Raw genomic sequence first — 72,089 nt, forward strand, 5'->3', positions numbered from 1 at the left:
AAACAACCATGCTACATGAGATCCCTTGCTCATATGGTTATAAGTCACATTCTATTCACTCTTCCGTCAAATCCGTAGTATGCACAATTAATCCATTTTCGACTTAAACTCCTTGTTTGGACAGATTTTGTGTTGCTACTTTAACCAAGCATAACTTGGTCAAAACTTAACCAAACAAAGTAAACTTTTACATTTGAAGCGATTGCTTTCAAAGATAATGACCTAGATCCGGATTATATTATGGATGATGACTTCCACCGGTTTGTGAAACGGGGCGCCTACAAGTATCAACCTGTTAAGACGCGTGTGCACGTTTGTTCCCACCGGGAATTCTGAACCGTTTAACTGTGGTGATCAAGGGTTTAACATGGATGATCTAAGCAGTGGTAATTTAATGGAAAATGGAATAGTATTTATCATCTATTTGTCTACATTGACCATATGTTCATTTTATGTATTAGTCTTAGCGTCTTGGAAGTTCTTATGTTAGTTATATGATTATGGATCAATATTTGTAATTTATCGTTGTATTTTTATTTATGTTGGTTATACGATTATGGATCAATATTATTATTTATTATTCATAATTTATGGCTGTGTTTTTATTTATGTTGGTTATGATTATGGATATATACTTTTAAAAGTTATTAAGCACACAATTTCTCATTTTTAAATTATACTTAACAAATAAAAACAAATTAGTATAAACGTTAAATTACACACGCACGTTGCAACGTGTTAAGTCGCAAAATTTATATCGAAACGTTGAACGAAAATTTTGTAAAAGATGAAGAGTATAGAAGACTAAAGTTGAAAGTGGAAAAGTATTGGGGTTAAAAATGAAGAAAAAAAAAACATTGTAATAAATTTGTAAAAGATGAAAAGTATAAGAGTTAAAAAAAAAAACAAGAGAAAAATGCCCGGATAGTCCCTGTGGTTTCGCCTTTTTTCACCTATAGTCCCCAACTTTCTAAAACTACCTGAATAGTCCCCAAGTTTTCATTTTTTGTTCCCGGATAGTCCCTGGGTCTAACTTCAGTTTGTTTTCTCTGTTAAGGAGGGTGTGAAATGACAAAAATACCCTTTCCTTAAAAGGCCAAACCATAGGGACTATATGGGCATCTTCTTCATCTTCTTCAAAACCCTAGTCCCCATTAGTTTTATCTCACAATATACACACACATAACCTGCATAACCAAGAGAGAGAGTGAGATTCAACCGAGAGAGAGAGAGAGAGAGAGAGAGAACCGAGGGAGAAAGAGGCGAGATCGAGACGGGTGGTCTCTGGCCACCTGGTCGCGACGGCATGGAGGTGGTTCGAGTGGAGGTATGGTGGGTGATTGATACGTGATGACGATGGTGGTGGCACAACGGCGGAGCAGTGGTGTGTGGTACAGTGGCGGCTGGTTACGGCGGACGTGTGCGGCGGCTCCCTTTCCTTCTCCGGTCTCTTCCTGGTTCTGTCGGTGGTCTTCATCAGCGAAGAACCGAGTTGGGGGGGTGTCTTGCCTGTAAACGTCGCCCGGATCTGGAATCCGGTGATCGGATTTTGTGTAAGGTGAGAGGGAGATCGAGAGGAAGATGAGATGGATCAGTTCTTCAATTGATTTGTCTGTGTTTTATTTGATAAATATGTAGATGAGAGCATTTGGGAGGGAAACAAGTGTTGAGCAGATGTGTTTGTGAAGATAGGGTTTTGACGTGTCAATTGTAAGTAGATTTAGACCTTTGCAACTGTGAACTAAAGTGATGATTATGCCAAAAATCTGTAGTGACTATTTGATTATGTGAACTTGTTCTTTTTGATTCTGACATTAAATCCCAAATACACATAATGCGACAATATAATGGCGGGCCAGTGGTGATGGCAGGTGGTCGTCCGATGGTGGGCCAGTGGTGTTTGCAGGTTGCAGGTTGCAAAGACAAAGAAACAAACAGGAAGGGGAGAAGGAGTGGGGGTGGGGGGTGATGATGGCGATGTAGTTTTGAGGTCGGTTCGGAACCGAGCCCAACTTTTATCGCAGTTGGCCTTTAGACGGGCGGGTTTTCTCTGAAACTGTGGCGGTGATGGTAGAGGGTGGAGGAGGGTGATGGTGGGTGGAGGTTGAAGATGAAGTGTGGTGGTGGGGTTTTATAAATAAATATGAAGAAGATGCCCGGATAGTCCCTATGGTTTGGCCTTTTAAGGAAAGGGTATTTTTGTCATTTCACACCCTCCTTAACAGAGAAAACAAACTGAAGTTAGACCCAGGGACTATCCGGGAACAAAAAATGAAAACTTGGGGACTATTCAGGTAGTTTTAGAAAGGTGGGGACTATAGGTGAAAAAAGGCGAAACCACAGGGACTATCCGGGCATTTTTCTCAAAAAACAATCAACAAAGCACACAAGCTTTAAGAATCTACTTGGGAATAGCCGAATGGTGTTTATGAGTTAGATAGAGTTTAAGGTTGTAGGTAAGTGGTTCAAACATCATGGTGTGCAAGTTTAGCTGATAAAAAAAAGGGTAAATTACATTTTTCGTCCTTTATGTTTGCAGCGGGTTGCAATGGATACCCTTTAACTTTAATAATTACAGTTACAATCCATTATTTGGAAAACCTATTACACATTTCGTCCTTTACAACTAACCAAGTTAAAAATTTAAGTTAAATCTATTCACTTAAGGCATTAACGTCATCACGCTTTTATTTTAATGTCTCTAAATTAAAACAACCACCACCATCGCTGGTTACAACCACCACCACCAGCGCCCGGCCGGTTACAATCAGCACCCCGCCGCCAATCACCACCATCTGCCGCCAACCATCACCACCACTCCCTTCTCTTTTAGATCACTAGATCCACCTAAATCGAAACCATCAAATCTAACCCATACTTTATGCCTGCCAATTGTAAATTGTTAGATTAGACTTTGAAGGAATCAAAGGTGGAGAATATACAGCCCTAATTATTATCATTATTAGGTCACCTACAGTGGGGCATGATTTGGGCATTTTTTTCAAAGATAACGCCCCAGAGCGCCCCGAACACCACGACGGGCGGCGCTATGGGGCTTGGTTTGGTGGGTGGCGCTATCTCCTTCACGACGCTATGGATCTTCAAATTTCCCCCCCCCCCCCCCACTCACACACATATATACACATACATATGTATGAATAATTGAAGGGGTAATAATTAAATAATGATGAGGTAGGGGCTTTATAACTATGGGCTCTAGTGATATAACGCCTCATAAAACTCCTGTACGACGTGGCACGACAAATGTCGCATAACACCCACAAAGGGCTTTATGACTACGGATGGCCTTAGAACCCATCGGCTGAATGGTTTTACATCCAAGTCTTCAACACATCTTATCTTTTTTTTTTTTTTTTTTTTTTACTTCTCCACTTTATTCTTCATTAACCCTCAAAACTTCAGTCATCTTCCACATTTGAAAGCCTACACCTTCTAGCCTTCAAGCAAACAAATCAATAAGATTAATAAACACACTTAACTGAACATTTGGTGGTGGCAGATTTGTGTTTAACTGAACATTTGGTGGTGGCAGATTTGGTGACATACGTGTACTTCCTGCATCTTAGCTTATACATACCCTTCTCTCTATATTAGAGCTGAGAGAGAGAGAGAGAGAGAGCTGAACCCCCTCTCTCTATACATCTGGAATCATTGCAAGAGATGATGGCGGATGAAGCCGGAGTAGACGACAACCATGAAGAGCATCTCCTCCCGGCGACTCGCAACATTTCGTCGATCTTAGAGCTCCGATTCGGGTTTCTGCAAAAGAGGGAAATGGGTTTCATAAGGGGTAACCTAAGAACACCTGTCAACTTATACATACCCCTCTCTCTCTCTCTCTATATATATATATATCTCAGTTTGTACTTCCGATTTGGTTTCCTGCATCTCAGAGGATCTCACTATATATCCGATTTGGTGGTGGTGGGGATTTGGTTGAAGAGAGATATAAAGAGAGAGCTGAGATAAAGAGAGAGTTCTGAAAGATGGTTTGATAAATGGGAGAAAGAACGTGTGAAAAAAACATAAATGCCCTCACATGGGGTTTATGTGACTTTAGTTAACGTTGATTTTTAATTTGGTTAGTGGTAAAGGACGAAAGGTGTAATGGGTTTTCCAAATAAAAGATTATGACTGTAATTATTGAAATTAAAGGGTATCCATTGCAACCCACTACAAACATAAAGGATGAAAAGTGTAGTTTACCCTTCTTTTTATCAACAATCAAGAAAAAAAATGTTTTATACTTTTAGCTATTAATAATATTATCAATTAAATAATTGTTGATTAAATGTCTCATAGAAACTCAAACCAATAGAAAGGTAATTATAAAATTATCTCAGAAGGGTAAATTAAATACATACATGATCATAAGGAAGGTATTGATTTCACCGGCAAGCAATAGAAAATAGAGAATGATAATCATTGTAATGGATCCCTTTTGTTTTAGAATCAAAGCACATCAGTCAGCCACACGTTCCCAACACTTACCAAATTTTGTAAGGTCGCTAATCACGACAAATCAACTTGTTGAAACCGAACTCGATGGAAAACGATTAGGATTGGGATTTTATTGGAGAGAGCACTTTTGTGCTGATAACATGTTGTAAAACAACTAAACCTATTAGTAATATATAGAGATAAGAATAAGAGAATGAGAGAATACAAATCCTATTGATGTATATGTAGGAAATTAAAAACCTCTATTTATAGGCTCAACAATAACATAAGAGTAAATACAACGAGAAGTTAATGATGTGGAGAGTCACTATAAATAATATATTGAAATAAATGATTGGTTGGTCTCTGTTGTTTGCAAAAATTTCATACTTGGTCCTAGTGGTTTACTAATTACATGCGTGGTCCCAAAAGTTGTCAAACTGAACTCGGTTGGTCCCCTGACTAACCTCTGTTAAATTTCTCAGTTAACTATGTGTGAAATTACTATATTACCCTTGAACAATTAAAAACCTAAAACTAAGAATTAAAAAATTAAAAAACCCACTGCATCATCTTCATCACCATCATCATCTTCATCACCAACCCACAGAAGCTTAAGGTCCTGCTCTCTTTCTCTAAAAATCTGGTCAGCGCTCTCTCTTTCTCTAAAAATTAAGCCGCACATCTAGTCACCGCTCTCTCTCTCTCTCTAAAAAATTAAGCCGCACACAAGGTCTCTGCTCTCTCTCTCTCTCTCTCAAATCTGGTCACCGGATTATTTCTCCGGCGACTTGCCGGTCGTCCGATTTCTCCGGCGAATAAACCAATCCACCACGACCACTTCTTCCTCCCTCTTCTCTCCGGCGAACCTTACATCGACCCACCCAGACATCCCGATTGTAATCTGACTTCTTACATTGCTAGATTTCAGGCAACCGAGCAGACCCGTTGGAGTTCTTGAATCGGTTTCAAAGTAATCACCGCCCAACTCAAGGTCCAAACCCCACCCTCGGATGATGATATCCTCGGTGGAGGAATCTTTACAGGGCTCTCCGCCCGGAGTTAACCACTGTGCAAGTAGCTTCGCTGAGTAATCCGGGTCCAGCTCAGCCGAAGCCTGAAACCCACTTTAGACTCACCGGATCTGTTTAATCAGTGCGGGTTGGTGATGAAGATGATGCAGTGGGTTTTTTAATTTTTTAATTTTTTAATTCTTAGTTTTAGGTTTTTAATTATTCATTTCATACATAGTTAACTGAGAAATTTAACATAGGTTAGTCATGGGACTAACCGAGTTCATTTTTGACAACTTTTGGGACCACGCGTGTAATTAGTAAACCACTAGGACCAAGTATGAAATTTTTGTAAACCACAGGGACCAACCAAGCATTTAACTCTAATATATTCATAACACAACTTACAAACAAGTGAAATAAAAAAAAAAAAAAAAAAACCAAGTCGACCACGCAAAGTAGCACATATTTATACATAGATCTGGATGTTTTGAAAAACGTCTATAAACCTGCTACTAGAACCCTACATCGATGCTAGAATATCTCTCATTTCTGTAACAGACGGAATTGTCTCGCTCGGGTAGATCTTTGCAACGAGCTGAGCAAAGCTATCATACTTGTCCAAAAATTCTTTCTGTGGATCATTAATTAATTTTATTTCATTTAGTGGCGAAAATAGTATATAGTATATATTCCATTAAATAAAAATAATAATACAGAATAAAAATCTATAACTAATATAGATCAAAATACCTTGCATTTATCCCATAGTGAAGGTAATAATTCCTCAGAGGTCAAGTTTTTCTGCAGCTTTTTATACATTGCACCAATGTGCTTGTCAACCTGTGTATGCAAATAGTATGTCATTATTTTTTTAAATTATACAATAACTTTCAAATATTGTTATGGATTTAATTACACCGTTAGTCCCTGTGCTTTATGAAAAGTAACAATCTTAGGTACTAATAGTTTAAAGTAACAATCTAAGGTTTTAACTTTTGATTTTGTAACATCTTAGGGCCTTAGCCTTAAGGCTAACGGGTGTTAAATACTAACCGAAAACTTTGGGAATTTTTGTCAATTAAGAACTTAGTACCCAACCTTTTTACTTTGAAGAAACCACAGGGCCCGCAACTAACTCTGATAGTATTTAAAACACAAATTTTATTTTTCTCATTTTCTTTAACCGAGTCTTTTTTTTTTATTATTTAACTAAAAATATAAAAATGAGGACAAACCAAAGCACGCTAATTTATAAAATCCAAAATGGTCAATATGCGTTATAAAAAAAACTTCTCGAAACCATGGAATAAGTCACTTTTAATTCTAAGCCTTTTTACACATAATTCATTTTTAGTAAAAAAAAAAATAAAGTTTATATCCATCAAAAACTAAATTCAACTTTATTAAAAAAGGTGCACATGGTTGATCAATATGAAGTTTAGTTTGAAGGTGGTCATCAAACAATAAATCAAATATGAAGTTTTATAGAAATAAAAAATAAATGTCACCTAAGATAGTTTACCTCCCATTCAGATTAACTATATAGGATTAGCAAATAAAATAAACTTTAATGAGTTAATTAGTACAATTTTTTTTATGAGTGACCTAATTGAAACACTCCTAAAACTTGGTTATATTTTGTGAAATATACCCGTTAATTTACTTGTAAGCTAATTACTGAAGTGGATTCAAATTAGCTTTAATACGTCAATTACGTATAATTATTTAAAAAATGGTTTACATACATAATTAAAATGGTTTAATTAAATAATAAGAGAAAAAAGAAAAATTGTGTTTTATATATTACAAGAGTTAATTTTGTAGTTAGTCCCTGTGGTTTCTCCAAAGTTCAAGGTTGGGTACTAAGTTCTCAGATAGTTTTTAACGGCTGTTAGCCTTAAGGCCCAAGGATGTTACAAAATCAAAAATTAAAACCTTAGATTGTTACTTTGAACTATTAGTACCTGAGGTTGTTACTTTCCATAAACCACAGGGACTAACGGTGTAATTAACTCTATTGTTATGTATTATTCCAAAATATTTTTATTAATAATTATATATAATAACTTACTCCTGATAAACTTGATTTCACCACCTTCCTGAGATCCATTTTCGATAAACCAAGCTGGAAAGGAATCTGTAACGAAGACATATTTCTTTTAGTTTAAACTTGATTTAAAAGCATATATTAAGACGAATAATATAGTTTGTTTCATTTAATAAATATTACGTTAAGTACCAACCTCTTCAGGAGTGATGGTGTACATCAAATCTTCGATTCTTCGAGCAAATTGAAAAAGTCGCTCAAATTGCTGCAAAAATTTAAGAACGGTTATACACAGTCCAAGAATTAACGACTACCGATCGAGAAATTCAAATTCGTAATATATACCATTAAATAAAAGCCGTTAACTTACATAGTAAATAATCATACTGATATGGCGCGTGCAAGCTTGTTCATATGATTCACTCGCTTGATGATAAAATTTAGCTAAAGTCGGAACGACATTTGCCAAGTCATACAAACTGCATAAAACTGGCACTGATCAGCAACTATTTTTATTTTATTTTTTTTCTATTTTTTAGGCTTACAACCTCCTGAATCATTTTATTTAAAAAAAAAAAAAAAAGATGGTTTTTGTAATCATCTTTAACGCATCAACTCTTTAGTTAAAATGAATAAAAAATGTTTTACGGGTCAATCACGGATCCGCCCATTTTGCCACCTGTATAAAGTAAAATTTTACCTATTCTGGAATGCAGCATAGTTTTCTAGAAGTATAATATCGGCGTATTTTGGGTCGGTCTGAGCAATTTTATCCAGAGTTGCAAACATCACACCAATCTGACAAACAATATTCAATTATTCACCAATAATTTATACAAAAAAAAAACATTAAAATATAAAAAGATGACCAGTAATTAGATCAAGAGTAGAGAATACTTACAAACTTAATATATGCTTGATCAACTAAATCTCTAGACTGTCCCTGAATATACTGTTCCATGCGCGTAGCAAGAGTAGCAAATCTACATTAAAAATATTTAACACCAATTAAAAGGATTTATAAACATACTACAACTAGTGGCTTACCACCTGCACTCCGTGGCGGGTTCGAAATGTAGATAAAAAATAAGCAAATCGCGGTACGTTATTATAAAAAAAAACCACGTCGCAACTGTATATTCAAAAGTCACAGAAAAGTTACGTTGTTATATACGAAAGCAAGTTGCTCGAACAAAATTTACACCAAAACGTATATAGACACGACAATCGGTTTAAAAGTAGAAAAAAATGTGTCGCATTGAGGTGCGCCGAGCGATTTAAAAAGCCAAGCGGTGTGAAAAAACGTTTAAAACAACCGGTCAGTTTAAAAAAAGGTTTACGAAAATTCACAAAAAGAACACGTCGCAACGGTGTATTTAGAGATGAGCGTCGGGCGGTTTAAAAAAATCGAACGGTTTGAAAAAAACGTTTAAAACAATCGGTCGGTTTAGAAACAACATTATGAAATAACTCGGGTGAAGCGTTATAAAAAATGAACCCCATAAAAAATCACGTAACAGGAAATTCGTTAAAAACTCAAAATGATAACTTCATTAAAGTTCAGGGGTTGTAGTGCAAATGGATTCAAAGAAAGAAGAAAAACAAATATAACTTTATAAAAGCTGAGGGACCAAATGTTAAACTTATTAAAGATCAGGGAGGTAAACAAAATTTAGGCACTAAAAAACAAAAATTCTACTATTAATAAGCACCCACAATTGTTATATTAACTAGTTAATGCCACCGCCCGCGTTGCGGGGCGATGGCCGAATAATTCTCAATCAATTAAAAAAACACTATTTTAGTTTTGTTAGGAAAAAAAAACTAAAACGACGACAAGAGCGTAGTTCTGAGCTCAGGGCAAAACTGTAGTTTGTAAGGATTAATGAGTGAGTTTTAGGAAGCTCCTTGACATGGAAAAAAATTAAATCCAGTCAACTAATAAAAAAACACTTTTATAGTTTTGCTAAAAAAAGTAAAACCATAGCAATACAATAATTTGAACTGAGGGCAAAGTTGTATTTGTTGACTTGGGTAAAATCGTAATTTGGCAAAAGTTAAAGTGATGGCAATACTATAAATTTGAACCGGAGACAAAATCGTAATATAACTTTGCACTAAGGACAAAATCGTAATTTTAAGCTGGGGACAAGACTATATTTTTAATTTGAACCGGGTCAAAATTTTGAACTGAGTGGAAAATCGTAATTTTGAATAGGGGGGCAAAAGCATAGTTTTATTTTGAACCGGGCAAAAACATAATTTTAAACTGAAGGCGAAATCATAATTTTTGAAAAACGGGGCGAAAATGCAAAGTCGTCATTTTTAGTTTGGGGCAAAAACAAAAATTTATTTTTAACTGGGGCCAAAATTGTAATTGTAATATGGGGATAAAATCATAATTTTGAACCGAGGACAAAATCATAATTTTGAGCGAGTGACAAAAACATAATTTTATTTTGAGCTGGGGCGAAAACGTAATTTTATTTTAAATTAAGGACGAAACCGTAATTTTAAAAAGAATATAAAACAATAAAATTGTTGGTCGAATAGGGGAGTGCCACGCTTGGGGCAAAAACAAAAATTTATTTTGAACCGGGGCCAAAATTGTAATTGTAATATGGGGATAGAATCATAATTTTGAACCGAGGGCAGAATCGTAATTTTGAGCGAGTGACAAGAACATAATTTTATTTTGAGTTGGGGACGAAAACGTAATGTTATTTTAAAGTAAGGACGAAACCGTAATTTTAAAACGAATATAAAAAAAAAATTATTGGTCGAATAGGGGAGTGCCACGCAGCTGCGTGGCACTATTCCCCCAACTTGGTTTTTGTAGAGAATTGGTTTTTGTATATGTAGAGAATGTCTAAAATAATCAGATAAAACAAAATATATTTTTATCTAAACATTAAAAACGGATTATTATAACTTGACATTTTGTACGGCTTACCTGGGAATGTATGACAAGACGCCCATTTGTCGAACATTTCGTTCATTCCGTTCAATCTGGTGACAGGCTTCATCTACAAACTACATTTCAAGTGACAAATTAGAGGTACGTATAAATGAACACGGGTCAACAAAAAAGTCAAAACATACACGAGTGAATTGTGCGGTAATTCTTCCTTCCAGTGCGTCAAGTAAAAGGCGCACGTATCCGGCTGCATCTGCTTTCTGACCAGAAATATATTTTTCGGTTATCCCGTGCATTGATATGCACCGTAACGGATCAATCTTGTACGCCCAATCAACAACCGCATAAAAATCCTCCTGAAAATCAACATGATATTTTTTAATCATAACTAACCACAGAACTTTCAACCCGTTTGCTTTCAAATATAAGTTTTGTTAAAAAAATAATTAAACTTTTTAACATAACATGTGTAACATCGTATGTTACATCGATGTACCTGGATCCCATCGAGTAAATCGCGAAGTGACTCGTTTAGTGCTTCAAGCTCTGATATATCTACAAGATTTTATACAAATATATAGGTCAACAACGGTGTACATTAAATGGACGGTTAAAAAGTTAAAAATACATGCAGGTGTTTTACTTTTAGTGGTGGTATCATTATCATCAATGTCCATAATCCCTAAATCATCATCATTTGATTTGTCACCATTGGCGGGACTTCCTGGCGGAGCGAGTGCGGAAACTCCGAAGCACATGAAATGCGAAAAAAAGGAACTCTGCAATAATTAATGATGATAATTAAGACAATTTTCTAACACATATAATAATACTAATAAATAGAGTAAAATGCCATTTTCGTCCCTGAAGTTTGCCAGTTTTGCGACTTTCATCCAAAGGTTTGTTTTTCCGCATCTGGATCCAAAAGGTTTGAAATCTTGTCATTTTCATCAGGCTCCATTTTTCTCCGTTAAGTCAGGGGTATTTCTGTCTTTTTTATTAACTTAAAGGGCAATTCGGTCTTTTTCACTTTATGTAAAAAGACCGAATACCCCTGAAAAGACCGAATTGCCCTTTATGTTAATAAAAAAGACAGAAATACCCCTGATGGAGTTAACGAGCCGGATGAGCATGACAAGATTTCAAACCTTTTGGATCCAAATGCAGAAAAACAAACCTTTGGACAAAAGTTGCAAAACTAGCCAAACCTCAAGGACGAAATGGCATTTTACTCCTAATAAATACAACAAATAGGACTTTTAAATTTATTTATAACCTCATCAACAAGGAGCGGGATAAATATTGTGAGCATCTTCGCATATGCATCGGAAACCTGTGACGTATCAGCATTGTTTACGTTTTGATTTGAACCACCGGAACCCTCAAGCCAAACAGTAGGATTCCTTGATGCTTTAGTACTAGCTCTAAGCTCATTAGCAAACTCACGAGCCTGAAAAAAAATATTATAACTTTTTAATAGAAAAAATTCAGTTACGTGTTTTATATAATATAAAGATCGAGACTTTATGCTTACCTCACGCCGTAAAAGCAGGTTTAGAGAGCTACAATACGCTTTCCTCAAAGGACCCAAACAATTTTTATCCAGGCTCTGCATATTATAATACGTAAATAGATTCTTAAACACAATATTAATATGTGTAAAAGGGTGGATTGGTGAGATGAGTAACGGATCAAAATGGGTTCAAGTCAAAACAGGTCAAGTTTTGTCCAACTTTATAAAAAAAATAAAAAGTATTAATTTGTTAAATATGATTAAGAATATTAGATTATACCAATAATAATATAACTTTGCATAAAGTAATTTAGATTGTATGTAGAGGTGTACAAATCGGTTTTTTTACAAACTGAATAAATTTTTTTAACCGAACCGATTTTTTGAGTGGTGAACAAAACGGTTTTTTTTTTTCAAACCGGTTCGGATTTAAACCGGTTTCCAAGGATCAAACCCCGAACCTATGAAACCGATTTGGTCCGGGTTATAAACCGGTTTGGGAGCAACCGGTTCGGTTTATAAAACGATTTCAAAGATCGAGAATACGAGCTGGTATCCAAACCATCGGGCCAGTCGGGTTGAACCCGGTTTTTCAGAAACGGTTTTTTCGGGGTTTTTTTTAAACAATTTTTTTGTACATGTCTAGTTGTATGCGCTAAATTTTGAATTTTGGACGACTATGGAACCATTAGACCGGTTTCCCATTTAACTAAATTTTGTGATTTGGTTCATTTGAGCCGTTAGAAATTAAAAAAAAAAAAAAACAAATTGACCCATTCACGTGTGTATGGGTAAAATTGACGCCTCTAATTATAAAATTATATCAATTGACCTTCAAATGTTGCAAAAGGCGAGCATAAGTTCTGCATTTAAATCGAAGATCAGCATGATCGGGCCTCTTTAGCTGTCCCCTCTGTCGAATGCAAAACACCACCAAATTCAAAATTCAAATGCCATAAAATATAAAAAAAAAATTATAAGAAAAGCCTATGGAACAAACCTGAGAGAAGTAACTTTTATCACTTATCATGAAATCCACCAAACTAGCAAAATAATTTCTTAAAAACTCAGAAGCTCTCCGAACAAAAGTCGTTTTTAATTTGTCAAGTTCTGTCCTCTTTTCCCTGACCTGTAAATAATGAAATAATGTTTTGTTATACTATGATAAACAAAAAGAATTGCAAAAGAAAAAAAGAAGAAGAAAAATTGTATATACCGCTCTGATATTTGCGAAACTTGGATCCAAATTAGGTGGTTCAAGGCCGTTTAACGCACTAGTTAACCATTCACATGCTTCGATATTTTGAAGCATGCGAGCCTCGTCAAAGGAGCCGCCAGTTAGACATGCTGCATACTGCAACAAAATCACAGTATTATTATTATTAGACTGTTAATTAGAAAATAAAAAAGTACACAGATGGTCCTTGCAGTTAACCAAAACTTTGGATTTGGTCCCTATCTTTTCAAAAGTAGACGGATGGTCCCTGGTTTGCACTTTGTAATGTATTTACTCCCAGCTAACAAATATAAAAGTTTTAGCATGTCCAAGTTAGGGGCTAAATGCGTTACAAAGTGCAAACCACAGGGACCATCCATGAACTTTTGGAAAAAGTTGGGGACTAAATGTGTTACAAAGTGTAAACCATGTGTACTTTTAGAAAGCTAGGGACTAAATCCAATTTTTTGGTAAACCACAGGGACCATCCGGGTACTTTACTCGTATTTTTAATGTATAAAACCACCTAAATTGTATTATTAGAAAAGAAAAAATAGATAATTAGTGAAATAATGTAACTCATTTGACCTTTTATCCAACACGTACCTCCGAAGGTATACGCAATCTCTCGAGAAGCTTATCCAGCTCCTCAATTAAAGCGTTATTATTTACAGATTGCATTTCCAGCTGATTATTGCGTGTTTCTATCTGTGATTAAAAAATGAAACATTATTAATCACCCACAAAAGTAATCTTGTAATATATATATATATATATATATATATATATTTATTAGAATATACACATACCGATTCAATGTCCTCTCTCATATGTCTAAGTTTAATATTAAAAATCCCAAGCCATTCGTCCATGTCATCAACGGCAATTGTCGCTGCCTCAAGCCCCTGAAGCACCTGTAGGACAATAAGCGGAATTTTTTTTTAAAAAAAATTACATTGACCATTGAGTGAAAAGTCAACATAAAAGCAGTCAAAAAATGAAAGTTGACCTCATCGACCAAAGGCTCGCTTTCCAAAATGGCATGCACATTTGCTGCTTCCAAAGCATGAAGTTCACGTTTTAAACGTTCAGAAAAGGCTTCTGCTTCCCCAATACCCATCACATATCTGAGTAACATTTCAATACCAGAGTTGAATATTATTAATATATTACAAAATCATCTATATTTATAGAAAATCTTTTGAGGACACGTGTCACTTTCTGGTGCATCCTCACCCACCCTTAGTTTCTCGTCTCTCTCTCTCCTATTAAATAATAATATTAAATCAATTTTTTTCCGCTTCTCCCTCTTGTTAAATATAATTTATAAATAATAATATTAAATCATAATTTCCCCGCTTTTCTCTTTTTTTTCCGCTAATTTATAACTATAATGTTTTACTGATCCAGCTCGTGTAGTACACGGGTTTCTAACCTAGTTGTTTTATATGCGAGTAATAATTTTAAGAACATATATAAAAAAAAACATACACGCCTAAAAGAGCCTCCATGTCTTCTTCTTCTGCTTGAGAAACAAGCTCTTTCTCAACTGTAACCTTCATGTCACTTTCTGCAATGACGTCAGCAGCGGGCCCAGGCCCATCTTGTATATTGCGTTTCTTTGATACTACAGGTGTATTTTCCTATAATATTAAAAGTATTAGAAGCTACATCAGTAAATTATATAATAAATAGTAAAGGTGACAATTTCGACCCAAATACTTTCAAAAGGGCCAATTTGTGTTATGTTTGATCTCTAACGGGTTTAATAAAAAAAATAAGCTAAAAAACGGGTCACGAGGTGAAAAACGTTATACACCCTAACGCATTTTTGAAAATGAATTATTTTAAAATTTAATTGGAAAAAAAGAGTTTGTGAATCAACCCAACCATTTTGACCCGTTACCCAACTTTCCCGACCCGCCCATTTAGCCACTTCTAAAGAAACGAACCAACAGTAATATAATAAAGAATTCGTACGAACCTTGGCCCAAAGAGCCATTTCGACAACATCAATACCCACAACTTTCGGTAGATGGCCTAATACGTCTTTACACAAGTTCAATATAAATAGCAAGAGACGGTTCCTGAAACATAAGAAAATACATTACAACTTTAGAGTCTACGGAACCGATTTAACCGGACCAAAAGAACCAATTTAACCAAACCGCACAAAAAACTGAGAAAAACAAACCAAAATTTACGGTCCGGTTACCTAAAAATCATTTTTTTAAATGTTTGTTAAATATTGATTTATGAATTATAAATTTTATTCTTGAATGTTAACTATTTACAATAAAAACATTAACATATTTATTTATATTTGAAATGATTTATCTATTAATAACAAAATTTAAACATAAAAGTTAATTGATTTTCAAAGTATTATAAAAGAAAATCTCTTATAAAAACTTAACATAAAAGTTAAATGATTTTCAAAGTATTATAAAAGAAAATCTTTAATAAAAACTTTAAAGAAACATAAGAATAGATTAGAAGGTTAGATTTATGCGGACAACAGTAATTAGAAAGATGTATTATAACAACTTAAATGTACTCATCTAAGATAGATTTTTAAATCTTGGATTATACTTTTTATTTTTGAGTCTTACGTAATTTTGTTCCAAAACCGAACCTAACCATTGCTAAAACTGAAAAAAACTGAAACCGGACAGTTTTCAAAAACCGAAAACCGAACATTTCGTTTACGGTTTTGGTTTCACCATAAAACCGAACTGAACCGAACCGTGCACACCCTACTTTAGACGTTTTGTAATATTATTATGGTTTAAGTAAATTTATAACTTTAGGTATGATTACCTGTCATCAATATTTCGCATGGTCCACTGAGGAGGAGCAACACTTTGACTTCTGAGATTGTCAAATCCCTAAAGAAAGATTTGACCGGTTAAACAAGTCAAAGAGCGGGCTAATACAATTACGATGAAAAAAGAAGCGTTACCAGCATAAATGTGCATCCACTAGGGTCGTTAGTTAAAACCTCCACCTTAGAAAGATGCTTAAGTTTGTATAGTTTTGCAGGCTACACATATTTTGGAGATAATATTTGTTAAGTATACTGATTTTTAAAATAAATAGAAATACGCATATAACGGAAACTATGTACCTCAAGAACTCCTCCGTTTGAATACTTCAACACGTTGAGAAAAGCCTTAGTTTGTTGATCCTTTTCTTTTGCTGCATAAAACACAAATGCTTAAAAGACCAAACTTACGTTTTTTTTTCTTCATATAGGAATTGTATCCAAACTATTAACTGATAAAGTAATCACGATAAGAATTATTGATAAACTTTTTTTTCTAATTGTTATTACATTTGGTCGGTCTACGTAGTCAAAGGCGCAAAGGGCTCGCCTGTCAGTTTGTCACATGTTGACGAGGTGCAAATAAAACACACGTCCAAGACAAGAAAAGCGCAATAACAAAAATAATTCCAAAAATACTATAGGCAAAAATAACTACAAGTTCTAGAAATATGATGACCGATTCAGAGGCTACCTCCAGAGTTAAAACTTAACATCTTTTAGAGGATGTTTGGTGCCTCTTAATGATTCCATTAAGATGCTACCTCTGAATCGGTCGGACGAAGAGTGTGTTTGGTTCACTTAAAATACATCTCTTAATGGGTAAAGTTCTAGAAATATGATGACCGATTCAGAGGCTACCACTTAATCGGTTAGGCCTCTTAATGGCTCAGCACAAGGTTACCAACCAAACAGCACTTTAGTTCCCAAAACTCGCCTCATAAAACCACTACACATAAGATTTTCACAGTAGACAAATAATTCGAACCAGGGAGTCACTCAGCAGAGCAGATAGCAGCTAGTTCAGGAGTAGATGAGGTTGGTCTAGTTCAAATTTAAATGGCCCAGTCCAATTTTCGCATGTTCAAGCCAGTTCCTAGTCGATTCAGAACAGTTTTCCGCCTGAACAGAATCAAGGTGCCCGCCTCACCGGCGCCTGATCATGACGGTCACCATGCGCTCGGCTTTGACTACATAAAGTCTTAATTTCTCTTTTATAATTTAGAACAAGGATTCTCATAGCCAACAAGCTAATGTGGGATCGATGTTACATTATCTGATGTGTCACTTATGGAGTATGGACTACGAACAATGAAAGATGAAAAGTGGTCCCAGTTTGTTAGTTTCTTGTTTAGCAAAGGGGTTAACCCTGTCCCTAATTCTAGCCTATAAATACTAAAACCCTAGTTGCCCCGTGGACATTTTGTTCAAATACTTGAAGTTAGTAGGGGATGAAAAGAATCTCAAGTTTGATTGGATCTCATCAAGGTTTTAGAGAAAAACAGTAGACAAACTTGAGCCCCAAAATTTTCTGATCTTTTTCATTCGAAGAAACAAGGTCCAAGTACAATTTAAAGAAACAAAATGCAGTCAAAAAACAACTATGTGGGATGATGTAAATGTGGGTACTAAATGCAACAGAGATAAAGAAATGGACTAACAAACATGTGCACGAAATAACTTATTAATAATTCGAACATGCAATCTAGCCAGCTTTATCTTATGCCTCATGGGTCATCTGGATTGTAGCAGAAAACGCCCCCAACATGTATGGTAAGCTTAAAGAAATTATTTTTTATAGGTATCCTATTTTTCTCAGTAATATCTTGAAGGAATTGTTCCAACCAATGTTTTAAATACCGGTATGAACCGGCCGGTTATACCGGTAAAACCGGATATCGGACATGAGTCCTGTACGATAAAGGCCGGTAAAACCCAAATACGGTATGTCTTATGTACCGGCGTTAAATCCGAGGTTCAAACCATTGAACCGGTTTGCATTATCTTAAGATTTGATTTCTTAATTTTAATAAAATACAATATTAAGATAATATTAATCTTCCATATTTCCGGTAATTAACCAAGTGTCTTCTATTCCAATATTTCGTCGTTGTTAAAATTGTTATTCACCTCATACAATGCAATATTGTTTATAACTAATAAAAATATTCTTAAAATGCTTTTAATAGTTTACAATAAAAACAATTGTTTAAAACAGTTGTTTTTAGATAAAACTATGATCAGTTACATAAATCCTAGTTGAGATAGGATTGTTTATCACTTTATTGAGATGAATTTGTATTTTGTGGAATTTATAAGGTTAACTAGTAACCCGGTTCAACTGCCCGATACAATCCAGTTCAACCGGTTGAACCATTTTAGAGCACAACCCGGTATGACTTAAAAACCGGTTTTTAAAACATTGGTTCCAACTTCCAAGCCCATTAAACATCCTTAGCATATTCCATCTTTTCTGATGGCCATATTGAGGTATTGAACGGATGTTTAGATACTTACTTACCTACCTGAGGTGCTTTGTTTTTTAAACCCCTGGTACCCCTATGTTCATTTTCATCCTAAAGCGTTGCATAAGCAAGCAGTCAACACTACTAAAATAAAGGGAAGCTACTCTTCATCTCCACTTACTCAAGTCTAACTTAGCCAGGCCATAGTTGTTGTTAATAGCACTCATAGCGGGCGCTCATGTGTCGTTATCTGAATTTGGCGCCTCCATAGCAGGATTTTAGTTTTTTTTTTCTGTTTAAATATAGATAGCGGGATTTTATAGGTATAAAACTGCGGGATTTTAGGTTTTTTGTTAAATATACATATAAAACAGCGTATTTGGATATAATATACGTATACAATATTCTTCTCGCGTGTCGCTAAACATAAAATAGCGCCCGCTATTTCATTGCTATCGCTACCCAGCGTATAGGTAGCTTGTTACCGTCTCCTATTCGCTATTAACAACTATGAGCCAAGCCCATAGCATTCCCAACCCATTCCCCATCCTTAGGATTTAGGGTAGCACCTTAAAAATTTAGTTAAATTTAGTTCCACAAGCTATGACTACCATGAAGCACATCACAAGCAGCCAAATCAATTAATCAAGTAAACCACCACTAAATTTCTCTAACAAAGTGTGTGTGATCCAAACAAAAACAATAATAAACAGGAACAAAGAGAAAACTTACTGGTGATTGCAAGAACCCTAGGTTTAGCCATCTGACCCTTTCCGATTTTCCCTGATTTACCCCAAATTCCTCGGCTTTTCGCCACACGAATCGATAACACAACCTTCTGCTTGGTTCCCTCCATTGCAGTTTCGCAGGCTCGCCGGAGCTCCAGATCGTCGGCGCTCGATTTCGCCATTTCTTCCGGCCAATCTCTTCTGCTACTGTACAATTATTTGAAGATCAAGAACAGATCTGGGAGCAAGATTTCACCTGTTTAGTTGAAGGGGTGTGGTCAAAATGTGTGATTTGTGAGTCGTATTGTTTTCATTGTTAACGGAGTCATGTTCAAGTCTAGGGAAATTTCTACTATTATCGGATGGTTTCAAGTAAGTAGATTATTGTTATGTGTTTTATTCATCTATTTTTTTATTTCCTTTTATTTACTCATGTAGATGTAGATGTATATTATTACTAGGTTATAACCCGGGAACTTCCCGGGCAGGAAAAAATAATTTATATTGTTATATTGTTTTGAATGGAAAGTTATAGTTGAAATAAAAATGGTCAAGCCTTAATCCATAAACATCCCCTAATTCCACATTCATTTTGCTTGTTTGCCACACAATATTATCATGAATGACATAAAACCACTGGTGACAGATTGTGTGTGGTTCCGGCCAAACCTTCGTTGGTCCGCACATGAGCAGTTACTCACATCAAGTTGCTGAATCGTAATCCAAATTTGCTTACAATGCTGGTAACCCAAACGGGACATGTGTAACCTAGGTATCTAAACGGGTTACATAAGCAGGCGGGTCAACATGTTTTAGAAAATGTATAAAAAAGTTTCAGTGTTCAATATCTGTTTTTGAATTTAAATGGTTTGGTGGGTGGAAAACGGGGTGGTCGTCAATCCAAACCCAACACAAATAGCTAAAGGCCATTTTTTGGATCCAAAACATTAGTAAAAAAGTTTTGAACAACTCCTAGCTTTTGGTTGGTTGTGAGCACACCAGTTAACACCATAATGTCCCATTGAGGACAACTCATTAGGAAATTATACTTCAAACCGAAAACACACATCCAAACACCTGAATGAGTCGACTACAAGTTCCAACTAAACAGCTGAACGAAAACGATGCCGTATTATTATTTAATTTCATGTGCAAATTTGTCCCAAATGCTGCAAGTACGTCCATCTTCCAACACAGCTCCTTCAACCTATTATTATACATACATATTAACTATAAGTGGTGATGAATAGTAAAAAAAAATTACTGAACTTTTGACGGTGACCAAGAGCAAGCTTTTCAATAAATCGATTATAAATTACCTCGTGTGACAACAGATTATTGAAGGTGAGGTCTAGTCTCTCGAACTTCTTGAATTCAGCCAAACATGAAACCTAGAACAAATATTCAAGAAACCCTAAGAATAAAAGTAAACAAAAAAATATAACAAAAGGTAAATTAACAAATATAGTGGTACAAAACTACGGCACATTAATCCTTCTATAAACTAACACATCTGTGTAAGAATCTTGACAAAAATAAACACAAGTCCCTAGCTCAATTGTGCTTTATAGATTCACTTCACAAAAACAAACACAAGTCCCCTCTTCTCCATCCTCTTCAGATATCAACACTACCTTCATGCAAGACCTAAGAATGTACCAAAAAAACTGAGACAATCATTTATTGAACCTTATACTTCACCCTTTCAACAGATACATAGATCTAACATAGGAATATATATAATTAAGTGCTAAAAAGTGCGAAAATTGACTCCAATTAAAGAACCAATGCACTAATAAACCTAAAAGATTGCATATGTAGAAAAAATAGAGCAACTTACCAAATCGTTGGAATGATCCCTGTATGTAATAAAAGGATGGTGCTATTCATAAAATGTCAAACTTCTCAAGATGTTGACTTTTACTACCCATTTTGTAACATAATATTCCTTACTTTCCTGTTCTAGAATCAAATGGGTATTCAAGAAAAGTTGTTATTTGATGTGTACTGGAAACTAATTATCAATAACCATGACAACCCATTTAAAGTCACATAGTATTGAAACAATAAAAAATACGAAAAAATGCATTAGAGGGAACTGAAGGCCAAATTGCGGACTTAAGACAAGGTAACATGCTAAGGAAACCACTGCATTTACACAAAAAAAAGAGCCCATCCGCCCAATGTAACTGGTTGGTTGGGTATCGCTGGAGTCCATGAGTATGGTAATTGGCTCACATGGTTAACAAAAAATCTATAAAACGAACAATAGATAATTATTGAGTGCATACCTGTTGACTCGACTTATTTCTATATTAGATCCATACCAATAAGATGTGCAAGCCTTACGAACTACCAAAAGTTCATAAATGGCATTAAATCTTTTAAATATCATCAAGTTTCTACCTCATAAATCAAGAAGTTGCAGGCTATTTACCTTACTGAAACAGAGAATAAACAGAAATGATAAAACGTAATAGCAACTGTATGCATAAATAATAACACACACTTTTAAGTTTCATTTCCTTGCATGTTAAATAGGGGTGCTAAACGGGCCGTGTTTGCGGGTTCAACCCGACCCGAAATCGTGCCATACATATGAACCGAAACAGGACTCGAATATTCGCATATTGACCCAAACCCGCCACGATCAACCCGATTTTTTTAATTTTTTTCTACTTTTTTCAGCAAATTAGTAGACTTAAATAAACACTTACTACAAAAAACACCCAATTTAATTTAATTTATAACATAATACATATTGTATAAAAGAATAATATAATATAAATTGGTTAAACTGGTCAACCCGCCAACCCAAAGGGTTGACCTGAACCTGACCCGTTTAGCTAAACGTGTTCAGCCGGAAACTGACCCGAACCCGTTTAGACTAAACTAAAACCCGCAAATTTCGTGTTAGATTCACGCCTTTGATAACTATGATCAAAACTCAAACCACCACCTATTAAAGTTCAGTTTTATGTGGTTGTGATGCTAAATATAGCTGAATAAGACAGTTACAACCTGGATTTTATTTGAAATTTTAAAAATAAACCTGTGTATGAAATATGTTGTCGAATGCAGAGAATTGGAATAAGCCTCACAGCTTCTCTCAAGTTTCCACTACCCAAAATGGAATCAATGCGTTACCTTGGTTGAGTCCCCTGTTCAAATATTGTTTTTCTTAAATAGTAATAGAACAATATTTGATATTTCAATTGCAATTATAGGATATCAAGTTTTTTTTAAAATGCACAACCACCAACATTTGAAGAGTTTAACCTTACTCACTGAAGGCACACTCTTTCACGGCTAAAAATTCTCTTATTCCAGTAGAATGACAACAATAATCTTTTAAGTAATATTACAATGAAGTTTCTCAAAATTTGATCAATCTGAATGAGTTTGAACACCCAAATCAATAAGTTTCTATCTATAATCTTGCAATATATATTGATTCTTCTAGATAGAAAAACAAAAATCGATTCCCTTGCAAGAGTTGTAATTTCAAAATTTAGGGCTTTAGAAAATTAATCAGATTTAGGGCTTTTGAAACCCTAAGTGATGAACATACGAATGAATGATAAATAAAAAACACGCAAAATATTAAACGCGATCAGTTGTTTCAGAAGAAATAACAGACAAACAATAAGAACATGAATATGTATAATCGAGAACACCAGACAAGATTTGAGATGTTGTGAATCAGAATAATGGTTAATACCTTTTGTGAATCAGAATCCACGATCATAGTCGACGATTCAAGATCCTCAATCTAGCAAAAACAAATACAACAAACCCCACAAACAAACTCCCATCAAGCTAGCGTGGTCTTCCTTTTTAGATTGGGTTTAGGGTTTTTGAAAAGATGAAATAGAGGTCGTCTCTTCTCTCTCTTTTCCTCTGCGTTTTGGAATTTGTTTTGCAGATTTCGTTTGATGATAATGAATTTGAATTTTGAATGAGATAAGTTATTTGAGGAAACCTGCAAACGCATAGGCTTCTGCTGCAGGAAGAGAGAAAGAGAAGTTTTTGACTTTAGCTTTTGAAATGAACAGGCTTTTACTTAGATGAGAGAGAAAGATGTTACACGGGTTCCAAAAGTTTTGAGTTTGGTTTTGTCTTTGTCTTTGAGAGATGAAGTGAATTTTGTTTTCAAAGTAAAAATTGAAAAATCTCACAAAATTACACCTAGGATAGGATGATGTGGACTGGCTAGAATTTTGACATGTGTATTGGTTGAGTGAGGTGATGCCAAGTGGCAGAACCTTGTTGTTTTATTAGGTATAGAGATTATGCGTTTGAGTAAATTACAAGTTTTGTTTTTTATGTCAAAAGTTTATAGACGGTGTTATTAACCTTTCAAAATCTTACATGTTTTGTCATTTAGGTCAAACCTAGTTAGAAATCTCAGTTAATTCTTGTCATGTGCAATGCACATGAGGGTACAATGGTCTTTTTTCCTCTCAACCTCTTCTATTCCCCCATTTATAACCCTCACCAACCCTCAATTCATCTTTTCAATTCACACTTCTAAATCAAAATTGCAGATTGTTTGTTGTGATAGTTGTTGAGGGAATTGAAAAACATTAACTAAAAGCTGGTAGTTTGCTTGTTAAAGAAAGAAAGAAAAAACTTGTTTGTGTGATATCTCTAAAGGATCAGGCATATAATCTGTCAAAAGATCATAAGCTTGATCTCGAAACTGAAAAAGAAAGGATATTAAAAGCTGGTGGTTTTTCACTGATGTCGAGTTAACAGGACTTTAAACTTGACAAGGGCTATTGGGGACATGGAACTGAAGAAGGATTATTTGTGTTAAGCGAAATATAAAAGAAATCTAAGTTGTAGCTATTTTTCTCTGGTCTGATAGCTACTGAATTTGAGTACAAAAATATATCAGCAGCAACTATCGTGAATCTTGAATTTTGTGTATCTTGTCTTCGTAATAGCACATCACTCATATACAGGTTGATAATCTGAACCTGAGTTGATACACAAAGTGGCGGACGAGTTGTTTGCGATTTGAAGTCTAGACTCTCTTTGTTTTTCAATGGTTTTGCAGCACGTTTCCCCCATAGTTTATGTTCAAGGGAGTTAAGTGTTCTTTGTTTTTTAAGTAAAAAAGATAACTTGTCTAATTTGATGATAGATATGAATTGAGGGTTGGTGAGGGTTATAAATGGGGGAATAGAAATAGTTGAGAGGGAAAAAAACCATTGTATCCTCTAATTTTTTATTTACTCTGGTCATTAAATATTAAATATGTTGTTTTTAAAAGGTTACTTGTATGTGTGTTGTTATTTGTAACTGCCACACCCCCAAAATCCACCTGCGGATAACACCCGCTTCGAGGGCGTGACTGACCAGGATCCAACCACCAATTATACTGAATAATTAAGTTGATAACAAAAGTGATACTTACTAACCATAAGATTAGCAAATATCAAGTTCAGAGTTTAAGGTTTTAAGTTCAAACAGTTAATAAGTAGCGGAAGCATAAGTAAGGCAGTTTAAACAAAGTTCATAATTCAAAATAAGGTGACACCCAACACAAGGGTGAACAGACACTACACGTTCCCAAGCAGCAAGCTCCTTCGTCACGGGTTACCTGCAAAGCATGCAGTAAGGGGTCAACAATAATGCTGAGTGAGTTCACTAGTTGTCCAGTTTTAATTTCCAAAAAAACTTGTTTCACCAGTTAATTTATCCGTTTATACATGCCATGGGGAGCTACCCCAAAAGTTAGCGACTAAACTGTTTTTCCAATACCGAACACTAGGTAACCGTTGCGTTTCCGCAGGATGCCCCGATGTCAATGTTCTATCATCATTGACGGATGCCTGAGTACATTAGTTCACGACCGATCCCAAACCAGGGCACGGTGTGAGGCTGGTAAACACCTAAATAGCGCTATCAACTAATAACCCGTTCGCCTGACCCCGGCGACTAATCGGTATTTGTAGTAGGGACTTGAGTGATAGAGTTTCGTTTAGTGCCGTTAGTTGCAATCCGTATAAACAGTAATTAACCAAAAGGTTTCCCAATACCAGGGAAGGAAAGTAAGTTTTGTTCCCAATAACTAGGGAAGGTATGTAAATGGTATCCCCTTTTCAAGGGGATAGGGTTGTTTTAGTCTCGTGTCCCAAACCACCGGGACGCATGCTTTTAAGTTGTGAACTCACCTTGGGTTGCTCGGTAGATTTAGGTTACTTGGTCAAACACGCTGGTCACCACGTCCTAACATGGTTACTGGTATAGGTCAGGTTCGGTATACAAGCATTCACGTAAAACACATACTGGCACGTAACATACATACAAATAAACAGTCGTGGGGTTATTGGGCCGGCCTAAACAATTAAGCAGTCAACAGCAACACATAATCCAGTCAACAGATAGCCCAAGTTAAACACATATTGGCCCAATAACCAAAATGGACAGCCCACTCGCAACCAGGCGGTCTCGAGTCGCAACCAGGAGGTTTCGGCTTGTCACGTTGTGGTTGCGAGTCGCAACCGCGTGGTCTCGAGTCATCACGCTGTGGTTGCGAGTCGCAACGGTCGTAGTCTCGAGTCGCAATCTCGTGGTTTCGAGTTGTCCTGCTATGGTTGCGAGTCGCAACCGTGTGGTTTCGAGTTGCCATGCCATGGTTGCGAGTCGTAATATGTCCCTTTCATGCACACGTGATGATGCAGATATGACAGTCCAATTTGTACCAAGAAATCAGACCCAGATTAGGAAACAACCAATAAGGTTCCTACTAACACTTTGCCTAATCTGAATATTAGTAAACTTAGATCAAACTTTGCCATTTTTAAATCTTCAACCACATTCAAGAAGTTCATCCTATATTCAAAGTTTTCTAGGGTTTTTATGTCAAATATAACTATATTTTATGAACCAAAACCATATGTTTTTAACAAGATTATCATGGCAAGAACAAAGAACATACAATATATAGCCGAAATCTTATGTTTAGCATTATCATTTTGCAAGGAACAATGAAGCATAGTGTGTTTAGCCATAATCATCCTTAGACTACCATTTGTTAGTCATTTTGAACATGTCATCAAGCATTCAAACATAGTGGTTTACACATAATGCCAAACTTCACAAAACATCCTAAAAATCATGCATAACATTACTAACCAAGCATTCTAGTTCATGAACATTTCATAAATCATAAAGTTAACACTAACCGGTTATGAAGAAGAAGAAGGAGCCGAAAGAAAAGAAGAAAATAAGAGAAGATGAAGTGTCCGAGTGATGATCTTGACCGAGTTCTTGTCCGAGATCCTTGCTTGAACCGTGATTTGGAAGAGATGGAATGTTGTTTTGGGGTTTCTAGTTGAGAGAGAATAGGAGAAGTGTGGTAACTAAAGAATGAAGAATGAGGGGGAGGTTGGGTTTATATACAAGGTTCCAACATAAGCTTAGGGGATTTCGGCCCAAGCCGGTTACGGCCCAAGGGCCCACTCGAGACCGAGTGGCCCACTCGCAACCGGGTGGTTGCGAGTCATGGTCTCGGGTCGTGGTCTCGGCTCTCATACATATATATATATATATTACATACATTCAACACATATCATGCACAAAGGTCACGTTTTCATTTAATAATATTTATATATACACAAAATATTACAAGGTGTTCGTTCGGAAAAAAAACCTAGAGTGTCACAGTAACTACTAGAACTACCCACGCTTCGTAGCGGGTATTCGGTCAATATCGGTTTGTTTCAACACTCAATATAGCACCCGAAAGAGATATGTTTAAGAAATATCGACATGTATTTTGCATAAATCGAAAACTATAAAAACCAATATTTGGGACCAACGTTGTTCGGTTCGTTACCATTCGATATAGCTTGCAATACCAAAAAGATATTGTATTGCAAATACCACTCCATTTTCAATGAATTCATACCGCCACGTTGAGAAAACCATAAAAACGAATGCATACTTATAACGATGTTTAGACAATAATGGTCCAGTTCTTCATGGTAAAGGAAAAAATCAAATATATTTGACCCCTTAGGAGTAAAAATTTTATAGAATTGTAGATAAAAATAAGCACATTATAATAGTATATTCAAAGTTTTATATAACGTTAATTATATTACTAAAATAACAAAAGGGTATGTTTTGATTTGATCACATGTATATTTACTATTCACAAGTTGGTTTTGAGTAAAAGTTATATAGTTATATATGAGACGTAGATAAAAACATGTACGTCACGACGAGTAAAAAGTAAAATGCACGAAACACTAAAAATCTTTCATGAGCCATAATATTAACATCCTCGTCGATATGAGCCAACAAATAAACATCCCGGATGAAATAAAAAGTGAATAACCTAATAGACATTAACCCACAAATGAACATCACAGTGCAAACGCCAAAAGAAAAGCCTTGGTCGAACTCAAAAGTTACATCTTGAATACGACTTAGTTTTTATAAAATTTAAATCAAAGCACAGATACAAACAAACGCATTACGAGTGTATATTTAAATTTATATAAGGAAACACTCACACACACTTACACACTAAGGGGTGTGTGTGATGTGACGAGAAACACAAAGAGTGATAATCTCATAACATGTTTATTTTGCTTTTAATTTAATAATAAAATTATAGCAATAACCCTCATTATATGTAATATAATACATATAGATAATTACTTTTAAATAAAAGCTAAAGAAATAACAAAAAAAAACTTTAGGGGTGTTGAATATGACCCTTCTTAGATCGTGGGGTGTGCGGGGCTTGGGTTGGGGGCATTGCTACATGTGAGTGTGTGCTTCACCAGACCACCAAAAAAAAAGTGGGGTGTGGAAGCGGCGTGGCCAGGCCGGCATGGGTTGACATGTGGATTTTTTTATATAGTTGACATTTATATAATAAAATACAAACTTATATTAATGTAACATCCTAAAAAATTTTAAAAACCTACTTATTAAATCCTAAAAAATAAAAAAAAAGTAGTAACTAAATCCTAAAAAAAGAAAAAAATATTACAAAGTTCGATAAATATTAAAGTGGGGAACCCACTTAAATTTCGAATTCCCATTGTGCCTCCACTCGGTCTTCGCGATCTCCACTCGATCGTCATGGGTCAAGTCGCGCACAGGGACACGGTCGAAACAAACTTTACACTGATCCAACTTCGGTTTGATTTCACGTCACTTGTGTTGGCACGCATTTAAATTGTGACGTGCGTTACCAACGTGTTGTTGGTATTGCTGAAACGCTCGTCCCCAATACACGGTTTGAGCGCGTTGTAGCGTACGCTGTGCATCGACAATCGATGTCACAAGTGCGATTTCCTCCTCCTCTGTCCAATGCACCATATTCGGTTTTTTTTTTTTTTTTTTTTTTTTTTTTTGTGGGGGTTTGGTTGAAGATTTGTTATTTGTGTTTGGTTTTGGTTGCAGAAGATAAATGTGGAAAAAATGAAGTTTGGAATGGGTATTTATAGGTAAAAAAATTGTAATTTTTTTTTTAAATTTGATTTTTTTACTTCAAAACCGCCATCCCCAACGACTAGAGCAAACGACTAGCCCAAACGGTCATCTCTCATCAGGCAATCCAAACCAGCCACCTCACCTTACCCCCCGCCCCACGCCAGACTTCAAAGCCATGCCAACGGGGTAACGCCGTTGCCAATGCTACCTGATGTGGTTTAGACTTTAGACAGCGTTGCCTGGTATCCTCCGCCCCAACCAACGTCCCACATCCACAAGTCTTATTCGAGGTTTTTACCTTAAAAGATAGGAGGCGAGATATGAAGATGGGGGGCGGGACGGAAAGTGTTTTTAAATTATTTTCTAAAAATTTAATGATTTTGATTAAAAATTTAATGAAATAGTAACTTTTCAAGTTTCATAACTTTTTTTTAAAACTACAAATTTCTGTAAGATTTTAACATAAAACCTCCCCCTCCCTAGACCACTACCCAAAGCATTTTATCAGTTAGTTTTTCTGTCTCACTTACACAATGTTCCTGACTCTCAATTAACCGGGGGGGGGGGGGGATAAATTAAGAGAGAAAATGAAGGAAAAGATGTAATTTTTTTCATGTTCCTGAGTTTAATGAAAAGTAAAGGAAAAGAGAAGAAATCAAGCATTTTATATGTTCCAGAGTTAGGAGGAAAAGAAAAGAAAATAACAATTTTACCATTATACCCTTTAAATATAAAACATTTTAATTAAATATGAGGACAATTTAGTAATTAATAATATTTTCTCTCATAATCTCTCCAATTTGGAAGGATGAATATATAAACAAATTTTTTTCCCTTTTCCCTCCTTTTCCCAATGATTTTTTTTTTTATATTTTCTTCTTTTTTCTTTCCCCTCTCCCTGTTAAATGAGACTCCGGACCAGAGTGTTAGTGTGTTTATTGTTTCAATAATATATAATATTCTAGAAAATCTTTATTATTGTTCCAACGGATCATTACAACTCAATTAGTTAACTTATTGGATCAACTTTTCAAAATAATAATAACTAACACGCAAATTGCTCTTTATTAATGAGTCCAAATAATAGCTAGCTTCCAAGAAAGTTAAATAATGAGATGACTTTGTTAGATGGGGGTACAGTTTTCTAAGTCTCAGTTTTCTAAGTCTAGTTATTTGATTTTATGTAATAGATGAAAGCATGCTTGATCTTCATATAAGGTTCCTAAAAGTTATTAAAAACTGATAAGAAAAGAAAAAAAAAACCAAACTCATCCTGGTATCGTTTTAGACCGATTCGGGTACTTCAAATGCAGTCTAATATGATACGGTAGAACAAGATCGGTATCACGATCATCCTTCTGCGTCAAAACAGCGAATCCACGTACAAAAGCAAAAGAACCGGTACCCCCAACAACTCTAAGTTCATCTCTCCGATCACTGCCCGAACCTTTTGCTTGAATACTAACGCTACCCGAATATTCATGCGTGTCGAAAGTAAGATAAATAATATTGAATCCCGAGTGTGCAAATTGCTCAACAGGTAGGATGAAGCCTTGAGCTTTCCCAATAACTTTTGAAGTATTCTTTGGTTCTTCTGTTAACACACGGTGGAAGATCAGGGCGCCAACGTCCTGTGGTGCCACCGTGTGCACATTTGGCACACCTGCGGTTTGTGGTTGTTGGATGTATAACGATAACGCCAACCACGGCTTTGATGATGGTTTTCGATGGGGTAGTGGTGAGAGGGTGGCCAAAAGTATGACCACAAGTATTGCTAATGTAACGGAAACACAAAATATTAACTTGTTAGAAAGCATAATGAAGATTTATGTTATTCTAGGTTGTTAAGAGGATTTTATAATGACCCTTTATGTTTCGGGCCACCTAAATCACCTTTGCAACCAAATCCACCCAAACTTATTTTTTAAATTTGCAAATTCCAATATTTATTTCCATCAACTTGTGAATACAATAGCATGTCAATTTTGATATAATTTAGTTTTTATTGATATTTCAAAATTTATAGAATCTAATTTCTCAAGAAAACGCCTTATATAACCCAAAGGAACCATGAACTCGGGTTCTAAGTTTCGTGTTTGAGTTGGTCCAAGTGTCCAACGCCATTGGAATGATGAGTTCGTTTGAGCCTGGTATCGACACTCCCTGTAGCTTACAATATAAAAAAATGTACTCTATTGTGAATATAACTTCAATTTCAATGAATTTATACCAGAAACCATAAAAATGAATACTGATACGCTAACAAAGTTATTTGAACAATATTGGTACAATTCATTACGGTAAACAAAAATCAACTATATTTTGTAAGATTACATATATTTATTTTATATTTAATCTAGTAGTCATTATAATCATTTACATTATATGGATCAAAATATATAACAATCCTATTAAATAATTAGTTGGTAATTGTTGATGGGCCTAATTACCCTTATTAACTAATTAGGTTTCCTCCTGGGTGCATATATAAGGAGAATAATGTGGAGGTTAAAGGGTTAGACAATTTCACAAACCCTAATAACACATAACATCAATTTCGCCTCCCTCTCCATAACCGATTCCCTTGTCGGTTTCTTATCATCACCATCATTAGATTGCACCCTAAGGAGGAACCAGATCAAGCTGACAATCATGTCAAACACTGTTGTTGCGTCTCCATCTGGATTCTCTGCTGGCCTGTGCTGATGCAATCAGGTATGTTTACATGTTTTCCATTATGTTCAAACAGAACTGATCCAACATGTGGTATCAGAGCATATGTTGATTAGTCAGTTCTGTTTTCGTATCCATTATTCTGGGATTGAAATCTGGAAAACAGAAGTTTTGAAAACTCAATAAAACTCACGGCTGTTTTAGGGTCATATGTGCCAAAATCAATGTTTTTCGGGAAAATAATGTTTTTTAAATGACTCGGAATCATAATGGTAAATCTTAATTGTACCGAAATCTGTTTAAAGCCTTAAAATTCAGGTTTCGGGTTCCAGAATTTATGTTTTATTTTTTTTAGGGTTCATCATGTTCTTAGGAAAATTCGAAAATTCCGTTATGTTTTGGAATGTAATTAGGATTATTGAGTGTTTTTTCCTGTTTGATCCAATTTTATCTTTTAAGTTTATTCGAAAGCTGTTAATTGATAATCAGATAAAATTTTCGAAATATTTTGACAAAATTAGATCATCATTAAAACAGGAAACCATATCTCAAAATCCCTTAGAATTCGAATTTTCAGTTATTATCACAATAAACAGCTATTAACAGTGGGCTCGAGACCATCAGATTACGACTCGAGACCATCAGATTACGACTCGCGACCATCAGTCTCGACTCGAGACCATAAGGTCTCTACTTGAAATCATAAGGGCCCAAAAGTTTACAAACTCGAGACAAAGGTCTCGACTCGAGACCATAAGGTCATAACTCGAGACCATAAGGTTGCGACTCGAGACCATAAGGCTGAAACTCAAGACCGTGGTTGCGACTCGAGACCTCATTATGAGTTGAGATCTCATAACATACAGTAGTCGAGACCATGGTTCCGACTCGAGACAAAGGTTGCGACTCGAGACCTCATAACTGACTCGAGATCTCAAAACTCAGTCGAGACCTAACTCAAGACCTGACTCGAGACCTCACTCGAGACCTCATTACCTTAGGCTGTTTGATGTGAACTAAAATTTAACTCCGTCCCGAACCCCGTGCGGGGGCACCTTGTCCCCCCTGCACCCCCCAGCGAACTCACCGCGGAGTTCGATCCGCGCTAACAGGTGGTTTGCTACTAAATAATTGGTTTTTGTAATTACTTAGTTAATTAATAAGGATCAAATAACGTTTTACAAAACCAAAATGGCTTAACTTGAATGAGCTTCTGATGTATCACTTCTGGCCAAAGCTGATTTGATGCATCTACTTATCGTTCAAGTATTACGAAAGCTATGTTAAATGTGCATCATAAACATGAATGTCTTAATATCTGGCCAAAGCTGATTTAATTCCTTCATAGATGGCATACTTAATAAGTGCATAACTAAAGTGATTGTCTCAATTTCTGGCCAAAGCTGATTTGTTACAACCACTCTACACACATGCTTAAATGATTACACTTCTGGCCAAAGCTGATTTGTCTTCGTTTAAGTAGAACTTTAAGTAAGTCTATTATTTTGATGTTAGTAATAGACATATCACAACCTTTTCACATAATGATCCTTATATCAATGATCCTTAACTAATTTTTATGATCATTTCGTCTGCCTTATTCTTAGTACCCATAATTTTACTCACTATAATTTTCTTCTATATATATCTCATCCACTCTAATTCTTAAGCCTAAAATGTTTTGCTTTATTTAAAGTTTCTATAAGAATTAGCTCTTAAATTAAATCCTTGATTATCTCTTAAGACACGATAATCCTATTGCTCTCTTCTGAAATAAGTACTACAGAAGAAAACTAGAGCATGATGATTAGGATAAATCGAACATGATGTCTCTTATGATAATCAAGAATAAGTGTTGTCACTAAAAGGTTATTCCAGATTAAGTCTTTTCTAAGACTAATCTATAATTGTGGAATAATCACAAGAATTCCTAAGATGCATGCCTTCATTTAAAATTCTAAACTATAAAGCTAAGTGGTATATGTGAATACATAATAATGTAAAATACCATGACCCATAAAGTTAAGGGCTTACGCATGGAAATAAATACATTTTTCCAGTACATTACATACTAAGATTTTCACTTGTACAATTTGATGCCTTATAAATCAACTATAACACTAAAAAAAAAAAATACCAAAGTATAATGAGTGTGTTGATAAGCAACATATGTACAAAGAAATAAATGTTTGAAGCTGGAAAATAAGTTGTTACTCACCTTATAACCACTTAAACTTTAAAAGAGGATTGTTCTAAGGTCCATAGACAAAATACAGGTACAAAATCCCAACACTAAGGTTCTTCAAGGGAAAATCTCACTGCATAATTATGCCATTAGACTAAGCATAAGCAACGAGACTATCCATTACTCTAAAGAACGGTTGGATAAATTAATTAGTTAGTCACTTTCTAATGATATCTAATTAAGTCTGATAATTTTAATATTCCTATTCCAATTAACACATGATTAGTTGACTCTAGTTCCATACGTTTCCTTACCAGAACTCGACAAATAACTAACATGAGAGTTAGTGACAAAATTAAATATTAAGGCTATAAGAACCATGATAAGTAATCTTCTAACAACGCTTTTCGATACCTTATATATTCTGAAGATTAATCAGAATATAGTATCATAATTAAGCAATGTTATGAATGTTGTGAGGTTTTCATAGTCAACATAAAGTCACACTTACCTTAAACTCTCATCTTATTTGTTCTAAATATCTGGATTGAAACATTACTAAGATAAAACTAGATGATACCTTACATTTTCACAACTTTTGTTATCATGCAAATGAGAATTTGACAAAAGAAAAATGAGACTTATAAATTTCATCCATTATAACCAAACTTCATGAGAAATCATGACATGGTTAATGAGGATGATTATTCATCTCATCTCATTCTAAGTGATTTTAAATCATGACGTTATAGCCCTAAATATTACTTGGCTTAAGGAATAAGTATGGATCCATCATAAGTCATTCATTGACATTCGTGGAACTTATTCCAAATGGAATATTCAGACATAATTCATTTATCATTTAACAGACTATCAACTTGTATCTAAATTTTGTCGCATATGACACACGGTCTTAGAAGAAATCTATTCATATATATACTTAATAAGATTTCTATTAAAATGTCCCTAAAGTTTCTTATGATATCTGGACATTAAAGAAATCAAATAAAGTCTAACATATATATGATAGGTTCCCACGTCATGTACCTCATTGAAACTTCTTTTGTAGCATTTTAGAGATATCACAGATCAGTGGGAGCATTAAGTGTCTTAATAATAACTTTCAATAGTTGCAAGAGGTAGGGGAGTGGAAATTTTACATTATCTAAATTTACACCTCTTGTACAAGACACTGCTCCATCTTCACACTGTTCTATCATAACTTGTCTCCTTAAAATCTAATGCTACTCTTACAAAAGTTTCATTGTTACTTAATTGTGGGCACACTTAGATTTCTTGCCTAAACTAACATAATCCCTCAACAAGAGAAATCACAACGACTAACGTCATTAACTTGTTTCTCTATTAGAATTTGTTGGTCATTACATATTGACCCTAAGCATGCTGAGTTCCTAAAGATTTCTAAGGTCAATGTGAGCAGTCAAAGTCCTTATCGTGACTTGCAAGGAATACAAGAGGCGGGGGGGGGGGGGGAGTGTCATTAAATTTCACTCCAAATTTAACTCCGATTACACCTCTTGTACACCATACTGCACCAACTCTTACAAAATTAGAATGAAAATGATAGAAACCTAACCAAGAGCTAATCCATAAAACTGAAACTTTTAAAACCCAATAATCAACTCAGGAGGTCATCTAGGTTTAAAAACCTACTAACTTTGATGATTAAGTAACCTCCCTAACTGAAGTTGAAATGGATTTTGGAAATGTTTACTGATCCTATCTCTTCAAATTAAGCCATTAGTGTCAATTAATCTTCTAAATGGAATAAAACAGTTTTCTAGTAAAACTGATTTTATGTGTTCGTATAACGTTTGGGATTTGATTGAATTACCTAAGAGTGTTCATAACTAAACCAAATCCTGATATAAGCGTTAAGACACTAAGAAGCATGATTGATTGTCAAAGGTTATACTTAGGAAGAGATAAATTATCAAAGATTTCTTTGAAGATCATCACTGTTCTAGTAGCTTATAATAGTTTAAAGCTACATTAGATGAACATTAAAAGAATTTTCCCTAACAAACTGGCTGACACATTTACATGTTCATAAAACAACCTGAAAATTCTAAACTGAAGGTTAAAGAACACTTTATTTGTAAGCCAATAAAATCCATGTATGGGTTAATGCAATCATCATAATGTGATGAAATCTTAACGTAATTATTTTCATCAACAACCAAGTGGATTAATGTACCTACCTCAAAATGAGTGGGAGCAACTAAGATAAACTTGTCTATATAGATGATATTCTTTTGACAAGTATATGTTACATAAGTCAAAGCATTGTTAACACAAACTTTGATATAATAGATCTCAGAGATATCTCTTATGTAACAGATATCATAACATACCGAGATAGACCCAATGGGACAATAGTATTATTCCATAAGTTTAACATTAAATGGGTCCTTACATATGTAACGAAATACTGCTCTCCTTTAGAGGATAATAGGATAAATGAGATTATTTCCTTATGCTTCATTAATTGGAAGCCTTATGTAAGTTCAAGTCTATACTCGTTTAGATATTACTCACATTGCAACACACTAGATATGTCTAGATTAATGTGAAGAATCTAATGGAGTATTACAATATCTTTAAAAGAAACGAGAGACTACAATTTAAAGAAGAAGTGAGAATTAAAACCGGTTTATTACTCTAAATTGTGATATTTAAAGATGATAGAATGTAATTTCGGGTATATCCTTATGTCAGCAGACAAACCTATCTCATGGAGGAGTCATAATGCACTGATATTAACAACCTAAGTTATAACGACATAATATAGTCACTAAATGTTGTTGGAAATTTATCAGTGGACTCATAAGTTTATTAACTCCATATAATTAATGTTTTGAAGACTTAGTGTGATAAAGTCAGCTACCATGACTCCTTGAACAGTAACAGTTTAAGAGGTGCTGCATTAAATTTCGATACACAATTAATTATTCGTTTATGAACGAATTGAGGAAACTAAGTTTTGTATCGAATACATTCATGATATGCTTAAGGATCCTATAACTGAAGGGCTATTACCCATAAGTCTTATTAAGAGAACTCATAGACGGGTATTAATTAATAGTCGTGCGCAATTGCATATCGTACAATGAATACTACTTATCAGTTAATTTTCCTCATCAGTTTGATTTTGTATGTCTCTAAAAATATGTCAAGTTGACATAATGGCATATAGACAAATAAAGTTACAAATCAAACAAAGGGCTTATGCATGTTTTGATCATGACGATTAGTTTTTAAATTAAGGCTATAGTATGACTAATGGGGGTCCTGAGTCGCATAATGATTCAACGGCTGTATTTCTCTGCTATAGTACTTGTTTAAGGCTAAAATGAGTGTTAAACTCCTGATCAGGCTTATCTAATACTCATAGTAAATGATTACTCGGCTAAGTGGGAGAATGTAAGATTAAATATATTTATTTTATATTTAATCTAGTAGCCATTATAATCATTTACATTATATGGATCAAAATATATAACAATCCTATTAAATAATTAGTTGGTAATTGTTGATGGGCCTAATTACCCTTATTAACTAATTAGGGTTTCCTCCTGGGTGCATATATAAGGAGAATAATGTGGAGGTTAAAGGGTTAGACAATTTCACAAACCCTAATAACACATAACATCAATCTCGCCCCCCTCTCCATAACTGATTCCCTTGTCGGTTTCTTATCATCACCATCATTAGATTGCACCCTAAGGAGGAACCAGATCAAGCTGACAATCATGTCAAACACTGTTGTTGCGTCTCCATCTGGATTCTCTGCTAGTCTGTGCTGATGCAATCAGGTATGTTTACATGTTTTCCATTATGTTCAAACAGAACTGATCCAACATATTTGACCCGTTCGATTTTGACCAAAATTTTCTTGAAACATAGATAAAAATAAACATGTTGCTTGCATTATATTAATAGAATAACAAATGGGTAGACGACGTCAATAAAAAAATATTAAACGTGAGGTAGCTCTAATAACGAGCTAAGATGATAAAAATGTGATGCAATTGTTAATGAAGATGTCGCTGTGAATTGGGAGAACTATTAAGGTAAATAAATTGAAGGTTGAAATGTATTGGATGAAATCTAGAAAAACAATTGATTTAAATCCACTTAAATCGAAGATGGGCTTTATTAATCCATATGTTTTAATCACATTAGTGGGCCAAATGGATGGACATGACTTGTAGAGTAGAGTAGTGGACCACCTCAAAAGAAAATCAAAGAAGTAGGCCAGTTATCCCTAGGTCACTTCATAGAAACTCTTGAAAAATTGAGAAGGAATCTTAAGAGGGGTAAGACCGTGGGTATGGTGGGGTTTGGGTTAGGCTTGGGTTAGGGCATTTGTTGACACGTGGAATGGGAGTCCCTCACTGTCTGGTTACGTGTCCGTGGGGTATGACGAGGCATGGGTTGGGTGCACCGCGTGGCAGAATGTTAAAAAAAAATAAATAAATTTATAAAAATCACACAACATTTATAAAAAAAAAACCTACAACTTCATTAAAATTTTAAAAATTACATCATCCTAAAAATTACATAATCCTAAAAAAAAACCTAGAGCGTTAAATAAATTTCAAAAAGGTCGATCTTTTCGAACGCCTTTCGCTCCTTGCCTCGAAACTCTATGTTCGCCACCGCCACCTGGTCCTCGTGGCTTAACTCGCCACCCGGAACGGCTTCGTAGTAAGCCTTGAAACGCTCGAGCTTGGGCCATAGCTCGCGCCATTTATGTTGGCACGCGTTCATGTTGTGGCGGTCGTTACCGACGTTATGTCGGTAGGTTGCGAAAGCTTCCGGCCAATATTTTGTTTGGCCCGGTGGCCGCCCCTTGATAGCGTCAACGACGCTTGTGACGAGAGCAAGTTCTTCTTCGTTTGTCCCGGATGCCATAGCGGGTTCGTGGGATGTTGGGGTTGGGGTGACCGGCTGGGGTAGCGGGTTCGTGGGATGTTTGGGATGGACCACACGGTGAGGTTTGGGGTTATTTGTAGGGGATGTTGGGGTGACCGGTTGGGGTGACCGCTTGGCCAAGCCAAACGGTTTGAATTTAAAATTCAAACTTTTCATATGTCCCGCTATGACATGGCGGGGTCAGCGAATGGAAGCAAGCCAGCTAGGATGTCAAGACCGCCCCACGCCCGGCTTGAAACCCAAGCCCCAAGGGCCACGCCCCAACCCAAACCCACCCGGGATGGTGGCTTGGGCGTTTTCTCCCAACCCACGCCCAAACTCCCGCCCCATACCCCATGGTCTAAAAGTGAAAACTTTTAAGATTAATCGGGTATCGTGGTAAACTATAGGGATTATTCAGACATTTTTCTCCATATAGATACATGTGTCATTTTTATTTATTTTTGTTTTTTATGTTATCAATAATTGTAAAAAATAGAAAAAGAGGCGGCTCTATTTGGCTCGATTTTTCAACTCGATTAAAATGAGCCAAGCGGAGCCGAGCTAATTCATTTAAGTTCGAGCTCGAGCTTGAGCTTGAGCAGAACCTAACTCGGTTCAACTCAGCTCGATTACAACCCTAATCAAAGCGTAGATCTAGAACAAGTATGTTACTTAACAACTACTTCCATTCCACCAAACTAGCATGCTTATTTTCTTAAACTGAAATTAACATTTTATAATCCCTATGTCTCGTTAATATATTTTTTCATCAAGCAATTTCATCAGTATACTTATTTTGTTATATGTTAACTGTACAGTTAAAACAATGGTCACAGTAGTTGTATTATATTATTGAGAAAAATTCTTGGATAGTCCCTGTAGTTTGCCTATTTTTCACCTTTAGTCCCTAACTTTCTAAAATTACAACTATAGTCCTCAACTTTTCCAACATCGTTCCCGGATAGTCCCGCAGATGAGGGTTAGTTTTTGGTGTTAAGTGGACGTAAAATGACTAAAATACCCCTGCTGTTAAATAATAATTTTAGTCGAAGTCAACATCCACATCTCCATCTCTTAAACTCCTGCAACCACAATAAGTCAATAACTATACCTCTATAGTCACTGCCGCCATTGGCACCCACATTCTACACCACTGCCATGATGCTCCCGACCTATATCTCTGTTCCCTCACGCACTCCCCTAACACTAAAGACACATATGGGCAAGTGCACCCATCGTGGATGTAGTATAGTGTTGGTAAGATACCGAGGTCGTCCAAGGACACAAGAACTTTTAGTACCGGTTTATCCTCAACGTCTAATCAAATCAAAATGTTAGAAAAAGGTTTTTAAACTAGAAAAGTAAAACTAACTAAAATGCTGAAAATAAAATAAAAATAAAAACAGATAGACAAGATGAATCACTTGGATCCGACTCGTGTGTAGTTTAACCTTTGATTATTTTCGCACTTTTGCACTTGTTTAAGAGATTATCTTAGTTATTGTAGTAGGCCCCTCTTTTGAATGTGACGTTACCCTCAACCCAGTAGTTTGAGTCAGCAAGGATACAATCCTAAAGGGTCGGATTATTGAAAGATAATTAATTAAGTTATTAATGCATAATGTGGTAGGTCCCTCTTTTGAAGGCAACGTTACCGTCGGCTAAGTAGTCTGAGTCAGCAGGGATACAATCCTAAGTAGCCGGGTTAAAGTTTTAATAGTAGCTTAACTTATGAGGGGGTCAAAGAGTTTGGACCCCCGCCATCCAATACCTTTGGGTATTGAAGGAGGCCCTACTAAATTTGACCCAGGTCCTTTGCATGATCTATACACTGAACAATGGCAAGACTCTTACCAAACCGTTCCCTTAACCCCTGACCAGGTAGCCAACATACCTCCATATAGACCGTGGAGTTATGAATGGTGAAAATCTTTTATTTTATATAGACAGTAAAATAATGCCAAGACACCACGGACAAACAATAAGTAAGAATCACCTTCAACATAAGAAACTAGTAATTAAAGTCATTAATACAAAACCAATTAAAAAGTGCAAAAGATTAAAAATAAAAAGTAGTACACTAAACACTTGTCTTCACCAAGTGATGTAAGAGACTTAGGCAAACATGGCCTTTGATTGTCAAGAACTCTTACGATCAATCTTGGATCCCGAGACGACTCACACACTCTATGATGGATAATGGATGATGGTGGTGGATGATGGTGTTGTGATGGTGGTGGGTGGTGGATGAAGTGTGAGAGAGGTGGTGTGCCAAGGGATGAGTTGCAAGAGCTCCAAGCATTCCTGTTTATAGGCTGAACAGAAGCCTGGGCACGGCCCCGTGTCCACTGGGCATGGCCCCGTGTCCACTGGGCACGGCCCCGTGTCCATCCAAGTCTCTCTCTTCATTAATTGCAATTCGCAATTTCATTAAATGCGTCTGCAACAGTTGACCACGGCCCCGTGTCCAGCTGAGCACGACCCCGTGGTGGGCAGTAGAAGCTTCTATCAGTTTGTCTTTTCTGCTGACACCTGGGCACGCCCCCGTGCTCACTGAGCACGGGGCGTGTTCAGCCTTATGTCTTCTTGTTTTGCTTTGGGAAGATGTTGTCGGGAGGTAGGGCATGCCACGTTTGTTCATTTTCTTGTATTTATGTTAGATTTAGCTGTATTTTTGCTTCTTTTGTTCATTTGAGCTCATTTAATCCTGAAAATACAAAAGGAAGACAAAAACACACTTTTTCCAACATTAGTACTAAAAATGGGTTAGTTTTATGCCACAATTGATGTAATTTATATGTTGCATTTTGTGCACATCAAATACCCCCACACTTGAATCTTTGCTTGTCCTCAAACAAAACTCTTTATAATGTGGCTTTTTTTTTTCACTCCCAAATGGAATGGGTAGAAGAGAAGGTTTTTGGACTTGTCATAGAGTGTCGGGATTTCCAAGATTCTTTTTAATTAAGTTTTATTTTTATTTACAATCCTATTCGTCATGATTTATTAAAAACGTTTCATAAGATAAATTACTTATTAGGGCATAACATGTCACACCCCGACCACGTTAAAACAACAAAACGTGACGGAAACATCGGGGAGTGTTGTAACAGAATCATTGTTTCAGAACACACGGAAATTTGAAGTTTCGTTTTATTAAACATTAAACATTTACATCGTCTTGAAATCTAACAAACAAGTTAAACATAGTCTATCATTGTTATTAAGTCACTTAGGCCTTGTCCAGTCCTATGTGAGTGCATCCTATCAATCAACATTACCTGAAACATATGTGAAAACAAAGTCAGCAAAGAAATGCTGGCGAGTATATAGGTTTTATGAGAGTGTCGGATTCATGGCTAGTTTATATGTTGTAGTACCTTGTTAGACTCAAAGAGTCAAAATACTTACCTTGTTTTGAAAAGTGTATTACAACATAAATAACCAACTCAAATCAAATTGGTTATAGTTTGTTATAAAATCTCATAGCCATGATTCTTAACCCAAAACATTTAGTTAAAGCAATTTGTAAAAATCTCGTAAAAACTCGTTAACAAAACTCGTGTGGTTTATATCATTTAAAAAACCTCGTTTGTGTGACATCGTCTCAAAATCGTTTACCCAAGTGAACTAAATAACGCCACGGTATGTAATATGTTGAAAACACTTATATATAGGAAGTACCAGCGGCGTATCCACCATGCTTTCAACATATTACACCTGTCTCGTTATCTAAACACTAACCAAAAACCAATCGTTTACCCAAATCGTTTAACTCGTTAAGATCGTTTCAAAATCGTTAACTCGTTTAAAATCGTTTAAATCATCATCGTTTTAATTTGTGAAAACTACTTTTGGTCGCCTCGCTAATAATATCTAAACCTTCGTGACTCGCCTATCGCCAATCTCGCATTAACTAACCACCAACGGGTAAGTTAACAATCATCTCACATTAACTAACCACCAAAGGGTAAGTTAACAATTACAAATTCGGTCGCTACCCACCTAGCCCACACATAACCATGGGTGCAGTCTGATAGCGGGATTTGTCAGATCCTATGGTACCATAACCTAATACTGGTCGGTTGGGCCAAAATTAATGGATATTATTCGTTATGTAATTACAACCAACAAGCTTGTTCATATTATCAAAATCGTTATTAGTTTTAATATAAACCATCTTAATCGTTTTTGGAAAACATCGTTTAAACATTGAAATCATTTAACACATATGGATCAACCCAAAACAATCGAAAACAGTAAAATAGGGGAACTATGTACTCGCCTGAGAATGCTTAGTGGTCTTTGAACAACAACCAAGCAAAGCTAGAAGGAGCACGGAATCAATCGGCAACCTAATAACTATATAAATAAACCGGACCTAAGTCGGAGGATCGGATAGGATGAGGTCTTGTAAACCAAATGAGTTATTGGAACTCATATGACATGATTTAACAATGCCTACATACTAAATTGAAACCTAACCTAAGTGCTTTCGACCCATCGCGACCCATTAAGGTAGCTTACGCTACTTTAACGCGTCGTGCACGCAAAAGCGCGTTCGAGACGTCTAACTAGTCCTGTGACAAGTATTATATGCCCATACATGTTTAATTATGTTACATAATTAGTTATTTGTCAAAAGTTTAGGTTACATATGCTTAATTACCAATTATGTATGAAAAGGGTATTTTGGTAATTTACTAAAGGCATATAACTACCTATCATGCGACTTATTAAACCTAAGTGACCATAAGGTATAACCTCGGAAGGTTATTCCCTACTCTACTATGGTCACAAAACATGTTTGGTCGGATCCTAATGATCGACCAAACGGGTCGTGTTCGAAAGTCTAAGCGGGTGTTTAGTCCGCTTGACTTACGACTCTACACAAGCACTAAACTAAAAAGTGACGAGCTAAACATGTCAAAACATGTTTAGTTAAGTTAGAAAACAGGGTTGGTATCAAAACAAATGGTTTTGATACCTATAAGTAGCTTGGTTACAAAATACGCGAGAAAACACATTCTGGCCGAAGCTACGACTCGTCACTGAGCCTAGATAACGCGGTAATCAGTAGGTATAGTTACTAGGGACTATAACCATCGTGATTATGCTCACGTTATGAAGTTCAAACGAACTTCGCGTTGACCATAAACTGGTCAAAGCAGAAAGTCAAACACAGTTTGACTTTAACGCTAAAACGAACGATAAACGCGAAAGAATACTTACAGAAGGTCCCCGCAAGGTTTGATTCCAAGTAATCTCAGGTAGGAAGTGCACAAACACAACCACTTAGAGAAAAACTCAGATCAAATGTGGGAATGAATGAAGTGGGGGTTGGGTATTTATAGGAAATCCACAACCGTTAGGATCGTTTCTTGGAAAAGAAGGAATGATCTAGACCATACACTTGGGCACAAGGTTTTGAATACCATGGGGACATCAAATACCAGCCCATAGTGTGCAATTCAAGGGGTAAAAACCTTTGGAACAGGTGGAATGGACCAGATTCAATGTTTCTGCATTTATGTTGATCTGGGGACTGCTTACGGACCGTAAGCACATGCCCATACGGTCCGTAAGGGACCTGCAGACCAGCACTTTCATAAAATGACAGTTTAGCCCCAGAACTTGTAAAACTTGCATTTCGGCTCATTTTTGACACGTTTAAGCCCCGTTAACCTCATTTCAAGGCTCTAAAATGAAGTTAAAGTATAGGGAACTCAAAAAATGCTCAAAAATATCTCGGATGTCGGTTCGTTTGGTCGTACGGTTGCGTTGTTCGGTTAATTACGACGGAAGTCGTAACGAACGCAAAAACGATCCAAATTGCGCGACGAATGGATTTTTATTATGCCGAACACTAAAACATAATATTTTAATGCTTACATAAATTTTTGGATGTCCGGATGTATTCAGAACGTAAGATATGCGCGAAAATGCAAACTTGTGCACTTTTTGACGCTTTTAGTCCCTATTGATCAATACAGTTTATTTTAGCATACCGAACCCCTCAAAGCCTATTTCTAAGCTATGTAAAGGTTATTTAGGGTATGTTTAACTTATGATCAAGTTACGGAGTGTTCGTTACAGTTCAAATTGACATACTTTCGTAGTTTGTCGAATTTAGTCCCTGTAAGCGAATAGACTTGATTTCGGCATACCAAACCATCCAAAACTTATTTCTAAGTTATGTAAAGGTTATTTAAGGTATGTTAAGCCCATGTCACTATTCCAGAGTGTTTGTTGCGCTAAACTGATTACGTTTGCGCATCAGTTCGCGTATAACTTTCCAGAAAGCGATTTAGAGCTTGAAATCGAACGAGAATTGATATGTGCAAATGATACACATATTTATACAAATCCCAAGTAAGAAATACAATATTTCATTGATTTGGTATTTGTTTGATGGCCGTGGAGGCACAAATGTCACAGTCTCCCCTACTTCAGGAAATTTCATCCCGAAATTTTAACTAGAGGAAATTTGTGAGAACGATTGAGCATCACTATTAGATATGATGTCCAAAGGAACACCATGTCGAGATACAATCTCATCAACATAAATCTTTGCAAGATTATCAGCAGATAGATCTTCGTGAGTCGGAACAAAATGAACTGTCTTCGTTAATCGATCGATAACAACTCATATAGCATCGTGACCTTTAGATGTACGCGGTAATTTAGTGATGAGATACATAGCAACGATCTCCCTCTTCCAAATCGGTATCTCTGGTTGTACAAACAAACCAGAAGGTTGTTGATGTTCAGCCTTGACTTTGAGACAAGTTAGGCATTTCGAAACATGAAGTCGAAAAGATAAGACAGCACCAGTTAGGGTTATGAACTTCTAGTAACTTTAATATCATTATGCTTGCAACGTAAGAGGGACACTTATATACAAGTATATGAAGCGTCATTGGTGCGTCCACCGTACCTCCATTACATTGTTCACATTCCGTTATTGTTGTCATTATCGGTTCTTACACATGATAAATCTTACTGTGATTTTTGTGCACTGAATTTCATAATTATGTACGCGTCCATAATTACGTAATTCCTTGCATAGTCCACACAGTGTATTCTATAATGTGTAGGGGAAAACCCGATAAACAAACCTGTGATGAGTGTTACTAGACCACCATAGAGTCCTCTAGATCAATTAATGATCTTTTAAAACAGACCCCCAAGGAGTCTTCCAACTATATCATCACATGTCATTCCTAACCAGATTTGAATCAATCTTTTTACTAGACCACCCAAAGGGTCTCTATTCGAATTAAGGAATGGTACTATAAAATCCAAGGGTCTTAACTACCACGTAGAAGCCCATTAAGGATTTAAGGTAGTACCTTTGGATATCCTACTATGAATCCCTCATATGAAGATATGGAAGGTTCTACGAGGATTTGAATAACTCGGATTACACAAAAACATAAAAGAAACACATAATCACATAATCGTTTAACTTGACCTTTAATTTGTTATCTTTGGACACGGGTATTTAAAGCACACCAGGAATCCAATCCGTGGATTTCATTTGGCGCTTTAAATATCTTCAAAAATCTAACTATGAAGATAGAGAGATCTTGATAGGAATTCGGCTCGTCCTTATTGAATTGTACGTATTAAGGCGTACAAAGAATCCAATCAAGGTTTCCGATTTAAGCGATAATCATTCACATGGATCTAAAAGATCCTATATGGATTTCAAAATTCGAATAACAGGGGATGCTTCGAAACCTTGCACTAGACGTGCTTAAGTCGATACATGAGGTAGAATCCTCATGAAGTTGAGGTGCTAGCTATGCCAAGGCGACATATGAAGCAGAATTTGGAGTTTGGGTATAAGATCGAAAAATACTCTTAGTTATCTAACCAAGGATTTAAAGTGATTACTCAAAATGTCACTTATATTCGGTATTTCGTTTCTTGAAACGAGTACTTAGAATTTTTGAGGAAATCATGGGCGATCACATGAATGGGAGAACTTACAAGAGTAGTTTGTAAAGAACATAGTTCTTTGGTGTAGATATTATAGGGGTATGCCATACACACATGTAACTAAACTTGTACATCAAAATTGTAAATAACGATTTATTTATAAACCAAACAGGTTGTTTCAGAGTTCAACAAAAGAAACAAAAGCATAAGTTTCCAATTATTTCAAGCAGCAGCTTCTTTTAATCAGCCCAATGCTCATCCGTGGGTCAGATTTGCATTGACAAACTTTGGGTATTCGTCCCTGAAATGACTTGTCTCGTCATAGAAGTAGCAGGTTCCAAGAGGAAAACGAGCTTGTGCTGGATTTGCTTGAAGTTGAACAGGGTTCTGAATAGTTTGGTTTAACCTAGCGACTGAACGACAGTCTCTTGCCAAATGACCAACAAGTCCACACTTGAAGCATATTTGGCATTTGACACTAGCATGGTGATGGAGGTTACATTGATGGCACAAAGGGGCCGTCCCTTCGTATGGTGCTCGAGCAACAGTAGGACCTGCAACAGCTTTGTTTTGGATGACAAAGCGGCACATGTTAACCAAATGTCCCCATCGCCCACAGTGGGTACATTTGAAACAAGGTGCTTGATTTGGATGATGGCCATTGCATTGGTTGCAGAAAGGAGCAGTTCCCAAGTATCGCTTCTTGGCTGGTGGTGTTGCCACCTGACCAGGTCCTGCTTGATTTGGTGCAACGGCTGGAGGATTCTTCGAGGTCTTACGCTTCTTTGACCTTTTCGAAGGCTTGGCTTTTGCTTCCTTTGATGCTTCTCGGGTGGTTTCATCCTGGAGACGGGACATGGCAACAACTAATTCAGCAATCTTCAGGATTACTTCGCCTATTCGCTGGGCAACTTTAGTAGCCTGTTCGAACATCTGAGCGTCGTTGCGATGAAGTGACATTCTGAAGGAAAAGAAAGACAAAGGGGAAATGAATGAAAGGCTACCGGGTAATCAAAATAGAATGGCAATGCATAAAAATTGCGATCATTTGTTTGTTACCTAAGGCAAACAAATGAGACGGTGACTAATCAAAGTAAATGGGTCATATTAATGTATCACTGAAGACATGCTCGCCTATAAGTGAACACTCACCCCAAGAGTTCCCAGGTAAGAGTGACTGGTCTGATACTGTGGATTTGTACGAACACTCTAGCCTTAGACAGAAAACTCAGGGTACATGCATTCACTCTTCCAGTTTGCACGTGTTCAAATTATTTAGACCCGAACTTTGACGAGATTTTGAAAACTCAAAAGGCATAAAGCCAAAGACGAATCAAACCGGAAGGGTTCAAAACCGTATAACAGAGGGTTCAAAACCTAGTAATCAATCATCCTAGAACAGATGATTAATTTTCGAAGCGGGTTCGAAAGTTATGTTCTTATTGTGGTTGTCACCTAAGGATAGGTGACGGTATTGTTTTAAAATCTAAACACAAGAATCTTGTGTTAGGGTCCTAGGAAGGTTATAGACTAGGTCAAAGCATTACTAATAACCTAATTCCCTATAACCATGAGCTCTGATACCAACTTTTCTGTCACACCCCGACCACGTTAAAACAACAAAACGTGGCGGAAACATCGGGGAGTGTTGTAACAGAATCATTGTTTCAAAACACACGGAAATTTGAAGTTTCGTTTTATTAAACATTAAACATTTACATCGTCTTGAAATCTAACAAACAAGTTAAACATAGTCTATCATTGTTATTAAGTCACTAAGGCCTTGTCCAGTCCTATGTGAGTGCATCCTATCAATCAACATTACCTGAAACATATGTGAAAACAAAGTCAGCAAAGAAATGCTGGCGAGTATATAGGTTTTATGAGAGTGTCGGATTCATGGCTAGTTTATATGTTGTAGTACCTTGTTAGACTCAAAGAGTCAAAATACTTACCTTGTTTTGAAAAGTGTATTACAACATAAATAACCAACTCAAATCAAATTGGTTATAGTTTGTTATAAAATCTCATAGCCATGATTCTTAACCCAAAACATTTAGTTAAAGCAATTTGTAAAAATCTCGTAAAAACTCGTTAACAAAACTCGTGTGGTTTATATCATTTAAAAAACCTCGTTTGTGTGACATCGTCTCAAAATCATTTACCCAAGTGAACTAAATAACGCCACAGTATGTAATATGTTGAAAACACTTATATATAGGAAGTACGGCGTATCCAGCATGCTTTCAACATATTACACCTGTCTCGTTATCTAAACACTAACCAAAAACCAATCGTTTACCCAAATCGTTTAACTCGTTAAGATCGTTTCAAAATCGTTAACTCGTTTAAAATCGTTTAAATCATCCTCGTTTTAATTTGTGAAAACTACTTTTGGTCGCCTCGCTAATAATATCCAAACCTTCGTGACTCGCCTATCGCCAATCTCGCGTTAACTAACCACCAACGGGTAAGTTAACAATCATCTCGCATTAACTAACCACCAAAGGGTAAGTTAACAATTACAAATTCGGTCGCTACCCACCTAACCCACACATAACCATGGGTGCAGTCTGATAGCGGGATTTGTCAGATCCTATGGTACCATAACCTAATACTGGTCGGTTGGGCCAAAATTAATGGATATTATTCGTTATGTAATTACAACCAACAAGCTTGTTCATATTATCAAAATCGTTATTAGTTTTAATATAAACCATCTTAATCGTTTTTGGAAAACATCGTTTAAACATTGAAATCATTTAACACATATGGATCACCCCAAAACAATCGAAAACAGTAAAATAGGGGAACTATGTACTCGCCTGAGAATGCTTAGTGGTCTTTGAACAACAACCAAGCAAAGCTAGAAGGAGCACGGATTCAATCGGCAACCTAATAACTATATAAATAAACCGGACCTAAGTCGGAGGATCGGATAGGATGAGGTCTTGTAAACCAAATGAGTTATTGGAACTCATATGACATGATTTAACAATGCCTACATACTAAATTGAAACCTAACCTAAGTGCTTTCGACCCATCGCGACCCATTAAGGTAGCTTACGCTACTTTAACGCGTCGTGCACGCAAAAGCGCGTTCGAGACGTCTAACTAGTCATGTGACAAGTATTATATGCCCATACATGTTTATATGTTACATAATTAGTTATTTGTCAAAAGTTTAGATTACATATGCTTATACCAATTATGTATGAAAAGGGTATTTTGGTAATTTACTAAAGGCATATAACTACCTATCATGCGACTTATTAAACCTAAGTGACCATAAGGTATAACCTCGGAAGGTTATTCCCTACTCTACTATGGTCACAAAACATGTTTGGTCGGATCCTAATGATCGACCAAACGGGTCGTGTTCGAAAGTCTAAGCGGGTGTTTAGTCCGCTTGACTTACGACTCTACACAAGCACTAAACTAAAAAGTGACGAGCTAAACATGTCAAAACATGTTAGTTAAGTTAGAAAACAGGTTTGGTATCAAAACAAACGGTTTTGAAACCTATAAGTAGCTTGGTTACAAAATACGCGAGAAAACGCATTCTGGCCGAAGCTACGACTCGTCACTGAGCCTAGATAACGCGGCAATCAGTAGGTATAGTTACTAGGGACTATAACCATCGTGATTATGCTCACGTTATGAAGTTCAAACGAACTTCGCGTTGACCATAACACAGTTTGACTTTAACGCTAAAATGAACGATAAATGCGAAAGAATACTTATAGAAGGTCCCCGCAAGGTTTGATTCCAAGTAATCTCAGGTAGGAAGTGCACAAACACAACCACTTAGAGAAAAACTCAGATCAAATGTGGGAATGAATGAAGTGGGGGTTGGGTATTTATAGGAAATCCACAACCGTTAGGATCGTTTCTTGGAAAAGAAGGAATGATCTAGACCATACACTTGGGCACAAGGTTTTGAATACCATGGGGACATCAAATACCAGCCCATAGTGTGCAATTCAAGGGGTAAAAACCTTTGGAACAGGTGGAATGGACCAGATTCAATGTTTCTGCATTTTTGTTGATCTGGGGACTGCTTACGGACCGTAAGAACATGCCCATACGGTCCGTAAGGGACCTGCAGACCAGCACTTTCATAAAATGACAGTTTAGCCCCAGAACTTGTAAAACTTGCATTTCGGCTCATTTTTGACACGTTTAAGCCCCGCTAACCTCATTTCAAGGCTCTAAAATGAAGTTAAAGTATAGGGAACTCAAAAAATGCTCAAAAATATCTCGGATGTCGGTTCGTTTGGTCGTACGGTTGCGTTGTTCGGTTAATTACGACGGAAGTCGTAACGAACGCAAAAACGATCCAAATTGCGCGACGAATGGATTTTTATTATGCCGAACACTAAAACATAATATTTTAATGCTTACATAAATTTTTGGATGTCCGGATGTATTCAGAACGTAAGATATGCGCGAAAATGCAAACTTGTGCACTTTTTGACGCTTTTAGTCCCTATTGATCAATACAGTTTATTTTAGCATACCGAACCCCTCAAAGCCTATTTCTAAGCTATGTAAAGGTTATTTAGGGTATGTTTAACTTATGATCAAGTTCCAGAGTGTTCGTTACAGTTCAAATTGACATACTTTCGTAGTTTGTCGAATTTAGTCCCTGTAAGCGAATAAACTTGATTTCGGCATACCAAACCATCCAAAACTTATTTCTAAGTTATGTAAAGGTTATTTAAGGTATGTTAAGCCCATGTCACTATTCCGGAGTGTTTGTTGCGCTAAACTGATTACGTTTGCGCATCAGTTCGCGTATAACTTTCCAGAAAGCGATTTAGAGCTTGAAATCGAACGAGAATTGATATGTGCAAATGATACACATATTTATACAAATCCCAAGTAAGAAATACAATATTTCATTGATTTGGTATTTGTTTGATGGCCGTGGAGGCACAGATGTCACATAACATGCCTTTTTAAAATTCTATTTATATACAAGTTCACATACCTCACGGGGGATCACTCAACACTCGGCCGAAGGTGTAACTTTTTAGTGAATCACTCGAGAGCGGCACGGAACTTACTCCTACCATAAGCTTGCCAAGCAATCAATCCTCCTCCTTTTTAACTATATACCTCTGTAAATATCAAGAAGACTTTTTGGGTGGGTGGTTAGGCTTGGGCTAAAGGTGGGTGGTTGGGTTAGTGGTTAGTAAAAGGGCGAAAGGCGTAAAAAGCATCGGTTTTTTAAAGACTTTTTATTTTTTTTCACAATTTTATTATTATTTTTTTGATGAACCATTTCTTTCAAACAAGGTTAATTTTGATGAACTTGTTTGTTTATTTGGTTTCATCAACTTTTTTTTTTTGAAAAGGCATAAGAAAAACCGAGCTTTGTTACTAAAAGAAAAGGGTTAAAATAAAAAGGTTTAGGTGGGTAAAAAGGGTGATTGTTTTGGGTTAAGAAACGAAAAGGTTTAGGCTCAAAGGGGTTAACTAGGGGGATTTTGGGTAGGTGGTAAAAAAAATGAAAAATAATGGTGTAGAAAGAAAAAAAAAGGATTAGTCCTAATGCCTCCATCATTTACTTACTTGGGTTTAAGTTGGTAAGGACCGGGAATGCATTGTCGTGGCAAGTTCTAGAGTCGTATGAACCAAGCGGCTATTCACACAAGAAACGAAAAATGAGCATTTAGTGTAAAGATATGTATTTGTATGCTCAATAAAGGCTCAAAACTCACTTCTGTGGGAATGGGTTTTTATGTGATCAAGTATATATAATCAAATTTTAACTAAGCTTGTCATGCCGGTTCATTATTTTCTTATGTTGGTTCTTTTTATCACGACGCTATCGGTTGTAAATTTGTAAAAATATAACCTTGTTAGAACTTGAAATTCCCAACTTAAACTTAGACAAGTAAAAAAAATGAAAATTTTTTTTTGAAAAAAATTTGGGGTGATTAGCGGTTCCAATAGAGTTTTGTGTAAGGCTTGTTAATTAGGACTTGCAAGATTCAAAGTTTTAGCATCCCCCCACACTTAAATTACACATTGTCCTCAATGTGTCCCAAAAATAAGTTTTTAGGTTGATTAAATGTGTAAAATGGTGTTAAAAGCAAAATTTTATGTTACTAGCATTCTGGACACGGCCCCGTGTCTGGTGGACACGACCCCGTGTTCAACTGCCAGCAACGAAAAACTTACAGAAGGTGGACACAGGGGTGTGTTGGCTGGGCACGACCCCGTATCTGGCAAAAATCTGCAGAAATTAAACAAACAGCAGGTCTGGGAGGTGGGACGGGGGCGTGTCGGCCAGACACGACCCCGTGTGGACAATCTGCAAGGTTGAAAAACAGGTTTCTAGCTCCGGTTTTCCTGTTCCGTACTAGTGTTTAGTACTCTAAGCCTTGTATGTACCTGTTTTATCAATAAATACCACACCAAACAATCCCAAACATCATAGATTACCAAGTTTAACATCCAAACCATCAAGCAAAAATAAAAAGAAGTTAGGGAAAGTAAATTGTTCAACACTCGGCACGCAGGCCGGAAATTGTCTGATAGAAAAGGGGATTTAACCTATGGGATCACCAACCAGCCGCTCCTACTCCTACTCCACCCGCCTAGTCCATGTCTTCATCACTGCCCTCCTCATTACCTCCTCCTCCATGCCCCGCCATGTACTCCCGGATGCTTCCGATGTCATCTTGGATATCGGAGATGTTTCTTTCAATGGCTCCGACCCGGTTGTATGTGTTGTTGTCGAGGTTGTAGGTGTTGTTGGCGAGGTTGTAGGTGTTCCTGGTGCACATAAAGTTTTCCTGCAAAAGATCATGCAAACTCTGAAAGTTAGGGAAACCACCTCCTTGTGAGGAGGATGGGCCCGGTTCACCGTGAGGTTGGTACTAGTAGTGGGGAGGTGGAGCGTGAAGGACTATCGCCTCTTGTGGGTTCCATGCATGCCCTTGCATCCTCTGAAAGCTGACCGACCCGTCTTCCGCCTCATATATTAGGTTCATCGAGCGACAAATGTGTACATCGACCCGTCCCGACCATGGGCTCCTTTCGAAAGACCTAGGTATGTTCACAAAGTGCTTGAAGAGGCGGTACACCCATCCCCCAAAGAAAATAGGGGTTGATGCATGAGCTAGCCGGTTCAGATGCATGTTTCGGAGTAGGAGAAACGGAACATCGAGGTGTCTTCGGCTGTGAATGCAATGAAGAACCACCAAATCTCTCAACCCAACAATGCCGCTGCTGTCATGCCTTTGACTAAGAGAGTAAACGAGGAGCCTATGAATGTAGCGGTAAAGTGGATCCCTTAGCTTAGTGCTTTTAGTGCTGCTCGGATTGTAGTACCCTTCACCAATCTGAGCCCATGCGGCTTGGCGTTCGTTCTCATCCAACTCTCGCATTCCTCCGGTGTTCTCTTCACTTCCCGAATCCTCCTCCGTATACAGCCCAACTATTGCCCCGAATTGTGCCATAGAGATCGAGTACCTAGTTCCACCACACTGAAATGCAACCCCATTATTGTCGAAAGGGTCGCACCTTGAATTGAAAGTGAAGGTGCTATAGAACTCCATAGTGCACTCATGGACGAAACGAAGTCTAGCGGTTAGAGCAATCCTTAGTGGGCCGGTAACGAGGTTGTTAAACCGGTCAAGTTGGTTCATGATGTGCGTAAGTGTGTATATGTTTTAGGTATATATTTTAAGCCCTTTTTACACTTTAGCCAAGTTTTAAATTTATAAAACACGATATTTACTAACACTAAACACACATATGGGCAAGTGCACCCATCGTGGACGTAGTATAGTGTTGGTAAGATACCGAGGTCGTCCAAGGACACAAGAGCTTTTAGTACCGGTTTATCCTCAACGTCTAATCAAATCAAAATGTTAGAAAAAGATTTTTAAACTAAGAAAATAAAACTAACTAAATGCTGAAAAATAAAATAAAAATAAAAACAGATAGACAAGATGAAATCACTTGGATCCGACTCGTGTGTTAGTATAACCTTTGATTATTTTCGCACTTTTGCACTTGTTTAAGAGATTATCTTAGTTATTGTAGTAGGCCCCTCTTTTGAAGGCGACGTTACCCTCAACCCAGTAGTTTGAGTCAGCAAGGATATAATCCTAAAGGGTCAGATTATTGAAAGATAATTAATTAAGTTATTAATGCAAATTATGGTAGGCCCCTCTTTTGGAGGTGACGTTACCCTCGACTAAGTAGTCTGAGTCAGCAGGGATACAATCCTAAATAGCCGGGTTATAGTATTAATAGTAGTTAACTTATGAGGGAATCAAAGAGTTTGGACCCCCGCCATCCAATACCTTTGGGTATTGAAGGAGGTCCTACTAAATTTGACCCATGTCCCTTGCAGGACCTCTAAACGCTGAACAAGGGCAAGACCCTTACCAAACCGTTCCCTTAACCCCCGACCAGGTAGCCAACATACCTCCATATAGACCGTGGAGATATGAATGGTGAAAATCTTTTATTTTATATAGACAGTAAAATAATGCCAAGACACCACGGACAAACGATAAGGAAGAATCACCTTCAACATAAGAAACCAGTTATTAAAGTCATTAATACAAAACCAATTAAGAAGTGCAAAAGATTAAAAATAAAAAGTATTATACTAAACACTTGTCTTCACCAAGTGATGTAAGAGACTTAGGCAAACATGGCCTTGATTGTCAAGAACTCTTACGATCAATCTTAGATCCCGAGACGACTCACACACTCTATGATGGACAATGGATGATGGTGGTGGATGATGGTGTTGTGATGGTGGTGGGTGGTGGATGAAGTGTGAGAGAGGTGGTGTGCCAAGGGATGAGTTGCAATGTATCCAAGCACTCCTATTTATAGGCTGAAAAGAAGCCTGGGCACGGCCCCGTGTCCGCTGGGCACAGCCCCGTGCCCGTCTGACACTATCTCTCCTCATTAATTGTAATTCGCAATTACAATTAATGCGCCTGCAGTACTTTGGGCACGCCCCCGTGTTCATTGGGCACGGCCCCGTAGTGAGCAATAGAAGCTTCTACAGGTTTGTCTTTTCTGCTGCTTCTTGGGCACGGCCCCGTGCTCGCTGAGCACGGGGCGTGTTCAGTCTTCTCTGTTTTGTTTGGGAGGTTGCTGTCGAGGGGTCGGGAGTCCACTTTTGTTCCTTTTCTTGTATTTATGTTGGATTTAGCTGTCTTTTTGCTTCTTTTGTTAATTTGAGCTCATTTAATCCTGAAAATACAAAAGGAAGACAAAAATAGTCTTTTTCCAACATTAGTACTTAAAAAAGGTTAGTTTTATGCCTCATTTGATGTAATTTATATGTTGCATTTTACACACATCAAATATCCCCACACTTGAATCGTTGCTTGTCCTCAAGCAAAACTCTTTAATATGTGGCTTACACTCCCAAATGGAATGGGTAGAAGAGAAGGTTTTGGGCTTGTCATAGAGTGTCGGGATTTTTCAAGATTGTTTAGGTTTTATTTTTACTTATTTACAATCCTATTCGTCATGATTCATTAAAAACTTTTCATAAGGTAAATTATTTATTAAGGCATAACATACCTTTTTTAAAATTCCATTTATATACAGGTTCACATACCTCACGGGGGAAATCACTCACACTCGGCCGAAGGTGTATTTTTAGTGAATCACTCGAGAGCGGCATGGAACTTATTCCTACCATAAGTTTGCCAAGCAATCAATCCTCCTCCTTTTTAACTTTATACCTTTGTAAATATCAAGAGGACTTTTTGGGTGAAGGGTTAGGCTTGGGCTAAAGGTGGGTACTTGGGTTAGTGGTTAGTAGAAAAGGGCGAAAAGCGTAAAAAGCGTCGGTTTTCGTAAGACATTTTGTTTTTGTGACTTTCTATTTTTAATGAAGTTTTTATTCAAACAAGCTTTTGTTTGAGGAGCTTTGTTTGTTTATTTCCAACTTCATATATTTTTATTTTTTATTTTTTAATTTTTTTAATTTTTTTTATTTGTTTTAGTCACACGAGAACCGAGCTTGTTACTAAAATAAAAGGTAAAAATAAAAAGGGTTTTTGGTGGGTAAAAAGGGTTTTGGGTTAAGAAATGAAAAAGGTTTAGGCTCAAAGGGGTTAACTAGGGGGAATTTTTGGGTAGGTGAAAAGAAAAATAAAAATAATGGTGTTGAAAGAAAAAGGGTTAGTCCTAATGCCTCCATCATTTACTTACTTGGGTTTAAGTTGTTAAGGACCGGGAATGTATTGTCGTGGCAAGTTATAGAGTCGTAAGAACCAAGCGGCTATTCACACAAGAAACGAAAAATGAGCATTTAGCGTGAAGATGTATATTTGTATGCTCAATAAAGGCTCAAAACTCACTTTTGTGGGAATGGGTTTCTATGTGATCAAGTATATATAATCAAATTTTAACTAAGCTTGTCATGCCGTTTCATAATTTTCTTATGTTGATTCTTTTTATCACGACGTTATCGGTTGTAAACTTATAAAAATATAACCTTGTTAGACTTAGAATTCCCAACTTAAACTTAGACAAGTAAAAAAATGAAAATTTTTGAAAAAATTTTGGCGTGATTAGCGGTTCCAATAGAGTTTTGTGTAAGGCTTGTTATTAGGACTTGCAAAATTCAAGGTTTTAGCATCCCCCCACACTTAAATTACACATTGTCCTCAATGTGTCCCAAAAATAATAATTTTTTTAGGTTGACTGAATGTGTAAAATGGTGTTAAAACAAAATTTTAGGTTACTGGCAGTCTGGACACGGCCCCGTGGTGACCGGGCGCGGCCCCGTGTTCAGGTGCCAGTAACAATAATTAGAGAAAAGAAACAGAAGCCTGGACACGGGGGCGTGTTTGGTGAACACGGCCCGTGTCCAGTTACCTGAACTGGGCGTTTGTCTGCAGGATGTTCAGCACGGGGCCGTGTTGGATGGGCACGGCCCGTGCTGAGCTTACTGTAATGGAGAAATTGTTGTCGGATGGCCCTGTTTTCGTGCATGGGCCTATGTTTCTCGTTTCCCTTGTTATCCCTGACCACCATGAGTGTGTTCTATTTATTTCAACATCATCTAAACCTTAAAACCATCATTTCATTAAATTCATAGAGAGAATTACATAGTCCTAAAATACTAGTAAATTAGATAAGTAAGCACAAGAAGCTTTAACCCAAGGAGCTCTAGCCTACAACTTATTCTAATTAGCAAAATTTCCGAGAAGATAGTAGTCTCGGTTGGATGTGGCTTCATAGAACTCCTTTCTCCGGTTATGGACCCCTCATATGTCAGCAAGCCATTCCTCTATCTCCCTTGGGAGGAGAAAGGAGGGCTCGTTGGCATCGGTTTGAGGAGGTGCGACTTCCACCGGGACTTCTTGCAGATCTTCAAGAGGAGGCTCCGCTGGAATATCATCCCATCCGGTAGGGTTATTGACTCCAAGTGCTAGGTTCCAATCCTCTTGAGGGAGGATGGGGTCCATGGGAGGTGTTTCAAGAATATTTAACCTCTGATGCAAGAGGTTAATTTCTTGAAAACTATTTTCCAGCCCCACCGTAAGATAATTTATACGGTCTATTAAGACCTCCTCTACCGAAGTCATTTCATCGATTGCTTCCACTTCTACTGTTTCTTGAATGCACTGACGATGTTTCACTGTTTTCACTTGACATTCTGTGAAAATAAATGGAAAACAGCTTATTTTAATGAAACAGTATCTTGTACACGGCCCCGTGCTCAGTGAGCATGGCCCCGTGTTCATCTTTCTGCAGAATTCTGAAACAAGGAATCTTGAAGTTTTAAGTTATTTTTCTAACTTGTGAAGCCTTTTTGATCAATAGTAACTTAAAACAATGTTATACAACTTATTTTTAACAAGATTCTTTGAACAAAACTCAATATTTCTTGCCATAAAGCTTGAATTCTCAAACTTTAATGGAGGTTTTTGGAGAAAGATGAAGAAAAGGAAATGGATAAAAGAGGAAAGGACAAGAGGGTTGTTGGAAACTTCTTTTAGAATATACCTAGGATAGTTGAGAGAAGATTCCTTCAAATCTCTGTTCCTAGATGGTCCAAATGTGCAGAATTCTTGGCTTCATTTATAGAAAACGACAGCGTGCTGGACACGGCCCCGTGTCGGCTGGACACGGCCCCGTGTGCAGATAGAATCCTGACACAGTTTGTCCGTATTCTGACATAAAAGTCAGAAGCGAATCTTTTGGTGGACACGGGGCGTGTTGGCTGGACACGGCCCCGTGTCGAGGGGCTGATTATGAAGTTAGTCTATTTCTAAGGAATCTCTCCGGATCGGGCGGTTCCTTACTGGATGGAACAACCCCAAAGTTCCTAAGATACCTTAATTGTCCTAGACTAAGACGAGAACGCAAGAGGTTGTCGGTGAGGGTGATTCCTATGCTATGTGTAGGTGGACAAGTCCAACCCTTTTCCGGGCTCTCGTTAAAGAAGGTATATGCCGAATCGCTCAGGTCTATGTATGCACCGAACGAAGTCGATGGAGAGTCCTTCACGGCACAATCGGCACAGGGGCGACTATCGTCCATGTCTTTGCTAGGTACGAAGGTAGGATTGGGAACAACGACGTTGTTTTCATGCGACCCCAACATTTCTTCTTGGTCATCGTCTTGGGATGGATCAATGAAAGCCTTCCTAAGCTCTCTTAACCAATTTAGAACTAGATTTTCTAGTTGAAATAACTCGTCAAGGAGCATTTCTCCTAGAATATCTGGTTGGGCGCATTCGAGGGATAGATAGTGATTATTTTTACTTTCGCCCCTCTTAAGGTTATAGGGAGACGGTGGGTCGATATAGTGGGGCTTATAATTTAGAAAATAGCATTCTAATTCTTTATGTTTGCCTCCACATAATTGACACCACGTACCATAAGAGTGCCGAAAGTAAAAAAAAATCATTATCACTCATTTTTGTGTCAGAAATTACCAACCATCGAGATCTTACGGTTCTGTTTTTAGTAACTGAATCTTGGACACGGGGGCGTGTTGAGTGGGCACGACCCCGTGTTCAGCTTACTGGTCTGACTTAAAACAAGATTGCCAGTTCCAATGATTGGGCACGGGGCGTGTTCAGCGGGCACGACCCGTGCTGAGCTCTGCAGAAGCTGAAAAATTTAAGAAAATCCTAAAAAAATAAAAAGATAAAAAAAATGATTAGGCCGTTGATTCCTAACTTCCTAAAAAAATAAAAAGAAAAATTTAAAAAAATGAAGTGTGAGAGAGGTGGTGTGCCAAGGGATGAGTTGCAATGTATCCAAGCACTCCTATTTATAGGCTGAACAGAAGCCTGGGCACGGCCCCGTGCCCCTCTGACACTATCTCTCCTCATTAATTGTAATTCGCAATTACAATTAATGCGCCTGCAGTACTTTGGGCACGCCCCCCGTGTTCACTGGGCACGACCCCGTGGTGAGCAATAGAAGTTTCTACAGGTTTGTCTTTTCTGCTGCTTCTTGGGCACGGCCCCGTGCTCGCTGAGCACGGGGCGTGTTCAGTCTTCTGTCTTCTCTGTTTTGTTTGGGAGGATGCTGTCGAGGGGTCAGGCAGTCCACTTTTGTTCCTTTTCTTGTATTTATGTTGGATTTAGCTGTCTTTTTGCTTCTTTTGTTAATTTGAGCTCATTTAATCCTGAAAATACAAAAGGAAGACAAAAATACACTTTTTCCAACATTAGTACTTAAAAAGGGTTAGTTTTATGCCTCATTTGATGTAATTTATATGTTGCATTTTACACACATCAGTTCACCATGGCTAAGAGGTCCGTGCATGCTTGCCTTGGGTATTCTTCGGGTCTTGTTTGAAGTATGTCATATCTGGCCTTAGCATCAAGCTCATTTGCGTTGAATCTTGTGAATTTTTTCGACATCTGAAAGAATACATCAAAAGTTAGCACGAAACAATGAGATTTTCTGAGAAAACTGTAAACAGTGGGCTGGACACGGCCCCGTGCTCAGCGGGCACGACCCCGTGTCCAGGCGTCTGTTACTCAAAAATTCCATTTTTCAACCCGGTCCTGAAAATATGAAAATTTTTGGCCAAGTAGGTGCGGTTTCCCCCGAAAATGAAACCCCGAGTGCTGTTTTCCCAAATTAAACCGTTTACCCTTTCGATTTTATCTTTTTTGGTTAAAAAACAAGGGTTTGGGGTTTTGTGAGAAATCGGGCAAATCTATCAACAATAGAAGTGGGTTTACTTTCCATAACACTAATCTAAACTAATGCTAACAGATTTATGCAAAAATTTGAGGTTTGATCCGGATGTACTTCAAGAACCCTAGATTTTTCCCCAAATTTTTGATGTTTTAACTACATGCAAGTAACTAATCTAACTACTAATGATGATAGAATTATACCTTGATGTTGTTAGAAGGAGAGGAGACGTCAAAATTCTACGGAAAATCGCCTGGACCAGAGCGTTTTTCGGGGAAACGGGGCGTGTGGAATGAGATAACTGTTATGAAAAAGGGGTTTTATCCCGACAGTTGCGCGGACACGGCCCCGTGCCGAGCAAATTTTTTTTAAATTTTTTTTGTGCTCGTGTGAGTGCCCTGTTTTCCCAAAAACTTGGTTAGAAGACTTACCGGTTTCGATGTTATTCCGCTTGTTCGTAACCTACCAGGTATGATGTTGATGCCTTTATTCGTCGACCGTTTGAAGCGAGATTTCTTCCTCCTCATCCTCAATGAATCCTTGATAGAGTTTTAGCCGTTGGCCATTGACTTTGAATGGAATTCCATTCCGAGGTTTAATTTCTACTGCACCGTGAGGAAAAATATGGGTGATGGAAAAAGGTCCTGACCACCTAGATTTTAGTTTACCCGGAAATAATCGAAGTCGTGAATTAAACAATAGAACTTGATCTCCCACTCGAAATTCATTAGGCTTAATGTGTTTGTCGTGTAAATTTTTCATTCTTTCCTTATAAATTTCAGAGAGTATGCATAATTCCTTAATTCGTCTAATTCATTTATTTGACAAAATCGATTTTAACCTGCAAATTCTAAATCCAAGTTTACATTTTTTATTGCCCAGTAGGCCTTGTGAGCTATTTCTACCGGCAAATGACAACTTTTTCCATAGACAAGCTTATATGGGGTTGTGCCTATGGTTGTTTTATAGGCAGTTTGAAAAGCCCATAAAGCATCATCTAATTTATCGGCCCATTCCTTTTTATTTAATCCTACGGTTTTTTCAACTATTCGTTTTAAACCTCTATTAGTCACTTCGGCTTGTCTATTTGTTTGAGGGTGATATGCTGTTGAGACCCGGTGATAGACCCCATACCTTGTTAAGATTTTTTCGAGTTGATGATTACAAAAATGGGTACCTCTATCACTTATTAATGCTTTAGGTGTTCCAAAACGAGAGAATAATTTTTTCAGAAATCTTATCACGACTCTTCCACCATTTGTTGGAAGTGCCTCGGCCTCGGCCCATTTAGACAGGTAATCTACTGCCACAAGTATATATTTGTTTCCTTTCGACGGCGGGAAAGGTCCCATAAAGTCGAGTCCCGACACATCAAAAATTTCACAAACGAGAATGCCATTTTGTGGCATTTCGTTTTTGGAAGAAATATTACCTGATCTTTGGCAAGCATCACATGTCTTGACTAGACTTTGCGCGTCTTTGTAAATGGTTGGCCAATAAAATCCTGAATCAAATACCTTTCGTGCGGTACTAGCGGCACCATGATGTCCTCCATATGGACCTTCATGACAATGGCGGAGAATTCTTCTTGCTTCACTACCATGTACGCACCTTCGGATGAGTTGGTCGGCACACATTTTGAAAAGATAAGGATCTTCCCAAAAGTAATGCTTCACATTAGCAAAGAATTTTTTTCTTGGGTGATGTGGTATAACAACCCTAACGTAAACCGACACCCTTATAATTTTTTGACACCCTAGTATACTTTAAAATATCCTAATATGTTTTAAATTGCAGCCCGTATGTGAAAACCAAAGCCCGAAATGTGATATAGCATTATAAATAAAAATAAAACAAGTTTATTCAAGTTGAGGCGGGCCGCGTAGACCCACCCCAACCATTCACGTGGGCCGTATGAAGGTGTAAACCAGATTCCTTTGATTTCCTTAAGTTGAAGCGGGCCGCGTAAGCGTTCCCGTTAGTTGACGTGGGCCGCGAGTGTCCCAAATGGTGGCGCAGCCCGGTGATGACACGTGTCATCATCGTGGCGGGTCTACAAGCTGACCCAACTAAGCTACTCGGTTGACCAAGGTTGACGCGGGCCGCGTAACCTTGGCCTGTTCTTTACGCGGGCCGCGTGGAGACCAGATTTCAGCCCTATATAAGAAGGCAACGGGCCTTCAGTTCCGATCGTTCATTTTCTTTCTTTCAATCTAAATTTCTGAAGTAGAGTTATTATACCCGGGTATTATACCCCCTAAATAGCGAGGTTCTGCTACGATGTAAGTATTATGACCCCTGGAGACGTATTAGATACGCTGCCCGATTGATCTAGGGTTCCGTAACGGCTGTCGTGGTTCTGCCCGACGTAGTCGTTGGAATGCCATCTCGGGGAGGGTATTACTAATGTTAAAATAGGTTATTATACTAACACACGTGCATTTGTGTAAATTATAGATATTCACCAGGAAACCCTAAAGGATAACCTAAGATAGCAATGTGAGTTGATCCACTTTTTGTTAACTGTTTTTACAAAACCTTACATACTTTTCCATGTGAATAACAGTTATTGAGTATTTGTAAGAATACAATTATCGTGGGTATGTTGGGGTTTTGTATACAAAATTTGTTACCACCTGGTCAAGGAGTAACATTTCCACAAGTCGGGTCCGACAGTACCAACGGGTGATAATTGATATAACTTGGAAACAAATGTAATTGCGGGATCGCCCTCAATACTGTTCACTGTGACTTTTTATTTTAACTTGATTAAACTGGGATTCCCTCACCAGTATTTTCCACTGACAAAATATTTTAAAACGCGTTTCAGGTAACAAAATGTTAAAGCCAAATAGAAGCCAGCTGGACAGCACTGAAGGCTTGGAAAAGTGTCACACCCCGACCGCGTATAACATGCAACCGCGGCGGAAACGTCGGGGAGTGTTGGGACAGAATTAATTGTTTCATAACCATGGAAATTAAAGTTACATTTTATTTATCAAACAAGCATATTACATTGTCTTTAAACAGGAAATAAAGAGTTTATAACATAATTGAACTAGTCTATCTTCGTTTTATGTCTCTAAGGCTCAGGTCCGCCCTTGTATCACAATCATCATCCTAATCAACAGCTCCTGAAAACACATGTGAAAGTAGGTACGTCAGCATAAAAATGCTTGTGAGATACATAGGTTTTGTGAAAATGGGATTCATGACTTGAGTTTAAAGAAAACATTTAATAACAGTCAGTCATGAACCTTGTAAATTGTTTAGTCTTGTAAATCATATGAGAAACGATAAGATCAGATGATATGTAGAAATAAAATGTAAGGTTAAAGGAGAGTAAAAATGAGTTTGTATAAGATAAGTTTGTTTGTAAAACAATGTCTTGTGAAGAATATGTTATTTGTGAAAAAGGTAACATGTCTATACTGAAATGATTTAAATAATGCTACGATAGGTAATATTATACAAACATTTATATATATAGGAAGTACCAGCGGCGTATCCACCATGTTTGTATCATATTACATATGCCACGTTACTCAAACCATTTACCTAAACCAACCAGCATGTAAATTGTTCATGTATAAATCAATTGTCAAGTGTTATTGTGTAAACCATATCGAAATGTCTATGTTCAATGTAAACCACCAAATGTGTATATCAATGTCAAAATGTTTATGTTTAATGTAGATCATGTAATGTGTACCCAAAATATATCATGTATGGTAAGTGAAATATATCAACTAACCCATATGTAAAATGCACAAAAACAAGGTATTGAAGTAAAACATGGTTTAAATCAAAGTTATGTTTTGTGGAACAAATGCATGCTATACTGATACAAACATTTATGCGGTATTGTGAAAATGCATACATTCAAGCCTTGAGACTGTGGCGATAAACCCTTAAACAAATTAAAGGTTTATCTAAGTTATGTGTATCAAATTCGGTCATTCCTTTCATCCAAACCAACCTAGGATGTCCGGAACGGGAGTTGTCAATTCCTATGGTACCACTACCTACTAACGAATGGCGTAGCTAATGTTAATGAATGTATTGTTCCATGTTAAACAAACCAAATGTCATACCAAAATGAAAGCATGTGATGTAAACAATTTGTACTAAGTATGCACACAATGGGCATAAATAGCATGAAATGTAATGTGAAACAATGTACTAAGTACGCACACAATGGGCATACATAGCATGAAATGTAATGTGAAACAAGGTACTAAGTACGCACACAATGGGCATACATAGCATGAAATGTAATGAAATCATGTACTATAATGTACTAACGAACATAGCAGGTATATGATGTGAAAATATGGAAAACATGAAAGTAACAAGTAGGCACATGTGTTTCACCCCAAAATGTTTGGAAAACAGTAAAAGAGGGGTCTATGTACTCACATAAACACCTCGAAAACATGTAAAAGATGGGGTTCTATGTACTCACCTGAGATTGCTTTGAAGTTCTTGTATAACAACCAAATAATGCTAGAGATCACGGATATCAAACGACACCTAATATAGGTAACTACGTTAATATACCGGACCTAAATCGAAGGATCGGATAGTATGCGGGTTCATAAACCAAACGAGTATAGAGACTCGTGTAATATGGCTTAACAAAGCCTACATACTAAAATGAAACCTAACCTAAGTGCTTACGACCCATTACGACCCGTTTAGGTAGCTTATGCTACCTTAACGCGTCGTTCGCGTAAAACGCGTTTGGAACGCCTAACGTCGTGACCATAAGGTATAACCTCGGAAGGTTATTCCCTATACAACTATGGTCACCTAATGTGTTTGGTCGGATCCTAAAGATCGACCAAATGGGTCGGGTTCGAAAGTATAAGCGAATGTTTAGATCGCTTACCTTACGACCCTATATAAGAACTATACTAAAAGTGACGAGCTAAGCATGTTAGAACATGCTTAACTAAGTTTAGAAACAGGTTTGGTATCAAAACAAACGGTTTTGATACCCACGAGTAGTTTGGTTACAAAATACGCAAGAATGCACATTTTGGCCGAAACTACGACTCGTCACTGAGCCTAGATAACGTGGTGATCAGTAGGTGTAGTCACTAGGGACTATAACCATCGTGATCACGCTCACATTATGAAGTTCCAACGAACTTCGTGTTGACCATAAGCTGGTCAACACAGAAAGTCAAACAAAGTTTGACTTTAGCACTAGAAAGCGATTAAAAGAACGAAAGAACACTTACGAAGGGTCCCCGAAAGCTAAACTTGATCCAAGAGCTCAGGTATGAAGCAATGGCATCAACTTAGAGCTCTTTGATCAGTTTTGTGGGTTTTAACACAAATGGAGGGGGGGGGGTATTTATAGGAAAAGCAAGACCGTTAGGATCGTTTCTTGAATATCGTGCCACGATCTCATGCGTACACTTGTCAAGATGTTGTGGTATCATATAATGACCCTAACTCCAGAGATTGTGAAAGGGCATTGCCCTTTGGAGTGATTGAAAGGCCAAAATCAACAAAAAAACGAGTTTCTGCATCTGCAGGGCTCACGCGGCCCGCGTCAGCATACAGGCAAAACTCAGGCGGGCCGCCTGGCCTTGTCTGATCTGCACAACTTTCAGTAATGACAGTTTTAGTCCCTGTTGCATATTTAAGCCATTTCCAACACTTTTAAGGCCCGTAAAGCCAACTTTAAGGCTCTAAAATGATGCCTAAACATTGTGGACATGAAACATGCTCAAAAATATGCCGGATGCTGGTTCGTTTGGCCGTACGATCGCGATGTTCGGTTAGTTACGACGGAATGCGCATAAGCGCGAAAAACGATCCAAATTGCGCGACGAATGGATTTTTCTCATGCCAAACACTAAGGCATAATATAAGGATGCTTACATACATTTTTGGATGTCCGGATGTATTCAGAACGTAAGTTATGCGCGAAAGTGCAAACTTGTGCACTTTTTGACACTTTTAGCCCCTGAATGGTCCAAAAGTTTGTTTTAGCATACCAAACCCTTCAAAGCCTATTTCTAAGCTATGTAAAGGATATTTATGGTATGTTTAACTTATGGACATGTTCCGGAATGTTTGTTACAGTTCAAATTGGCATACTTTCGTAGTTTGTCAAGTTTAGTCCCTGTAAGCGAATTAACTTGTTTTTGCCATACCAAAGCCTTCAAAACTTATTTCTAAGTTATGTAAGGGTTATTTATGGTATGTTGAGTATATGTTGATGTTCTGGAGTATTTGTCGCATTAAACTGAGTACGTTTACGCATCAGTTTGCGTATAATTCTCCAGAAAGCGATGTAGAGTTTAAAATCGAACAAAAGTCAAAACATGAAAAATGTAAAACACAACCAAACAAATATTGGGATCAAATAACATTGTTTTATTGATAATTGAACTGTTCATAATGATTTCAAGCACAAATGTTACAAAAAGTGGCAATAAAGTTACCTAAGAATAAAATAGATGTTTTATTAAATAAAATAGGATTTATTCCTATGAAATGTGTGTACTGAAAATTTGGGTTTTACCCATGTGTTCAATGTTATAAAACGTGGTGGTTTACTCTGATTAAATATTTCCTAACTACGGTCCTGATGAAAATTTCCGCTGCCAAATTGGATAAACAAACGTGATACCACCGGAACTGGCTCACGGCCACCCGTTCCCGGGAACTAGGGATCGTGGGTTGTGACAGAAGGTGGTATCAGAGCTATGCCACTGATTCAGCCACAGAAGTGTTCCGCTGACATCAAAATTCAAAGTGTTAGGAAATAAATTACGGGAATACGTGCATAATTGTATTTTCTTGTTATGTGTTATCTGACTATTTGTTAGTTTACAGTATGAGCGACCAAGGACCATCTGACGCGTATCGTCAATTGTCTGGTTCGCCTAGGAGCGAAGGCACCTCCTCTTCCCAGCCTGCCCTCTTAGGGTATTCTGCTGATACGGAAGAAGGAATCTTTGTGTTTAAGGCTCAGTCTGAAGAGCCATTTCCTCAGAAAAAGAGGGGATGGTTCAGTAGGGGAGCACACGAGCGTAGGAAACGTATGAAAAAGTTGCAGGAACAGCGAGTGTTAGCCGCATCTAAAAGAGAAACTGATGCCTATGCCCAGGATATGCTCAATAGGGGTATAGCCAATATCCATATTTTAGCAACTACTGCAGCTGACCCAAACCTGGAGCAAATGCTAGCACCCCAACCACAACTACCAAATCCTGACCAACCCATTGAAGTAGAAAACCCTGAAAACCTAATAGAAATGCCTGATTACAACCCGGAGGAGATACCTAGGGTACCTGCACCAAATCCCCTAGACCCAAACAATTACGACCCCTGGTGGGACGATGTTAGGGACTATGTGCAACAAAACCCGATACAGGAAAATGTGCCGATGCCCAACTTAGGAGCCTACCCAGGGTTAGATCCTCAAGATCCCTATTACGTTAGTGATGCATACATTAGAGAGATCTTTGAGAATCCCTACCCATACCAGGCCCCGTACCAGGAACCCGCACCCCAGATTCCAAACCCAGTCCTAGAACCTGCACCCCCAATGAGTGCAGAAAACGTACAAGAACTTAGGACTTTCGGTGAGGAAATTTTAGAAAGCAGTGAGAGAATGCGACAGGTGGGAGAGCGTCTCGTATGGAAATACGACGAACGCAATATGGATTTCTGGATGAATCCATATCAGTAAATGTGATGGTGGGAATAGTAGTAGTAATAATAATAATAATATAATAATATATGTGTGTACGTGTTAGAAAAAAAAACAACGGATGCATACTACTAGTATTGTAGCTTTATATTTCAGTCGGTATTGTAATTTTAATTTCAGTACTGGTGTGTAATAGATGCATAATATATGAATAGAATAAAAGTCGCAATGCTCGACGCTTTTGACTAAAAGTGCGTGTCATGTGATTGGCTATATTCAAATATTATTTGTGATATTAATATTTGGTAAATGTTTAAAATTCAGATGGCCGACGAGGGAAATCAAGATAATCTGAATAACGATAACCAGAGTAACAATAACATGGTTAATGAGAATCCAAACAACAATGGAAACCAAATGGATCATAGTGCCGTTCAACACATAGTGGCACAAGGAATTATAGATGCAATGCTATTTATTATTCAAACGATTCAAGAAGCGAATAATAAAAGTAAGCATAGCAATAAGCGACCAACTGAACCGGAACACAGCGTGAACAATGGACTCGTACTTCAAGCGTCCATTCCCAAAAGAAGAAGAACCATGTCATATGGTTGTTCTTATAAAGAATTCTGGTCCTGTAAACCAATAGAATTCTCGGGCAATGGAGGACCCATTGCAGCTCTACGCTGGATAGAGAAAACTGAGGCTGTTCTGAAAATAAGCAAGTGTGCTGAAGAAGATAAAATAATGTTTGCTTCAAATCTGTTTAAAAATGCAGCCTTAGAATGGTGGAACACTATCCTACAGTCAAGAGGAAGTGATAGGATTTATAACATGGAATGGGAAGAATTCAAAAACATGGTAGAAAGGAAATTCTGCCCTCCCAATGAAAAGGAACAGATAGCAAATACTACCACATTCTTTGAATATGCTAGGATAGTACCAACCCTTGCATCACCTGAACCGGTATTAATTTCTCGTTACATCTGGGGATTAATTGGGGAGATTAGACATGTAGTCAAGGCAGCTAGACCTCAAACCATAGAAGAATTTGTAGAACTAGCCAATACCTTGACAGATGAGTTAATCCGTACTAGAGAAGAAGATCAGAGGAGAAACCTAACCCAAAGGCTTACTCAAGAATTCCGTTCTGGGAATTCCAACCGTAGGAATGTAGGTTCTACCTCTGCACCCTACTGCAGGATCTGCAAAAAGAAGCATTCTGGAAAATGCTTCACTCACTGCAATTATTGTAAGACACCAGGACACAAGGAAGAAGATTGCAGGAGAAAAATCAGTAATGGAATATGCTTCAACTGTGGAGAAAAAGGTCATATCAAGCCAAACTGTCCGAAGTTAGCCCCAACTACAAACAACAAGAACACTAAAAATGCCAGAGCATTTGTTCTAACTGCAGATGAAGCCAAGATGATCCCGGACGTCATAGCTGGTACGTTTTTAGTTAATGATATTTTTGCTAAAGTATTATTGACTCTGGTGCAAACCAAAGTTTTATTAATACTTCATTTTGCAAACTCCTAAATCAATCATTAACTAAACTACCACAAGAATGTCTCGTAGAGACAGCAAATGGAGAAACCGTTAGGATTTCTGAAATCTTACAGGGAGCAAGAATAGAAATTTTTAATCAAAAATTTATTGCAAACCTTTACCCAATGAATCTGGTTGGATTCGATGTTGTGTTAGGAACGGATTGGTTAATAGCCAATAAAGCCAGTATTTTATGTGATCAAAAGTCAATTCAAGTAAAGTCACCAAAGGGTGAAAAGATCATAATTAAAGGAGATAAACCATCTAGATCCACTAAATTCATCTCTGTGATAAAAACTGCAAGTTATATAAGGAAAGGATCTATAGTGTATTTGATTTCTATAATCACTAACACTAAAGGAAAAGAATTAAAAGACATTCCAGTAGTGTCCCAGTTTTCAGATGTCTTTCCAGAAGAATTGCCAGGACTACCGCCAGACAGGGAAGTTGAATTCAGAATCCACCTGCTACCCTTGACAGCACCAATTGCCAAAGCACCTTATCGTTTGGCACCCGCTGAAATGCAGGAACTGAAAAACCAATTAGACGAACTGTTGGAGAAAGGATTCATACAACCAAGCTCATCGCCATGGGGAGCACCGATTTTGTTTGTTAAAAAGAAGGACGGATCAATGCGTATGTGCATTGACTACCGTGAATTGAACAAAGTCACGATTAAGAATCGGTATCCATTACCGAGGATCGATGATCTATTCGATCAACTTCAAGGAGCTCGATTTTTCTCTAAAATTGATTTAAGATCAGGATATCATCAATTAAAGGTACAGGAGGAGGATATTCCTAAAACCGCATTCAGAACAAGGTATGGTCATTATGAATTTACTGTCTTGCCATTTGGTTTAACCAATGCCCCAGCCGCATTTATGGACATGATGAACCGAATATGTAAACCCTATTTGGATAAATTCATAATTGTCTTCATAGATGATATTCTAATTTACTCTAAAAGTAAAGAGGAGCATGCAAAGCACTTGCACTTACTTTTAAGTTTGTTAAGAAAGGAAAAGCTTTATGCTAAGTTTTCAAAGTGCGAATTTTGGTTAGAACAGGTACAATTCCTTGGACATTTAGTGAATCATGAAGGAATTCATGTGGATCCAACAAAGATCGAGGCAATTACCAAATGGAAAACCCCTGAGTCCCCAACTGAGGTTAGAAGTTTCTTAGGATTGGCCGGTTATTATAGAAGATTTATTCGAGATTTTTCTAGAATAGCCATTCCTTTAACTAAGTTAACCTGTAAATCTGTTAAGTTTGAATGGGGACCAAAGCAAGAAGAAGCCTTTAGAATCCATAAGCAAAGATTAACCCATACACCCATACTAGTGTTACCAGAAGGAAGTGAAGACTTTGTAGTCTTTTGTGACGCTTCTAAGTTAGGTTATGGATGTGTATTGATGCAACGACAAAAGGTTATAGCTTATGCATCTAGACAGCTTAAGAGTCATGAAGAAAATTATTCAACCCATGATCTGGAATTAGGAGCTATAATTTTTGCCCTTAAGATTTGGAGACATTATCTTTATGGTAGTAAGTTTACCATATTTACAGATCATAAAAGTTTAAGATATATTTTCGGGCAAAAAGAGTTAAATATGAGACAAAGACGCTGGATGGAAATGCTTAGTGATTATGATTGTGATATCCAGTATCATGCAGGAAAAGCAAATGTAGTGGCAGATGCTTTAAGTCGAAAGTATCATGAAAAGCCAAAAAGGGTACGTTCTCTTAAATAAATCTACAAGTAGACTTAAACAATCAGATTAGAAAAGCACAAGAATCAGTAATCAAGGAAGATACTGAAAAATTAAAAGGAATGATTAAGGAATTAGAACAAGGAACAGATGGAATTTGGAGGTTCCATAAAAAGAGAATGTGGATACCTAAATTCGAAAATTTACGTCACCGTATATTAGAAGAAGCTCATAAATCTAAATATACGATGCATCCAGGAAGTGATAAAATGTACCAGGATTTAAGGAAAAATTTCTGGTGGATAGGAATGAAAAAGGATATAGCAGCTTATGTTTCTAAATGTTTAACTTGCTCACAAGTTAAAGTTGAACACCAGAAACCCTCAGGTTTATTACAGCAATTAGAAATGCCAGTTTGGAAGTGGGAATTGATAACAATGGATTTTGTTACTAAATTACCCAAAACAAGAAAAGGAAATGATACAATCTGGGTGATTATAGATAGGCTAACCAAGTCAGCTCATTTCTTACCAATGAAGGAAACTTTCGGTATGGAACAATTAGCCAAATTGTATGTAAACAAAATTG

The 72,089-nt window shown here is 37.1% G+C and overlaps 2 protein-coding genes and 1 long non-coding RNA gene across 4 annotated transcripts; all 3 read right to left on the reverse strand.

Moving 5' to 3' along the window:
- Positions 1–5,837: 5,837 nt before the first annotated feature.
- LOC110919814 (exocyst complex component SEC3A) lies at positions 5,838–19,556 on the reverse strand. Its single transcript, XM_022164071.2, has 25 exons — positions 19,192–19,556; positions 16,298–16,368; positions 16,133–16,213; positions 15,991–16,058; positions 15,155–15,257; positions 14,662–14,813; positions 14,180–14,297; positions 13,980–14,084; positions 13,777–13,878; positions 13,171–13,308; positions 12,955–13,083; positions 12,787–12,867; positions 11,976–12,050; positions 11,718–11,891; positions 11,085–11,220; positions 10,938–10,996; positions 10,627–10,797; positions 10,478–10,557; positions 8,426–8,507; positions 8,225–8,322; positions 7,895–8,003; positions 7,721–7,789; positions 7,549–7,614; positions 6,228–6,317; positions 5,838–6,108 (listed from the first exon to the last, which is right to left on the reverse strand). The coding sequence occupies exons 1-25, from the start codon at positions 19,367–19,369 to the stop codon at positions 5,998–6,000; spliced, it is 2,646 nt and encodes an 881-aa protein (XP_022019763.1). The 5' UTR covers positions 19,370–19,556; the 3' UTR covers positions 5,838–5,997.
- Positions 19,557–20,192: 636 nt separating this feature from the next.
- LOC118484142 lies at positions 20,193–23,271 on the reverse strand. 2 transcript variants are annotated; one of them, XR_004872863.1, is made up of 4 exons: positions 22,909–23,271; positions 22,240–22,348; positions 20,507–20,578; positions 20,193–20,394 (listed from the first exon to the last, which is right to left on the reverse strand). It is a non-coding gene; the product is annotated as an uncharacterized LOC118484142 (long non-coding RNA). The 2 variants fall into 2 exon arrangements; XR_004872862.1 differs by having other exon boundaries at positions 21,028–22,348.
- A 6,646-nt stretch (positions 23,272–29,917) lies between these two features.
- Positions 29,918–30,466, reverse strand: LOC110894280 (dirigent protein 11). The gene has a single exon (XM_022141487.1). The coding sequence runs from the start codon at positions 30,464–30,466 to the stop codon at positions 29,918–29,920; it is 549 nt and encodes a 182-aa protein (XP_021997179.1).
- Positions 30,467–72,089: the final 41,623 nt, after the last annotated feature.

Source organism: Helianthus annuus, chromosome 2 (assembly GCF_002127325.2).
Source record: "Helianthus annuus cultivar XRQ/B chromosome 2, HanXRQr2.0-SUNRISE, whole genome shotgun sequence".
NCBI lineage: Eukaryota > Viridiplantae > Streptophyta > Magnoliopsida > Asterales > Asteraceae > Helianthus > Helianthus annuus.

What these genes read in the sequence shown, in the direction of transcription:
- LOC110919814 (XM_022164071.2), bottom strand. Translation starts at nt 19,369, where the DNA reads ATGGCGAAATCGAGCGCCGACGATCTGGAGCTCCGGCGAGCCTGCGAA. An exon ending in ATAAAAGTTACTTCTCTCAG is followed by an intron (nt 12,868 to 12,954) that starts GTTTGTTCCATA and finishes TGCATTCGACAG; the next exon opens with AGGGGACAGCTAAAGAGGCC. An exon ending in CACTATGGGATAAATGCAAG is followed by an intron (nt 6,109 to 6,227) that starts GTATTTTGATCT and finishes AATGATCCACAG; the next exon opens with AAAGAATTTTTGGACAAGTA.
- LOC110894280 (XM_022141487.1), bottom strand. Translation starts at nt 30,466, where the DNA reads ATGCTTTCTAACAAGTTAATATTTTGTGTTTCCGTTACATTAGCAATA.